We start from the raw sequence: 72,089 nt of genomic DNA, 5'->3' as shown, positions 1-72,089 counted from the left end.
AAAACTATATAGAAAATATCCCAATCAGTTTCATAAAAATAATAACAAAGTAAATTTCAACATTCATATTTTTATGACTCTTAAATATTGCCCATTTTTATCAATCATAAACAATGCTCCACATTAGTAGTAAGGTAGTGCCGGTTTCACTCCACGACCTTGTGGAGTGAAACCGGCATAGGTTTTACGTCGATGACTCATTGCAGTTGAATCTCATTTTATTTTGTATTTTTTCAACTTTCAGTTCAATGTACTTTGATACTTATCGTTTCAAATTACATTTATCTAATTTTATGAAAGCTTGAAGTTTCATTGCAAATATCTTCGAAACGGTTATTCTGGGTCCATTGGTACATATAACAAAAATAATGCACATTAAAAAATACTATCGAGTCATGAAAAGTAACTGAAGTTTGATTTGTAATGTATTAAGTTACAGGATGAAATGTGTTATTTACTCTTTGTTCATAACTCGAAAACGAAGAGTCTGACGAGATTTGCGCTACTAATAAAAAATTAGCGTTTTGTGAAGTACAATTGATTTATAGAAAAAGAATTGGGTTTTAGTCATATCGTGTCAAGTTACAGCTAAATAAAATTTTGAATTTTTGAAGTTTGAAGTGCAATATCTCGGAAACGATACTTCTGACACAATTTGAATCTATGACAAAAAAGATGCGCCTTGAAAAGTACCATCGAAATGTTGAAAGAAAATTTTGATTTTATTCGACCACCCCAAAAATCGAAAAAAATTTTGTTAAATCTTGAACAAAATCCAAACGAATTGAAAAAACTATGACATGTTATATATTTTCTTAATGCACATTTAATTCTGCGTTATTTGATATGCAGCATGACAATTTTAAAAAAAACTACCCCTAAATTATTGTTGAAGGTAGAAATCTGAAATTTTGTGTGAATGATTAGTGGACGATTCTAAAAAACGCCGTAATGTCAAAAGTTTTTTTTTGTGACTGGTTTGTCAAAAAATGCAATTGGTACACATAAGGGTTGCGATTTTGTGTGATTGAAAACGATAAAAATAAAGAGAAAATTTTTCTCAATATAGCGCCCATACAATCACATAGAAAATAATGCGTTTAAGATTAGCACTTTTGTGGGGTAAAGTCTATTTTCGCCCGACCAAAAACTGGCACAATACATCGTTGTCAGTCGTTAATAAAAGGCGCTAGTCGGTTTGTTTAGATTCCGAACCTGACACTCTTTTTTTTTTTTGCATATTTTATATATATATTTATACTGTATACAACTCAAAACTCTTTTCTTTATCCATTCCCAAAAATTCAGAAAATTTTGAAAATTAAAAAAAAAAAAAAAAAAAATTTAGATAATTTTTTTCTACTACCCCTGTTTAAATGTAAAAAAGTATTTTTCTCTTACGTAAATTTTCAAAGATTTGCTTTATCTCGAAAAACTACCCCTATTTAAAAAAACTAAATATATATTCAATAATTTTTATTGTGTTTGCTACAAAGTTAAATTATATAGTAATCCGGGGGGAGGGGTGTGACTGCACCATTTTTCGATCATCCCTGTAAGTGCATTAAAATTAATATTTTTGTTTTACTCCAAAAGTCTTTACTTACGGGATATCACGAATATGCACTCATCCGCAACCGCTCCTGTCTGCGGAATTCTTTTCGCTCCCTCCTTGATAGACAAGGTGGGACCTGTCTTATAATGTCCCTGTTTAACACTGGCCGATATCCCAGATAATCATCAGCATCATCATCATCATCATCATCCCACAATTCTTCTTTTTTAATGGTATTTAAAGGTGTTGCTGCTGCTGCAGCTGCTGCTGCTGCTGTTCCTACTTCCCCACTGCTTGCAGAATTCTGCTGGGGTTGGTAAGATGCTGATGTGGGTGGTTGCGCCCATGCAGTTAGTCCAGGTTGGAATCGGCGACTGCACTTGAACTTGTGGATCGCCATTTTCGTTGGTTTGACCCAATGGTCTTTAACGAACGGGCATTGCACTAATTCTGAAAAAAATTATTGTATATAATTAAAAACAGAAGAACAATGTCTTACCGTCGCTCATGTTGCTTCAAGATTTCTTGATTTCTGTTGCTCTAAAGTGTTACAATTTGATTTATATTAAAGTCAGTTATCACCGCCTACTTGACAAAATACGTTTTACGCCTTGTCTATCTCCACACACTATTTTTCAACCAATCCCTACTTAGTACACTTACCGTTGCAGATGTTGCTATTGTGACATTGCGTTTCATTGGTTACAGCTTTCCCACACCAGCTCGAACTTAGACTTTTGAATGTCTTATTGGAGATGTATGACAATGACCTGTCTTTAAGATTGATGTAATAAGCTGATATATGTCTAATTCTCTCGAGCATTGACTTGTCCTTCAAAATGTGCAAGCTCAGCAGATTTTTCCGAATGATCAATGAACTTTCCACCTCCTGCATACGTGTGGGGCACTTTTGCAGAATCAACAATTTTCTTTATTATAAAAATGAACTTTTCTGCATTGCAAATCATTCAGTTGACAAAGTTGACAAGATGAAGACTCCCGCAAAGAAGTTCAACCTTAGCCTCAAAAAATCGCCTGTTGTAAGTAAAATTATTAATATATATTTTCATTTATTTTATCTGTATATAAATTTTATTTTAAATACTATTTTTTTTTAGATTTCGGTCAAAAGTAGCGCCGAAGAAGAAGAAGAAGAAGAAAAACAAACAATAAAAGTCCTGCAAAATGTTTTGCTGCAGGTAAATCAATTTTACAATTTTTAGTACATTACAAATAACATGATTTATTTGGCTTTCAGGAAGCAGGTGGAGTGGATTTAGAAGTTCTCCAGGTAGAAGATGGAGAATTGCTCTCTGTGAGTATTATAAATAATTCTCTAACAATCTTACTTTCGGTTATTTAAAATTTTTAAATTTTTAATTCTTTTCGTTCAATTTTCAGGGTTGTGAGTCTCTGGATAGTTTTTTAAAGACGGCGGGACAAGTACCTACAGAGCCACCTCCGATGAGGAAATTAAATTCGAAAAAATTGCCAAAACCAACGCCATCCAGGGGAAAAAAATTTACGTTTGTTGGAAGAAAAAGTGTTGAACGAGGAGTCACCTTGTTTATCACAGGACTCCACGGAGGAAGAAGAAGAAGAAAACTCTACAACATCCACCCTGCGAAGTTGTCGAAAACGATTAATAGCAGACAAGCAAAAGCACTTTTACCATCTGGAGTGTATAGAGAGGGCCCTCCAGGAACTGAAGAAAAAAGAAGATAAGTTTCTTCTCGTTATACAAGAAAAAAGAAGAAAACTTACAAACGAGGCAATAAACCTAAATAATCAAATTGATAAATGTAAAGATGTGATCAACCATATATCGAAACAATACTCTAATAAATAATTATAATATGTTTTATTGTTTTATTTTATTTTTTATTAAAAACATTTGAATAGACTAGACCACAAATTTAACAATCATGTTTGTACTAATATTGGTTGGTAATTTATTTACATTCCAGTTATTTCATTAAAGCTAATAAATTATATATAAACAAAAAAATCTACTATTTACTGCGTTGAATATTTCATTTATTTAAACTTATTCTATTAAATTTTGTAAGATTGAAATTCATTTGATTTTTATTGTTCCAAATTTATTTTTATTGTTCCAGTTTTGTCTTTTTTTCAATTTTTTACATATTAAAACCATGATAAAATAAAACAAGGATAACAGAAAAAATTTTGATCGATATATATCATATTTTATTTTATTATTTTGAAATAACATTTTCAATTAATTGTAATCGATACATTTTTCTTTGTAGTTGAAACAATTCAATTTGTTGTTTTAAATGAATCAAAGATTGAATATGTCGTTCAATTTTTATCTGATAACTTTTTATAGCAAGCGTCTTCTTATGGTCATAAAACTTTTTGTTTAGGAATTTGGGCATAATTGTCTTTTTCTACAAATTCTATGTCTGTGGATAAATACACCGTTCCTCTGCTGATCAAAAATATTTCTTTTCCAAGTTTAATTTCTTCGTTTAAAGTTGCAAAATTGTTGTTTTTCTTCAATCTATTTGTAAAACGATGAGGAAGAATCGTTTTGAAGCCAGGACACTTTACACACACCTTTTCGCCATAGCACGTATCAGCAAAACTAAAATTCAACACTTTATATGGTTTATGTAGTTGCAGTGAGCGCAAACTTACAAATTCGTCAACTCTCAAATTATCGTTTAATTCTTTAATAATTGCAGACATTATTCTTTTAAAAGATGAAGTTATAAATTACAATCAATCTGATTTTAAGACTACATTCTGTAGATTTATATAAATATTCTTTCATTCATACGCAAGCGCAATTAAAAATTTCAAATTCAGCACTATTTGAAATATGAACAATTTGCTGACAATCAACAACTGACATGTCTCAAATTGCTAGTGTCCTTGGTTTACAAGTTGAAACTTGTTGATTTCTCTAGTACTTATAGATGCAAGAATTTTGCTTTGACAAAACTGTGTTTTTGTGCTTGTATGTGAATGTATGGTGCTATAAAAACATCTAAAAACATGGAAACTGTGACTTCTCTGTGCAAGCGATCATTACGACTTATACGACAGTACATTAGTAAAGTTAACAATGTGGATGAAACTCAACGTATGATAACTCATATTAACATCATAATCAGAATAGTTAAAAAAGCAATCTTAAACAAAATCTTTCAAAACAATCCATTAGAACAACCTAGTTCTTTAGAAGCAAGTTTAGCTCATCTCAAATGTTATCGTTTTAAATTGAAACACATGAAAAAGCAGTTTAATGTTAAACGTGGAAAAGGTTTACCAACGCCATCTAATATAAAAGATTGTGCTATTTCATGGGAAGATGTTGATTCATCTTTTAACAGCAGAATTCAGACAGGGTTTATATCAAATCATGGATGTAAAGATGCTTTAATTTTTTTAAATAAGTGTTTTAAATGTTTCTCTATAAGAGTTAAAAAAGAATTAACAAAACATCTTTTAAAAGTAAATGTCATATTTTCAGCGAATTTTATTAAGCCGCAAAATGATGACATTGATATGAAATCGTTTCCAACAAAAAACGAATTAATTGACAAATCAACTAATTTAAAAAAATGGTATCAAACAAATGTTGTTAACAAAATTATAAATAAACTTGAAGAATTTGCTGAAAAAGATTCCGGATGGGCAAATATTAGGTTTAAAAGTTAATATTAACCAATATGATCCCATTAAATTTGGTTATTCCACTTTTGTTAAAATGCCAAATTTTATTCAAAACAAACGAGCAGTCATCAATGTTCAAAATCCTGATTCATATTGCATACTTTGGGCAATTGTTTCGGCTTTATATCCAACAAATAATCACCCTGAAAGAATTTCATCGTACCCGCATTTCAAAGATGTTTTATCTTATGAAAACATAGAATTTCCAATTACATTTAAAGATATAAAAAAAGTTATGAACAATTTAGCTATAAATCTCTACTGTATTGAAAATAAAAAAATCTTTCCGTGTGCATTAAGTACAAATTTGCAAAATTCAAGGAAAGTAATTAATCTCTTAATGGTACCATTGCAAACTAATACAAAGCAATTTAAAAACAATCAGCTTTTACATCACTTTGTTTGGATAAAAAATTTATCTGCATTGATATCAAAGCAATTATCAGCACACAATCACAAGACGTATACAGGGTCCGGCAACACTTGTGTCCACCCCCAAAATCGTCTTTAATTTTAAAGATAAAATTTTGAAAATTTGCATACGCTCACAGTTGACAAAGCTCTAGAAGCTGACGCAAAAATTTGTTTTTTATCACCAATAGTTTTGGCGTCGCGACGCCTTAAAAATGTAATTTTTATTTAATTGTAAATGTTTGTGATATCAACCCCTAATTTAATTTTTTTTGAATATAAATGTGTTAAAAATATCTCAGTTGTTATTTTAGATTCAATGCAAATTGTCTTCAAAATTTGAGAAAAAAATGCTGTTTTATCAAGTTAGTTTTCAATTTCATTACGTCAAAGTTGGGAACTACGTTTACACCCATCTGTCAACATCTTGTGTCACAAATGACATCTGTCCTTTGGCCCGCTTTAGATTGTAACAAAAGTCTTAATTAGTGAAATTGTCGCTTTGTCGATGTTAATTAACGATTTCTGGTGTCCATAAAGTGCAACATGCCCGTGTTAATCAAAATTAACCTTTATAAAAGTGAATAAAGTGACTTGTGAAATTTTGGTGTAAACGTAGTTTGCCACTGCGCTGTCATAATTTTAAAAACTAACTTGATAAAACAGCGTTTTTTTCGCAAATTTTGAAGACAATTTGCATTAGATTTAAAATAAAAACTCAGATATTTATATCACTGTTATGTTGAAAAAAAATTGAATTCGCGAATATTTCCGCAAAAACTCAAAAGTCGCTAAAAATTATACTTCTTAGGCGTCGCGACGCCAACCAAACCGTGATAAAAGACAAATTTTTGCGTCAGCTTCTAGACCTTTGCCAACTATGCGCGCGTGCAAATTTTCAAAATTGTAACTTTAAAATTAAAGACTATTTTGGGGGTGGACACAAGTGTTGCCGGACCCTGTATATGCGAAAAATGTTTGAACGCGTTTACGCAACAAGATCTTTTGGAAAAACATAAAAACTATTGTGAAAACGTAAATACTTGTTCCATTAAATTACCAACAGAAGATGATAAATTCTTGTTTTTTAAAAACCATAAATTTCAAGAAAAAGTAGCTTTCGCTATATATGCAGATTTGGAGAGCATTTTAGAGAAATGCAATGATAACAATCAACATTCTAATTCTCATGCTTATCAAAAGCATACTGCTTTTAGTGTCGCGTATTATTTGAAATGTTCATATGATGAAAACCTTTCAAAATTTCGATTATATCGTGGTAAAGATTGCATTTCATGGTTTATAAAAGAGCTGGACTCTATTGCAAAATTTTGTAACAATATTTTCAGATTTGTATTGCCAATGCAAAAATTAAATAAACAAGAAAGACAAAAAATTTTAAATACAGGCAAATGTCACATCTGTAAGTAATTGATCATGATCACAAAACTGGAGCAATTCGCGGGGCTGCTCATCAAAATTGCAATCTAAATTATAAGAATTCCCACATTATTCCCATTGTTTTTCATAATTTGAGTGGTTATGATGCTCATTTTATTATAAAAGAATTATCCACATCCATTGATGGTCAGATACAACTTTTACCGATTAATAAAGAAAAATATATAGCGTTTACAAAGTATGTTTCTAACACCTCAATTCGCCTGAGATTTATTGATTCTTTTCGCTTTATGCCGTCTAGTTTGGAGACGTTGGCAAATAATTTACAAAATGATCAGAAATACATTACTAAAGCGCATTGTAATGATTCCCAAGAATTTGAAATGTTAACAAAAAAGGGTATCTTTCCTTACGATTACATTGATTCTTGGGAAAAACTTGATGAAAAAAATCTTCCCACAAAAACTGATTTTTTCAGTTATCTCAATGACGAAGATGTTTCAGATAAAAACTATCAACATGCCATTAACGTCTGGAAACGTTTTAAAATTAATTCGCTTGGAGAATATTCTGATTTGTATTTAAAAACAGATGTTTTACTATTAGCTGACATATTTGAAGCTTTTCGAAAAACCTGCATGATAACTTATCAACTAGATCCTTTACATTATTACACTGCACCTGGTCTAACTTTTGATGCGATGCTTAAAACAACAAAAATTCAATTAGAGCTTTTGACAGATATTGACAAAATCCTATTTATAGAAAAAGGAATTCGAGGTGGTGTTTCGCAATGTTCAAATCGATACGCTCAAGCCAACAATAAATATATGGCTAGTCACTATGATCAATCTAAGGATTCCAGTTTTCTAATGTATTTTGATGTAAATAATCTCTATGGAGCAGCGATGTCAGAATATTTGCCCTACGGAAATTTTGAATTTCTAGAAAACATTGATCTCAATGAAATACTTAACACTCCCAAAAATTCTCACATTGGATACATAATGGAATGTGATATCAATTATCCCTTGAATTTGCATGATCTTCATAGTGATTTGCCTCTGGCTCCAGAACATATGATTCCTCCAATATCAAAGAGCAAAATACCCAAACTGTTGCTAACATTATATCCAAAACGCAACTATGTTGTACACTATCACAACTTGAAATTGTACATAAAATATGGATTGACTGTAGAAAAGGTTCATAGAGTTTTAAAATTTTATCAATCTTCTTGGTTGAAAGAATATATTGACTTGAACACTAAATTAAGACAACAGTCAAAAAATGATTTTGAAAAAGATTTTTATAAGTTAATGATTAATGCCATTTATGGCAAATGTATGGAAAACGTTCGCAAACATAAAGATATCCATTTACTTACTAAATGGGATGGTCGATTTGGTGCCCGATTTTATATCTCTAAACCAAATTTTCACAGTTCAGTTTGTTTTGATGATAATTTGGTTGTTGTAGAAATGAATAAATTAGAAGTATTTTTAAATAAACCTATATATATTGGTTTTAGCATTTTAGATATATCCAAAACATTTCTTTATGATTTTCATTATGGCTACATTTTGAATCGTTTTGATAAAAGAGCTAAATTACTTTACACCGATACAGACAGTTTAATTTATCAAATTCAAGTTGATGATATTTATCAGTATATAAAAACTGATCTTCATAAATTTGACACCTCCGATTATGAACCAAACAATATTTATAATATAGAATTAAAAAATAAAAAAGTTCCAGGCTTAATGAAAGATGAAAACAACGGCAAAATTATGTTGGAATTTGTTGGACTACGATCAAAAATGTATGCTTATACTGTTGATCGGAAAGATAAAATAAATTTTGAAAAAAAATCAAAAGGAGCAAAAAAATCGTCTATTAAGTCTATTACGTTAGATGATTATAAACAATGTTTGTTTGATGAGAAAATTTTCAAAACAGTTCAGAGACTTATCAGATCTAAAAATTATACGGTTTATTCGACAGAACAAACCAAAGTTGTTCTAAGTCCTCACGATGATAAGCGCATGCTCAATTTTCCACATACAGATTCAAAACCATGGGGGTACATGTATCACATCAGTGAGTAACAGTGTGCTCTAAGAACAAGCTTTTTAATTGTCTACATAATTCTGATAAAAATCATGGAAGTTAACATGATTAATGAGATGGAACTTGAAATCTGTAAAAATGTGCAAAATACTGAGTTATTCTATCTCAAGAAATATTTCTCCATCATGAACCAATCAGGAAATAGCTCGAGTTATTTACCAAGTAAGAAACTGTTTCACCATTTGATGAAAAAAGAAGATTTTATAATAGAAGATTGTATTTTTTATTATATGTATAACAACACCGATCTTACAGATGTTTGTTTAGTTTTAGAGAAATAGTTAAAATTTGATAATTATATTAATTCGATTTTACAATTATGTAATAAAAATAATTATCAGTATTTAAATTTAGAACTTCTTAGCACTTTATTAACATCCAACAAGTTACTTAGTAGTAATTTTTATAAATCTTTTGTTTTGTGTTTATTATCAGATTTTGATTTACAAGGTGCTACCAATAACAGTTACCCTGTTAAAAATATAGCAAAAAATTATAAAAATTTGGAAACTTGTGTTACAAATTTTATATCTTACGTAGCATCTAAGGCTTACGCCGAACCTTTAAAATGTTTTATTTCGGCATTAGCAATAAACAAAATTCCATATAGTCTTAACAGATCTACAGCTCCGTTCAGCAGAATATTCAGCTGGCTGCAGGAAAATATATTAAAAGCGGAAAGGGAGCCAGGAACGAGATTGGGATGGACTTCAGGACCAGATTCTGCTCCTTGGCCATCTACTGAATTGGCGGATTATAAAGAAACTTTGTCATTACTTAACTTAATATGTAATGAATAAATAAATAAACAATTTTTAAAAAATGCATTTATTTTATTACCCACATACATCAAATAATATATTGTATATATATACTTATACTATTTTTACAATATTTCTTAATGGTAAATATTTTACAACTCTATCATATAAAATGAGACAATATGCACTGGTTTTGTCCGGAACGTTAACTGCTGTTTCAAATTCCAATCTGATTAATACAGGACTTTTTCTCAAAATTTCGTTTTGTTTAGAACAATCTAGAACGGTTATAGGTGCAATTGTTTTAAATTCTTCAGGACTGAATAATGGTTCAGCCTCTTTTCTAAAAAAGGATCTCTGAAAATTTATAAACATTTCATACAAAAGAGCAAACTGATTTGTTTTAAAATTTAGATTTAAATTATCATATGGATACATATCATCATTAAGATACACTTTAATATTACTTAAATTACAATGATCAAATTGGCTATAGTCTCTAGTTTTATGATTTTTCCTGTCTATTTGAAGTCCAAAAAATATATACTGTGCTCTTTCAACGCTGGTTTGTAAGGTCCATGTATGACTTCTTGTTTGCGGAAGCAAAGGAAACTCATGAATTTCTCTACTACGAAATGGAATATCCAATTCTCTATCATTGTTGACAATATTAATTAACATAAGCTTTGTTGAGTCAGATACCGATATATGTGGCACAGCCCAAGAAATTTTAAATATTTTAACTCTAGCTGAATTTTTATTGTCACTGAAAATTAATGCATTTATGTCGGTGTTTCCTCGAATAAGAATCAGTTCTTGACGCATATTAATTAAAATTTTATTAAAATCTTCACAGAATCCAAAAATGAAACGTAAAGGAATCACCACATTAAAATCTCCTGTCGTTTGATTAATTGTTGTTGAATTTCCTTTTGGAAACCAGCCTGCATTTTGAAGAGCATCACTCTGATTTGTATTGTATGTTGGATAACCTTTCAAGATTGTTGTCAATCCAGGATTTCTAATTCGATCTACAGGTTGTCCACAAATTTCATAACGTATTTCATCAAACAATAATAGAACACCATTATTTGCGAATTTTACACCTAAAGGTGAAACAGGTTCATTATTTTCTTTAAACACTTCCACTTTTCCTTCTATATACAATGAACTATGAGATGGTAGCGTGTACAAATTCTGCTGTTCTATAGGAATCCTGATTGTATCATTATTTCCAAATGAATCATTAGTGTAAGGTTTATGTGTACGTCTTTCGGCGTAAGTTATTGCTGAATCAAATACAGCTTTATCGTTAACATTTAGGTTTTCGTAATTCATTTTTGATTTGAAGTCTTTACGGTCAGGCCTAACGACTCTAAAAATTTTTTGTTTCTGGATGTTAATCCGTTGCACATCAGATTAGTACTGAATAATGTTTTCCTTGACTTATCTATATATTGAGGTAGTTTAGGTTTCAAAGAAAATTCCTGTTTAGATGTTGTGTTAAACAATAAACCCATTTTCTTACACTTTTTTCAAATGTAGTCTTACTGTTATGACTTCTTCTCTGAAATTAACTAAATTACCATCTTGATCTGTTATTTTAAGTACTATTTCATCAATTTGCTGCGTGTTGATTGGTAAATAAATAACATTTCTAGGAATTTCCACGATTCGATAGCCAGGTGGAACATTTGGAAAAAATTCGTGAATTATGTGCACTTCTTTTCCGTTTCTGAAAGAATTTGATACAACGTTACACTCTACACATAGAGCGTTCAACTTGAGAATTTTTGCAGGAAATTCAGAAAAATGATTAATATTTTTCTTTAGCTCTTGTGGTTTAAAACCCAAAAGAGTTGCAATACAATCTTTATGGGTGAAATCAATATCAAATGTACACTTTATTTCAGTTTTTAACGTGTTATTATTTCCTTTAATTAATACTTTTGGTAATAATTTCCGCTTCTTTTTAGGGTTGATCGAAGTGCCATAAAACTTTGTTACATAATCAGTTAGTTTCTTGTCTAAACATGAGAACCCTCATCTAAGCTTATACAACATAGTTGTTTATTTTCCAATTTAAAGTAAAATTTGTTATTAGTTTTATCAATATTTGGAAATGAATTATAGGTCTGAAGATTTGTTAAACCCATCACAAAATTATTGTTTTCCAAACATAATGGAGGATAAAATTTGCTATTAAGTATGGAATTTCTTCCACTTAATGTTACAGTAAATGACATATTAAAGTTATTCTGGTTACAACCGAGTCACTACTAATTAAACATTAAGTTGGTGTGTAGTTATATAGAAATTTTAAGCACAAATGACCACAATTATATGTATTATAATTTTGAAAATTTTTATGATTATATGTTATGCTACAAGAGCCCGCACTTTGCAAATAATTAATCAATTCTTTTGGAGGTTGCAGATTTCCATAACTATCAAAGTAAATAATTTGGTTAGCTATGGGCTCTTGGGTCTAGGGTAGAAAGAGTTGTCCCATAATGTTGAAATTTTGCACACATGTTTTCCTTGGCCCCAATATAACGTAAAAAAAAAATCAACCCCAAATTCCAAAATTTAAGGGTGGCATGTTAGGGGTAGGGGGTTGAAAACAAGAAAAAGTTGAGTTTTTTATTTTATTTTGAACTCTCCAAGTGCTCCAAAGCCCTTATGTCAAATTTGGCGTTTCTAGGGGGATTATGGGACTCACAATAAATTTATTAAAATTTAACGAAATTGTCAAAATTATGGATAAGGACTTGATTTGTAACGGATAAACTAGCTCAAAAATTTTGAAAAAATTCACGAACACATTGGAGATCAAAACAAACTAGAAAAAAAATATGCCATAAATTTTGCCCATTATTAAGGGGGTGCATTGGGGTGAAGGGGTTGTTTTTTTTAAGAAAACAAAAATGTAATTACCACACGTTTTCGACGTCAGCCAAAGGCATCTAATCTGAAAATCTCGTATTTTTTGCTCAAAGTTTACAATTTATCCAGATAAGGGGGTTTTGTAAAAGCGCATCCTGGAACTCGGCGGCGATTAATAAGTGTCAAGTTTACCACGAAAAAAACGTTCAAAAATTCTGAAAAAATTCAGATGTGCTAGGTTGATTAAGGTGATAAGGAAAAAAAATACTTCACTGTTTTAGGCCTTCAGGAAAAGGGTGAAATGGGGTGAGGGGTGGTTTTTTTCGACCAAAATAAAAAAATTACGTACACGTTATTTTGGTTTCTACTAACAGAATCCTCCTCTAAAATTTCATATTTTTTTCTCCAAGTTTGGTTTCAACCCCAAAAGTGGACTTGGAAAATAATCTTTCGAAATCGGCCACCTGTGGGCTGTTGGGTCTAGCCATGTTAGAGTGGATCGAAAATTCTGAAAAAAATCAGGTATACTAGGTTGACTGGGCTAATAAAGAAAAAAAATACTCCACAATTTTAGGCTTCCAGGAAAGGGGTGTAATGGGGTGAGGGGTAGTTTTTTTCAACTAAATCGAAAAAGTAACTAGCACGTTATTTTGCTTTTTAATATCAGGATCTCCCTACTAAATTTCGTAATTTTTCTCCAAATTTTGTTTCAACCCCAAGAGTGGACTTTGAAAATAAATCTCGGGAAACCTGCCGCCTATGGGCTATTGGGTCTAGCCCTGTTAGAGTGGCTCGAAAATTCTGAAAAAATTCAGCTATACTAGGTTGACTAAGCTAATAAAGAAAAAAAATACTTCACAATTTTAGGCCTCCAGGAAAGGGGTGAAATGGGGTGAGGGGTGGTTTTTTTCAACTAAATTGAAAAAGTAACTAGCAGGTTGTTTTGCTTTTTAATAGCAGGATCTCCCTACAAAATTTCGTAATTTTTCACCCAACTTTGTTTCAACCCCAAGAGTGGACTTTGAAAATAAATCTCCCGAAATCTGCCGCCTATGGGCTATTGGGTCTAGCCCTGTTAGAGTAGTTCGAAAATTCTGAAAAAATTCAACTATACTAGGTTGACTAAGCTAATAAAGAAAAAAAATACTTTACAATATTAGGCCTACAGGAAAGGGGTGAAATGGGGTGAGGGGTAGTTTTTTTCAACTAAATTGAAAAAGTAACTAGCAGGTTGTTTCGCTTTTTAATAGCAGGATCTCCCTACAAAATTTCGTAATTTTTCTTCAAATTTTGTTTCAACCCCAAGAGTGGACTTTGAAAATAAATCTCCGGAAACCTGCCGCCTATGGGCTATTGGGTCTAGCCCTGTTAGAGTGGCTCGAAAATTCTGAAAAAATTCAGCTATACTAGGTTGACTAAGCTAATGAAGAAAAAAAATACTTCACAATTTTAGGCCTTCAGGAAAGGGGTGAAATGGGGTGAGGGGTGGTTTTTTTCAACTAAATTGAAAAAGTAACTAGCAGGTTATTTCGCCTTTTAATAGCAGGATCTCCCTACAAAATTTCGTAATTTTTCACCCAACTTTGTTTCAACCCCAAGAGTGGACTTTGAAAATAAATCTCCCGAAATCTGCCGCCTATGGGCTATTGGGTCTAGCCCTGTTAGAGTGGCTCGAAAATTCTGAAAAAATTCAGGTATACTAGGTTGACTGGGCTAATAAAGAAAAAAAATACTCCAGAATTTTAGGCCTCCAGGAAGGGGGTGAAATGGGGTGAGGGGTAGTTTTTTTCAACTGAATTGAAAAAGTAACTAGCACGTTATTTTGCTTTTTAATAGCAGGATCTCCCTACAAAATTTCGTAATTTTTCACCCAACTTTGTTTCAACCCCAAGAGTGGACTTTGAAAATAAATCTCCCGAAATCTGCCGCCTATGGGCTATTGGGTCTAGCCCTGTTAGAGTGGCTCGAAAATTCTGAAAAAATTCAACTATACTAGGTTGACTAAGCTAATAAAGAAAAAAAATACTTTACAATATTAGGCCTACAGGAAGGGGGTGAAATGAGGTGAGGGGTAGTTTTTTTCAACTGAATTGAAAAAGTAACTAGCACGTTATTTTGCTTTTTAATAGCAGGATCTCCCTACAAAATTTCGTAATTTTTGTCCAAATTTTGTTTCAACCCCAAGAGTGGACTTTGAAAATAAATCTCCGGAATCCTGCCGCCTATGAGCTATTGGGTCTAGCCCTGTTAGAGTGGCTCGAAAATTCTGAAAAAATTCAGCTATACTAGGTTGACTGAGCTAATGAAGAAAAAAAATACTCCACAATTTTAGGCCTACAGGAAAGGGGTGAAATGGGGTGAGGGGTAGTTTTTTTCAACTAAATTGAAAAAGTAACTAGCACGTTATTTTGCTTTTTAATAGCAGGATCTCCCTACAAAATTTCGTAATTTTTCTTCAAATTTTGTTTCAACCCCAAGAGTGGACTTTGAAAATAAATCTCCTGAAACCTGCCGCCTATCGGCTATTGGGTCTAGCCCTGTTAGGGTGGCTCGAAAATTCTGAAAAAATTCAGGTATACTAGGTTGACTGAGCTAATGAAGAAAAAAAATACTCCACATTTGTAGGCCTCCAGGAAGGGGGTGAAATGGGGTGAGGGGTAGTTTTTCTCAACTAAATCGAAAAAGTAACTAGCACGTTATTTTGCTTCTTAATAGCAGGATCTCCCTACAAAATTTCGTAATTTTTCTCCAAATTTTGTTTCAACCCCAAGAGTGGACTTTGAAAATAAATCTCCGGAATCCTGCCGCCTATGGGCTATTGGGTCTAGCCCTGTTAGAGTAGTTCGAAAATTCTGAAAAAATTCAGGTGTGCTAGGTTGTCTGAGGTAATAAAGAAAAAAAATACTTCATAATTTTAGGCCTCCAGGAAAGGGGTGAAATGGGGTGAGGGGTTGTTTTTTTCAACTAAATTGGAAAAGTAACTAGCACGTTATTTTGTTTTTTAATAGCAGGATCTCCCTACAAAATTTCGTAATTTTTGTCCAAATTTTGTTTCAACCCCAAGAGTGGACTTTGAAAATAAATCTCCGGAATCCTGCCGCCTATGGGCTATTGGGTCTAGCCATGTTGGAGTCGTTCGAAAATTCTGAAAAAATTCAGGTATACTAGGTTGACTAAGCTAATGAAGAAAAAAAATACTCCACAATTTTAGGCCTCCAGGAAGGGGGTGGAATGGGGTAAAGGGTGTTTTTTTTTTAAGTTAAACGTAAAAGTGTCCTATACTTAGAATCGCCCTGTTTTGAGAAGATTTACATGAAAAGGTGGTATTTTTTCGTTAAACAACTTCGGGCAGAAAATACTGGTTTTGTGACAAATTTGCAGGTGTCCGACGGCATTTGTCTGCCAGTTGTATTAATGTGATATTGTGAGCAAAACAAAGAAAAGAGTACCTCTATGTATTATGGAACGTTTGGAAAAGTAAAAAAAAACGGGGACGTTTTATGAATAAGCAATAATCCTTGAATTGGTAAGTTTGAGTACTCTTAGGAAATGAGAATGTGCTTCTTTTTATACTAATGTAATGGATATGGTCTCCTTGAAACTTTAACCCTTATTTGCGGCCTGCGACGTTTTGAAAAAATTACTAATACTGAGCGTTGGGTTACTAATACCAACCCTACCACAGATTAAATTCGTCTCCCCACCAGCAGCCGTCAGAAGAAAAGATAACCGCTTCATGTGAATCTGTAAAAATGGAAACGGCGACATGGGTGTCAAAACAAAGTAACAAACGTTTGGATTTATCTCTCGTATCCGATGTACCCTCTAACATCAGCTTGGGTTGTGATTGTTTAAACAAAATAAACGGGTTTTCCACTGGCAACTCAGAATGCACTTGTGTATTGTAAGTTGCATGGTTAGAGTCTCACCCTCAATACAGCTCGATAAAATCGATAGGAAAGTATAAAAATGACAAATAATTCGTTCATTTATTCTACAGATTTCATTTACCCACACCTGCCGTCATAAAGAAAAAATTCCTGTTTCCGTAAATCGGTAAAAATGAGAATGTAGCACGGCGGTTTGGGTGGCAATAAAAGTAAAAAATGTTTGTGTTTATCTCTCGTATCCAGTTTACCTTTGCCGACTGTCGGAAAGTAGGGTTGTGATTGTTTAAACAAATTAAAGAGTTTTTCCCGGCAACCCAAAATGCACTTCAGTATTAATTTACGACCATGATGATATCTTGACTGTAGATAGCCTCACCAATTTGAACTTTTAACTTCCCAACCTTTTTTTTACATATCTTTTCTTGAAAGCAATCTGGTTTGGTAAAATGTCACTGGTTTGCTTGCATTGCAACCATTAAATATAAGGATGCCATAATAAAACACAATGGGCAATTTTTGGTAATATTTTATTATTATTAATAAAATGTGGCATAAATCTTTGTTCTCTTGGGTGGCTTTGTGGAAGAAATAGGCATCCTGATAGGAACCGACAGGAAGCCAATGGTCAAGCGTTAAAGTTGTTTGAGCATTGTGAAGTAGTACCGACGCGAGACCAACAAAATGCGCGTTGTCCTGTTTGCAACGTCCCATTCAATCGAAATCCTCCTGTTGTTTTGATGGGGACGATAACAGACAATGCAAGAGAGGGATGGCGCTTCTGTTGCCCCAATGGCCACAAACGCTCACGCTTTTGTGGCACCTTCCTCGAGCGTGCTCGGCTCAACGATGTGGGGGGATCCAGGATTCTGAAGATAATATGTTGCTGGTTACAAGAAACCATACTGTGCATTGTACCACCGACACCATCAACGCGTGGTACAGTTATTGTCGCGACGTTACGAGGAAAATTGCGTGGCACGACTTCGTTCCGATCGGCGGTGACCACGATATTGTGGAGATTGACGAAACCCATCTCTTCAAACGGAAGAACCATGTTGGGAGATACACACAATGGACGCATCATTGGCTATTTGGGGGAATCTCACGCACTACTGACAAGAGGTTTGGAGTAGTGGTGCCCAGACGTGACAGGAACACGCTTTTGCCATTGATGCAGCAATTTGTTGACTCGGACTCGGTGGTATTTTCGGACGAATGGCGAGCATATCATCGAGTAGTAGGACAAGCATTTGCTGGTCACATGATGGTCAACCATAGTCGAAACTTTGTATATCCACCAAAGGATGAAGACCCACTTTGGGCACCGGCAGGCACATTTCATCCCAGATGTCTGGAAACATTTATCGGTCCTCGTCCTCCAGGTATGGAACAAGCGTATCGCGTTTCTACGAACAAATGTGAACGCTCCTGGAGGGATTTAAAGAAGACGCTGCGAACAGTGAACAATCTTGAGCTGGCCGATGGTGATATTGGAGTATTGATGTATCGACACACCATCTTGGACAACCATCCTGACTTAACGGCCAAATTAGATTGTTTTCTAAGAGATGTTGCTTCAACAAATCCGGGCTTCAGAGAAAAGATGCAGGTTGGCATTCACAACTACGATTGTTATGAATGCAATCCATAAAGTCTAAAACATAAGAGGTGAGAGTAGTGAGCATAAGTATTACAATGTATGACAAGGTTTTGCTACCTTAAAAACTTTTAGGGGCAATATAATCTATATTTTGATACAATCTATAGTGTTAATCGCAAGTTCCTATGATGTCGTGTTTAAGAGTTATGTGCATATCTTTAGAAAAAAACCGATTTTAAAGTTTATTATTAAATCAAGTGGACTTTGTAATAATTTAACCATTCTTTTTCAAAAACCAAAGACTAACGCTGGTCAATTATAATTGATTTAAAATTAGTGCATAAAAACTAATTTTTGTGAGTATAAAAATTCACATCAAAGTTGGCGGTTAAACAAGTTACGATTTGCAGATAAAATGGTTGTTTGGTCACGCAGTTATCATAGTGCAATATATTTTATAAAAAATCAAAATGCAAAGTTTTGAGCACAAAGCAGCGTTCTTTTTAAAATAAAATTTAATTAAGCAAGTACTTTGACACGTCTAATATGAGAACAATAATTGAGATGTTTCATCGTTCTTAAAGAAATGAATCGCAAAAAGAGCTCAGCTTTATTTCTGTATAATGAAAGACTTTACGCCTTACCTTTTAACTCTATGGATCACATTCATGACAGTCACAGTTGAGAATGTCTGGCTGCATCTTCTTTCCTCTTAGACCCGGATATGCTCTTGCAACATCTCTCAGAAAGCGATCATATTTAGCCGTTAAGTCATCGGGGAGTTTGTCCAAGATGTTGCGTCGGTACATCCACTCCCCAATGTAACCATCGACCAGCTCAACATTATTCACTGTTCGCAGCGTCTTCTTTAAATCCCTCCAGGAGCGTTCACATTTGTTCGTAGAAACGCGATCCGCTTGTTCCATACCTGGAGGACGAGGACCGATAAATGTTTCCAGACATCTGGGATGAAATGTGCCTGCCGGTGCCCAAAGTGGGTCTTCATCCTTTGGTGGATATACAAAGTTTCGACTATGGTTGACCATCATGTGACCAGCAAATGCTTGTCCTACTACTCGATGATATGCTCGCCATTCGTCCGAAAATACCACCGAGTCCGAGTCAACAAATTGCTGCATCAATGGCAAAAGCGTGTTCCTGTCACGTCTGGGCACCACTACTCCAAACCTCTTGTCAGTAGTGCGTGAGATTCCCCCAAATAGCCAATGATGCGTCCATTGTGTGTATCTCCCAACATGGTTCTTCCGTTTGAAGAGATGGGTTTCGTCAATCTCCACAATATCGTGGTCACCGCCGATCGGAACGAAGTCGTGCCACGCAATTTTCCTCGTAACGTCGCGACAATAACTGTACCACGCGTTGATGGTGTCGGTGGTACAATGCACAGTATGGTTTCTTGTAACCAGCAACATATTATCTTCAGAATCCTGGATCCCCCCACATCGTTGAGCCGAGCACGCTCGAGGAAGGTGCCACAAAAGCGTGAGCGTTTGTGGCCATTGGGGCAACAGAAGCGCCATCCCTCTCTTGCATTGTCTGTTATCGTCCCCATCAAAACAACAGGAGGATTTCGATTGAATGGGACGTTGCAAACAGGACAACGCGCATTTTGTTGGTCTCGCGTCGGTACTACTTCACAATGCTCAAACAACTTTAACGCTTGACCATTGGCTTCCTGTCGGTTCCTATCAGGATGCCTATTTCTTCCACAAAGCCACCCAAGAGAACAAAGATTTATGCCACATTTTATTAATAATAATAAAATATTACCAAAAATTGCCCATTGTGTTTTATTATGGCATCCTTATATTTAATGGTTGCAATGCAAGCAAACCAGTGACATTTTACCAAACCAGATTGCTTTCAAGAAAAGATATGTAAAAAAAAGGTTGGGAAGTTAAAAGTTCAAATTGGTGAGGCTATCTACAGTCAAGATATCATCATGGTCGTAAATTAATACTGAAGTGCATTTTGGGTTGCCGGGAAAAACTCTTTAATTTGTTTAAACAATCACAACCCTACTTTCCGACAGTCGGCAAAGGTAAACTGGATACGAGAGATAAACACAAACATTTTTTACTTTTATTGCCACCCAAACCGCCGTGCTACATTCTCATTTTTACCGATTTACGGAAACAGGAATTTTTTCTTTATGACGGCAGGTGTGGGTAAATGAAATCTGTAGAATAAATGAACGAATTATTTGTCATTTTTATACTTTCCTATCGATTTTATCGAGCTGTATTGAGGGTGAGACTCTAACCATGCAACTTACAATACACAAGTGCATTCTGAGTTGCCAGTGGAAAACCCGTTTATTTTGTTTAAACAATCACAACCCAAGCTGATGTTAGAGGGTACATCGGATACGAGAGATAAATCCAAACGTTTGTTACTTTGTTTTGACACCCATGTCGCCGTTTCCATTTTTACAGATTCACATGAAGCGGTTATCTTTTCTTCTGACGGCTGCTGGTGGGGAGACGAATTTAATCTGTGGTAGGGTTGGTATTAGTAACCCAACGCTCAGTATTAGTAATTTTTTCAAAACGTCGCAGGCCGCAAATAAGGGTTAAAGTTTCAAGGAGACCATATCCATTACATTAGTATAAAAAGAAGCACATTCTCATTTCCTAAGAGTACTCAAACTTACCAATTCAAGGATTATTGCTTATTCATAAAACGTCCCCGTTTTTTTTTACTTTTCCAAACGTTCCATAATACATAGAGGTACTCTTTTCTTTGTTTTGCTCACAATATCACATTAATACAACTGGCAGACAAATGCCGTCGGACACCTGCAAATTTGTCACAAAACCAGTATTTTCTGCCCGAAGTTGTTTAACGAAAAAATACCACCTTTTCATGTAAATCTTCTCAAAACAGGGCGATTCTAAGTATAGGACACTTTTACGTTTAACTTAAAAAAAAAACACCCTTTACCCCATTCCACCCCCTTCCTGGAGGCCTAAAATTGTGGAGTATTTTTTTTCTTCATTAGCTTAGTCAACCTAGTATACCTGAATTTTTTCAGAATTTTCGAACGACTCCAACATGGCTAGACCCAATAGCCCATAGGCGGCAGGATTCCGGAGATTTATTTTCAAAGTCCACTCTTGGGGTTGAAACAAAATTTGGACAAAAATTACGAAATTTTGTAGGGAGATCCTGCTATTAAAAAACAAAATAACGTGCTAGTTACTTTTCCAATTTAGTTGAAAAAAACAACCCCTCACCCCATTTCACCCCTTTCCTGGAGGCCTAAAATTATGAAGTATTTTTTTTCTTTATTACCTCAGACAACCTAGCACACCTGAATTTTTTCAGAATTTTCGAACTACTCTAACAGGGCTAGACCCAATAGCCCATAGGCGGCAGGATTCCGGAGATTTATTTTCAAAGTCCACTCTTGGGGTTGAAACAAAATTTGGAGAAAAATTACGAAATTTTGTAGGGAGATCCTGCTATTAAGAAGCAAAATAACGTGCTAGTTACTTTTTCGATTTAGTTGAGAAAAACTACCCCTCACCCCATTTCACCCCCTTCCTGGAGGCCTACAAATGTGGAGTATTTTTTTTCTTCATTAGCTCAGTCAACCTAGTATACCTGAATTTTTTCAGAATTTTCGAGCCACCCTAACAGGGCTAGACCCAATAGCCGATAGGCGGCAGGTTTCAGGAGATTTATTTTCAAAGTCCACTCTTGGGGTTGAAACAAAATTTGAAGAAAAATTACGAAATTTTGTAGGGAGATCCTGCTATTAAAAAGCAAAATAACGTGCTAGTTACTTTTTCAATTTAGTTGAAAAAAACTACCCCTCACCCCATTTCACCCCTTTCCTGTAGGCCTAAAATTGTGGAGTATTTTTTTTCTTCATTAGCTCAGTCAACCTAGTATAGCTGAATTTTTTCAGAATTTTCGAGCCACTCTAACAGGGCTAGACCCAATAGCTCATAGGCGGCAGGATTCCGGAGATTTATTTTCAAAGTCCACTCTTGGGGTTGAAACAAAATTTGGACAAAAATTACGAAATTTTGTAGGGAGATCCTGCTATTAAAAAGCAAAATAACGTGCTAGTTACTTTTTCAATTCAGTTGAAAAAAACTACCCCTCACCTCATTTCACCCCCTTCCTGTAGGCCTAATATTGTAAAGTATTTTTTTTCTTTATTAGCTTAGTCAACCTAGTATAGTTGAATTTTTTCAGAATTTTCGAGCCACTCTAACAGGGCTAGACCCAATAGCCCATAGGCGGCAGATTTCGGGAGATTTATTTTCAAAGTCCACTCTTGGGGTTGAAACAAAGTTGGGTGAAAAATTACGAAATTTTGTAGGGAGATCCTGCTATTAAAAAGCAAAATAACGTGCTAGTTACTTTTTCAATTCAGTTGAAAAAAACTACCCCTCACCCCATTTCACCCCCTTCCTGGAGGCCTAAAATTCTGGAGTATTTTTTTTCTTTATTAGCCCAGTCAACCTAGTATACCTGAATTTTTTCAGAATTTTCGAGCCACTCTAACAGGGCTAGACCCAATAGCCCATAGGCGGCAGATTTCGGGAGATTTATTTTCAAAGTCCACTCTTGGGGTTGAAACAAAGTTGGGTGAAAAATTACGAAATTTTGTAGGAAGATCCTGCTATTAAAAAACAAAATAACGTGCTAGTTACTTTTCCAATTTAGTTGAAAAAAACAACCCCTCACCCCATTTCACCCCTTTCCTGGAGGCCTAAAATTATGAAGTATTTTTTTTCTTTATTACCTCAGACAACCTAGCACACCTGAATTTTTTCAGAATTTTCGAACTACTCTAACAGGGCTAGACCCAATAGCCCATAGGCGGCAGGTTTCCGGAGATTTATTTTCAAAGTCCACTCTTGGGGTTGAAACAAAATTTGAAGAAAAATTACGAAATTTTGTAGGGAGATCCTGCTATTAAAAAGCGAAACAACCTGCTAGTTACTTTTTCAATTTAGTTGAAAAAAACTACCCCTCACCCCATTTCACCCCTTTCCTGTAGGCCTAATATTGTAAAGTATTTTTTTTCTTTATTAGCTTAGTCAACCTAGTATAGTTGAATTTTTTCAGAATTTTCGAACTACTCTAACAGGGCTAGACCCAATAGCCCATAGGCGGCAGATTTCGGGAGATTTATTTTCAAAGTCCACTCTTGGGGTCGAAACAAAGTTGGGTGAAAAATTACGAAATTTTGTAGGGAGATCCTGCTATTAAAAAGCAAAACAACCTGCTAGTTACTTTTTCAATTTAGTTGAAAAAAACCACCCCTCACCCCATTTCACCCCTTTCCTGGAGGCCTAAAATTGTGAAGTATTTTTTTTCTTTATTAGCTTAGTCAACCTAGTATAGCTGAATTTTTTCAGAATTTTCGAGCCACTCTAACAGGGCTAGACCCAATAGCCCATAGGCGGCAGGTTTCCCGAGATTTATTTTCAAAGTCCACTCTTGGGGTTGAAACAAAATTTGGAGAAAAATTACGAAATTTAGTAGGGAGATCCTGATATTAAAAAGCAAAATAACGTGCTAGTTACTTTTTCGATTTAGTTGAAAAAAACTACCCCTCACCCCATTACACCCCTTTCCTGGAAGCCTAAAATTGTGGAGTATTTTTTTTCTTTATTAGCCCAGTCAACCTAGTATACCTGATTTTTTTCAGAATTTTCGATCCACTCTAACATGGCTAGACCCAACAGCCCACAGGTGGCCGATTTCGAAAGATTATTTTCCAAGTCCACTTTTGGGGTTGAAACCAAACTTGGAGAAAAAAATATGAAATTTTAGAGGAGGATTCTGTTAGTAGAAACCAAAATAACGTGTACGTAATTTTTTTATTTTGGTCGAAAAAAACCACCCCTCACCCCATTTCACCCTTTTCCTGAAGGCCTAAAATAGTGAAGTATTTTTTTTCCTTATCACCTTAATCAACCTAGCACATCTGAATTTTTTCAGAATTTTTGAACGTTTTTTTCGTGGTAAACTTGACACTTATTAATCGCCGCCGAGTTCCAGGATGCGCTTTTACAAAACCCCCTTATCTGGATAAATTGTAAACTTTGAGCAAAAAATACGAGATTTTCAGATTAGATGCCTTTGGCTGACGTCGAAAACGTGTGGTAATTACATTTTTGTTTTCTTAAAAAAAACAACCCCTTCACCCCAATGCACCCCCTTAATAATGGGCAAAATTTATGGCATATTTTTTTTCTAGTTTGTTTTGATCTCCAATGTGTTCGTGAATTTTTTCAAAATTTTTGAGCTAGTTTATCCGTTACAAATCAAGTCCTTATCCATAATTTTGACAATTTCGTTAAATTTTAATAAATTTATTGTGAGTCCCATAATCCCCCTAGAAACGCCAAATTTGACATAAGGGCTTTGGAGCACTTGGAGAGTTCAAAAAAAAATAAAAAACTCAACTTTTTCTTGTTTTCAACCCCCTACCCCTAACATGCCACCCTTAAATTTTGGAATTTGGGGTTGATTTTTTTTTTACGTTATATTGGGGCCAAGGAAAACATGTGTGCAAAATTTCAACATTATGGGACAACTCTTTCTACCCTAGACCCAAGAGCCCATAGCTAACCAATAATTTTATTGCAATTTTTTTTTGTATGCTGTCCAATGTGTTCCAGGACCATTACAATCATCTAAGTTAATTATTCCACATTCTTTGACATTTACGGTTTTGGTAGGTAATGAGTTTCTCATAAATATTCCTCGAAAATGTGGAATTTTTAAAAGTTTTACATATTTAATCAAATCTACATTTGTAAGTGCTCGTTTAGGTAGTTTTAACGGAAACCTTTTTTGTTTATTGCAGGTTTTAAAAAAAAACCAAAACCTGATTTGTATGGTTTTAAATATAATCCTTTGCCAGATTTTCCCACAGCAATAGCTTCCATTGCTTGATTATGACGTTGATTCTCTTTTAACTGCTCTTTGGTAGCATTTGCAGAATTCACAGTTTTTGCTATTGCAGCGGCACCTCCGCCTAGTGATCCCAATGCTCCTAAAGCGGCGAAAATTGGTAACAATGGTAAAAATCCACCAGTTTTTGGAACTGGAATAATTCTGTCTGGTTTTATTTTCTTCGTTCCCTTAATTTTTTTGACTTCAGCAATCGCACTTTTAAGTGCAGTTGTAGTGTTTTTATAATTTTTATTTTTTAAAATTTGTTTTGCATGATTTACTAAGTCCTTGAAATTCAAAGCTTTTCCATTTTTTCTTTTATGTTTTCTTCTTTGAGATTTTCGTGTTGGTTTCTTTAATTTTAAATTGCAACCCATACCAAGTTTGGTTTTTGCTTTCATCACCGTTGCAACACCAGCAGCGGCAGCTTTTTCTCCAAAATTAGCGTCTGTTGAACGAAATCTATCGACAGCTTGTTCGTAAAGAATTTTATCAGCTTTGTGTCGCTCTTCTAAATCTTTGTGATTATTGTATGCTATGTCATGAGATTTACAAGCTTCATCTAATTTGTTAATACCCTTGTCTCCTCTGGCTAAACGTTTAGCTAGTTTGGTTCCAGGACCGCAAAATTGATAGCCAGGAATGTGTAATTCAAAGGGTAATTTGTTAATCGCTGAATTTACAAGCCCTCCACCGTAATACACCTTTTCAGAGGTTCTACTTAAACTGTTTTTTTGTGACCGGTCTGATAGCATTTTAAACCTTTTGAAGCATCACATGCACACCGTTTGACTCCTGATCGTTTACTACTGATATGAATATTGGTATTCAGTTTAATAACAGCTTGACGAACAGTAACAACGAATATGAATGTGGTTAAGCAACAAGTTAGATTACCAGTCATCAACCATGATGATAATCTGGAAAACAGATATAAAAAGCATGGTGAATTGTTACCTTCTACAATAAGATGTCTTATAGTCGGACCTTCTAATTGTGGAAAAACCAATGTTATGATAAGTTTAATTGAGCATCCAAATGGGTTAAAATTTGAAAACGTTTATGTTTTTTCAAAATCATTATTTCAACCAAAATACTGTCGTTTAGAAAAGTTATTAAAATCCATTAAAGGAATGAATTTTTTCTCATTTAAAGATGTAAACGATAATATACCGCCACCGCATCAAGCAAAATCAAATTCAATTTTTGTTTTTGATGATGTAGCTTGTGATAAACAAAATATTATTAGAGAATATTTTAGTATGGGGCGTCATAAACAAGTGGATTGTTTTTATTTGTGTCAAACGTACACGAGAATTCCAAAACATTTAATTCGAGATAATGCAAATTTATTAATTATATTTGAGCAGGATAACTTAAATTTACGTCATATCTATAATGATAAGGTAAACAGTGATATTGACTTTAAACAATTCAAAGAAATGTGTTCTCTTTGTTGGAAAGAAAAGCATGGTTTTTTGACGATAGACAAAGATAGTGATGTAAATGCTGGACGGTATAGACTAAAATTAGATTCTTTTATAGAACCGTTAAAACAAGAAGAAAGACAAATAAGAAACGAATATATGTGTATAAAAACAAGTGATTAACTTAGTCTTTAAAAAACCTTTGTGCTTACTATAGCTTTCTATACTCGTGTATATTATGGATTTAGAGAATAGTTTAGAACTCACAAAAAAACTCATCGAAAAACGAAAAATTCTTCAACAAAAATTACAGTTGCTTAAAGAAAGACAAGAAAATCATGAAAACTCTTTTTTAACAATTACAAGTCATTTAAAAAACATTGCAGATAAATTAGAACCAAAACAATCTAATGAGTTTACAACTAATCCTACTGTTTCGAGTACTCCTAAAAAAAAATTATTAACTCAACTACACCTATCTCCAACTACACCTAAGAGAATTTCTTTAAAAGTAGATAAAATCAAAAAGCGTATTCATCTCCTCAAAAGTGAAAATGAGACACTCTCACCAATAAGATCAAAAATTGAACAAAACAAAGATGGGGATTTTCATCAAACCGCATCTAAAGATACATCGTTTTTACACACCTCAACAATTGCTGAACATAACCCTAACAAAGAACAAAATTTTTCATTTGATGAAATTTTAGAAAATTCTGTATTAGAGAGTAAGCAAAATATTGCAAGCTTTATTGATACTCCAGTGTATAAAGAATGGATGAACGATTTTCATGAACTTCCAAGAAGGTACATTGATGAAATGCATCATGATGGTAAAAGGGAGTTTGATCATAGAACCGGAATTCGTCATGACAGTTATGGTGAAAAATATTATATAGAACGTGAACCAGTAAATTTTATTGGTCCTGATATACAGTATGTCCCCGGATTGAGTTCACAAAAGGGAAAAAAAGTTTATTTTTCATTTTACAAAAAAATGACAAAGGAATAACATTTTTTGCTTATTTCAAAACAAATAAATCTGCAATTAAAATTTTAAAATTATTAGTTTGTACTCTTAAAATTAATTTTTTCATTATTTTTATTTATTAAATTTTGTAATCGTATTCAAATAATAGCAGGCTGTGGATTCACAAAATCAAATAGTGCGTTAAAGATTAAAGAAAAATTTTCCTAATAATGTATAAGTATTAAAAAATTGGAAAAAAATGCAATTGCATCTTTAACAATAATTGAGAAAAATCGAAACAGTCGAAAAAATTACGAGTTAGAATTGAACTATGTGCTAAAACAGCTAATGGGCCAATCAAATAGTAGAAATTGGTTTGAGTTAAGAAACAAATTTCATTCCTTTGACATTTTTTGCTAAATTAAAATAAAAAAGTTCTTCGTTATTTTTTGTTTTTTTCGATTTCCAGAAGACTGCTTGATAATATTAAAGTTTTAATTAAAGATTTATTTATTTTAAATTAAGCAAAAAATATTATTCCTTTGTCATTTTTCTGTAAAATGAAAAATAAAGTTTTTTTCCCTCTTGTGAACGCAATCCGGGGACATACTGTAGAAGTTAAAAATAATACTTACAAGGGAACAATCGGCTTATATGAATTGTTGTTTAAAAATAAGCCTTTAAATTATACAAATGATGATTTAGAAAATTATAACAAAATCATAAGCATTAGTTGTGCTGCTAGAAAAAATTTCAATCCTGATGATAAAATTGCTGGTTCAAGATCAGATAAATATAGGAATATTGTTGCTCCCGGATTAACAAACTCTCCACTAAAAACACTAAAAAACAAGAAATTGATTGGTAAAGGAATGTTGAAAGAGGTTAATTTAAACTCTGTGGATTATGTTTATTGGAATGATCCAAATGAGTTAGTCGATAGACTACGATTGTTAGTTGCATCTCAGACAGCGGGCAATACAAGTCATAATAACGAAATTATCTCGATCATTGAAGAATTACGGGAAGCTAACGTAATAGTTTAAAATGACATTAGATAAATTTGGACGTCATATATCTAAACATCTTCTAAATGTAATTTAGAATACAGATAAAGACGATGATGTCTCACATTATTTGTACTATAATGTAATATTAACATATCATGCAACTAAAATGATAAAAAATAAATTTGTTTTAATGTCTGGAAACACTGAATATGTTTTTCCGTTGAATTTGGGTGTTATTAAGAATGTAAAATTATCTGATGATGAAATAGCAACTTGTGTAAATGATATTCCATATTTAAAAACTGAACTTTTAAGTCTTCAGTTAAAAAATGGTGATAGACTTTCATTTTCAAGTTTGGTTAACAAGAATTTTTATGCCGAAATGGTCGTAAAGTGTCCGGTTGAATTTGAGACAACTTCAGTTACATCAGAAAGTTTGTATCATAAACAAGTTCAGACAAAATGAAAATTTCAAAGCAGAAAATTTCTTCCACAAAACAAGATGTTGTATATGAATTACATAAACCTGCAAGAGTTAATTTTAAAAGAAGACGTATTGTGATTAAAGGACTAAATGAAACACTTCAAGCTGACCTTGTTGAAATGATTAAATATGCAAAGGAAAATAGAGGTTACAAATACATTCTAATAGTAATTGATTGTTTTTCAAAATATGTGTGGGCAAGTAAACTTAAAACAAAATCTGCTCCGGAAGTTACAAATGATATGAGTCATATTTTGGGTACATTTAAAACTCAACCAAAACATACCCAAACAGATAATGGAACAGAATTTTACAATAATAATTTTAAAACTTTAATGAAAAAGTATCACATAAATCATTATAGCGTTTTTAGTATTAAAAAAGCATCAATTGTTGAAAGAGTAAATAGAACCTTAAAGAATTTAATGTGGAAGCAATTCAGTCTACAAGGAAACTATAAATGGTTGGATATTTTGGAAAGGACTGTTAACCAATATAACAATTCTTACCACAGGACTATCAAAATGAAGCCTGCTGAAGTAAATATAAAAAACGAAAAATCTATTTTAAAAGCTATATACACAAACATTAAATATGCTACCAATAAAAATAAGTTCCATAAAGGTGATCATGTAAGAATAAGCAAATATCGAGGAATTTTTGATAAAGGATATACTCCAAATTGGTCCAATGAAATATTTGTTGTGCGACAAATCAAGCTAACTAATCCAACAACCTATCTACTTCAAGATGACAAAGGTGAAAAAATCTTAGGAGGATTTTATGAAATGGAACTGCAGAAAGTTAAGCATCAAGATGTGTATCTGATAGAAAAAGTATTAAAAAAAAAGGAAATAAATTATATGTAAAGTGGTTGGGATTCGATAAAAAGTTTAACAGTTGGATACTAGCGTAGTGTAAAATTTATGTAATAAATTATTCATAGTTGTTTCCTTTAATTGTAATCTATGTTTTCCATAAAATAAATATAACATATTGTAGTATTTTTACTTGTAAATAAAACACAATTTAATGATAATAATTTTTATTTATATTCGTATCAATAAAATTTTGTTTTCACTGGCGATGTGTTGTGCGGATCTACCTCAGAGACTTCAAAGAAATCTTCATGGCAGGAAACGCACTCCTTTCCATATTTTGAAATAAGCCATTGCAATTCGCTTTGATCACACACAACATCCATATTGGTTATTGTCTCTTCAATCTCTAAAGCTTTGTTTGGATCTAAACATTTCCAAGTATTTTTTTCTTTCTTGTAACATGGCAGGCAATAATCTTGTCTGTTGAAAAATTTCATTTCACTTTCATCGAAATTTAAATTACCTAATTGATTCATATATTTCTTTTCGCTAAACAACACACCACCATTTTTTTTAAACCGATAATACATTGTGAGTCTTTAAACAAATTAATATTGGTAGAGTAACTCTGGCTGTATAAATAATAAAAGGATATTTATGGCGCAGGCGTATCATCGCCATCATCATGACTCATCTTGGTGAATTTAGTAAAATCAGCATATTTATTGTATTGCGGAACTTCACGCAACAATTGCACATTTCTGGAAATGCTGAGTGTTCATATCTAAAGCGCATGCTTAGGAACGTGCCTGAATCATATATAACTCGGTCTGTTAACAAACAATAGTTAATTTAACTTCAAATCATTCCAACAAACATCAATTGAAATGGCTTCACTTTTAAAGAATTTGAATGAAGACTTGCGCCTTGAAGATTTTATAAGTGTAAAGTCTTTGGATGTGAATAAACCATTTCAAGTTGTTTCTTTTGAAATCATAGAAACATGTTACGGTGACAAAGTGTGCGTCAAATGTCAAGATTTTAAAACTCTTTTGCCCCAGAGGTTTACAGAAGTATTCAAGAAGAACGACACTGTGAAATTATTAAATGAAGACTTAGAAAACGGAAAAGAAATATTCCTAGTAAGCAAAGGACCTGCAGGACGGTCAACCAACATAGAATTTGAAGAAAAATAAAATTATGGAACATTTTAAACTAATTGTAATTGTATAATAAAACAAAAAAAATTATAAAATGAAATCTTAACATTGTTATTTATTTTTTTTATGTCAACCCAGTATTAAATATCAAACACAATGTAACGTTGAAACTAGAAAAAAATCTGTTAATGTTTTCAAGGCGTTATAAAAGGCGATTTTCTGAGGCGTTTTTGTGAGGCGTTTTTCTGAGGCGTTTTTAAGTCGTTTTTCTGAGGCGTTTTAAGGCGATTTAAAATCGTCCCCCACTACAAAAAATTCTTGTCCCCACCACAATAATTTGCATAAAGTTTTGTTTATTCATTTTAATAGAAAATTTTTATGACTAAAGTCAGAAAAACGAAGAACATGCCAGTGCCTGTAAAATTTAAATGTCCCAAGTGCAATGGAGAGACTGATATGGAAAATGCCAAATGTATGGCATGTTCGTTTCAAATCATTGCAAAGGAAGAACATGGTGCAAAACATGTACCTGCAAGTTATTTTAAACCAAAACAATAAAAATTTTAATAAATGAGAAAGTTTCTTTTTTAACCTTACACCTAATGCGCATAAACGTGATAAAAAACATGAATATATTTAAAGATGAGCAATAGGTTAATAACTCTAGAAAAGTGCAATGACTTATCAACACAAAACCTATGCCGGTTTCACTCCACAAGGTCGTGGAGTGAAACCGGCACTACCCTACTACTCACATTCCAACTCCAAAGGAACAGCTGTAGCTTCCGTCCTTTCGAATCTAAAGTCTTTCAAAGCATACGCTAAAGCCATTTTACTAATTAAAACTGCAAATTTTTGTCCTAAAATCACTAGTGAAATGAAAACAATTCCAGGATCTGTTGACATATCTACCAATACAATTTCTTGGTCCATCTTCAAATGGTAGATAGGTAAACGAAACAATTTTATGTTTATTTTCATCACTGAATCTCTCAGGATCGAAATTTTCCGGGCCCGGAAAACATTCCGGATCAAAGTGTAGCCCCGCTATTGGCACTATCACCGACATATTTTTATCTAGAGTAAATCCGGTCTCTTTGAGAGTGTATTTCGAGGCGGATTTTCTACTCAAAAAACTGACAACGGGGTACTTTCGTAGGGTCTCTAAAAAAAGAAATAGAAAGTAGAAGCTATCATTTAAAGTAGATACCGTTGAAAACCATGTCTAGATATTTCATTTCTTGGATCGCTTCGTAGGTAAAGTCTCCGTGTTTCTTCAAAATTTCGCAGTTCTCATCACGTAGCCGCTTCTGGATTGGTTCATTCAAAGCAAGTTCGTAGAGCGCAAAAGCAATAGTTGCCGAAGTCGTTTCGTTTCCCGCAGTGAAAAACGTCAAAGCTTGAGCTGCCATTTTTATGTCACCTGCAGAAAATCCGAAACTTATGGACAAAAAAAACATGAAAAACCCACCAAATTTGTCCTCTAAACTGCTCAATAAATCAACAAAGTCATTTCGCAAAATATTCTTTGCCTTCCGCTCCAAAATGGCGGTTTTGAAAATTCTTACCAAATAATCCGACGATGACTTATCCAAGAAAGTCAACCTCAAGAGATCAACTAACCTCGGGGCAAAAAAAAAGCTGAAAACTGAAAAACTTCGAATAAATGACTTCATATCAAAGAGTTTTGTTGCGACTTTGAAAATCTCCGACTTTTCGTGTTTCAAACTGTAGGCTTTGATACCAAAAGCACAGGAAGAGATGATGTCCACGGCGTACCTCCTTATCATCTCTCGGACGTCAATAGTCTGACCGCGCCGCTTTTCTAAAAACGCTACTAAATCCTAAAGGCCGATAAGGCAGGTGGCAATATGTTTTGTTGCGAGAATTCCGTGACTTCCCAGTTGTGCTAAGCCCGGACCTGACTAAATAAGGGTGTTCCGGAAGGGGTGAGTTAAGTAGCATTGTGTTGGTAGTTAGAAGTACCCTTTCAAGGAAAGAAAATGAGTACAACCCTGTAATGAGGGTTGGTTTCGTAAATTCAGCATTTAAGCGTAAAAAATCGAATTACACTCCTAAATTTATTTCTTAAGATTTTTAATCAATTAATCAATCAATTTCGATATTTTGCACACAACACCACATTTTATCAATCAATCAGATACCTTCTGATAGTGGCAATAAATTGATAAATACACAGGTCATTTGGTAGACTACAAAAAGGAAAAAAAAGACCTACTTTAAATTAAATTTTCCAAGTTGTGACCTCTGTTTAGCAAATTAGCTGGAATTTTCTTTTTCACGTGACGTTTGCAATTTTGATTTTTTTAATTTTATGATAACCATGACAATCTTAAAAACCTTTCTAGACCATTTTTGCATGTTTCAACGATAAAAACTTTTTTTTCTCAAGATATGTTGACATCATTTAACAACTCAATTTTTTTTTTATTTTTTATTATGTTTTGATCTACACATTTCAATGTGTCTACACCCAACTTTTGTCATGCTTTTCGGGCACAGAGACATTCCTGTTCTTTACAACAGTTTTTCCCTTCCTTACAGCATTTGCATTGACCATTCCTGCAGCAAGCACATCTGCACTCTTTGCATCCTGATAGAGAGCAGCAAGTTCCAAGTTTGCAGCAGGCGCAAGAGCAGTCAGGGCTCACACAGCAACCGCAAGAGCAATTTCCTGAGCAGGAGCAGACTTTTTTAGTGTTAGTTTCCATTTTACTGCAAAACGAAAAGAAGAGTTCAACTGTTTTATAAGAAAGAATATAGAGACATCTTACCTTGGTAGGCGTAAACTTGATGGTTCCAGTGGATTAGTTTGAAACAGTGTCGCGCCGATTACTTATACTTTAAGAAATGCGTGTGCAAAATGTGTGCAAAACGAGTGGGATTCATGTGCAAAATGTAATTAGATTAAAATACTATTTTTTCAGAAAACGTAAAAAGTTGCTTTTACAAAAAGAATCTAATGCATATAGACAGATTTAATTTTTTTTTAATAATTTATAATCTGAATTTTCAAAGTTTTTGAGTTTTTCATATTGAGGTAAAAAATCCCACAAACTCTGAATTCTTTAATAGTTTTCGGCCTTGATAACTTTTAATGCGCCTAACTTATTCGTATTAAAATGACCATTTTTCAAAAAAAACTTCCAAAACAAAAAACTCAGACGTGTGTAATGAAAATCAAAATAAATTGCATAAAAAGTCATTTTGAGTCTGTCAGTCATGTCAGGTTTTTCATTTGCGAGCAAAAATTATACCTTTTATGATTTCAGATTTTCATTATGGTTTTTCAGTTTATTAGATCTTTAGGAAGACAGAATTTTAATCTGTTGAATTTCTGGAAGATTCTTTAAGTATCCACGCACACTGTAACAGATTTTGTATATACATAATTTGCACACGGTTTTATCATAGTAAGTACTTATATACAATCATTGCGGTACTATTTTAAACATATCTTGAATCATCACAGAATCTGACAAAACCATCAAACAAAGTAAGACCTTTAAATATTTTTTCTATTAGAATCTTTGAACAATTCATTTTCATTGCAGAAACGTTTTTTACTCCAAAGTTAGAATGGAAGAAGGGCACAGGTACTTGCTGCAGAAATGGACAATGCGGCAAAGAAGGCAAAAACTGTTGCAAATAATAGAGAAGTCTCTGTGCTTAAAAGTGTTGAAAAAAAAAATTGTACTAGAGAAGTAGAAACTCATTTCTACAGTGAAATGGCCTGCTGATTCCGAGTTTAAAATCCGTTTTAGTGCACCGGTCTACTTTATACTTTTTCTTAAACACTCGTAAAGTTATATGGTATTGCTCGACAGTGTTTTAGAAAACTAGTTCAATAAGCTCTCTAACGACCTGTATAAAGCAAATCGCTAGTACATACATTCCATAATATCAGTTTTTAGTGTTTTCCATATGCAATTTTGCATATAAAGGCGGTTTGACACGATCACATTTTTGCACATTTGTTTTCACTTATAATATCCCTAGTGGATTGTTTATTTCCGGACATTTTTTCGAATGCATTTCAAAAACGTATTAATTAGGAAATTGAAACAACATTTTATTTTACCACCATTCTACCTATGCAAAAGTTTTAAGTTTTTCGTCGTTGTTCGAATACTATTAAACTAAGACAATTTTGGTTTTTAATTCGTAATCTGTATTGATGTCGACTTCTTCCCCTTGCAATCTGAGACACTGTAAAGTTCCTTTCTTTAAATTATTGTGATTTATTTACGTATCAGCTTCACCTTATTTGTATTTGCGGACTACGAGCGAACACATGATCATGACCATCGCATCGGTTCTGCGGTCGCCGAAGTACTTTTTTTGGTAAGTAATGCGAATAATATCGCCGCTGCGTGGTCTAACTATCATTTCCTTTCTTGTAATAAATAATTTTAGAGTCATATTAACCTGTATACTAACATATTTTACATTTAATATTATACTTGTTCACTCTTCTCTTTATCCACTCTGACACAGTTTTAGATTTTTTTACCAATCTACTACGAGACTGGTCACCTAAAATAAAAAAAATAGTAAATAAAAAACTCAATATAGCAATAGTTTATTGAGAAATACAAAAATAAATAAAATTCTTAATAAAGCAACAAAATAATAAACAAATACGAGAAAAACAAAAGTAAATTGTCAGCAATTAATAATAATTGCTGCGACTAAGAGGTTAACTACCTTTGTACGTTGCACCGGGTTTTCGCAAGTGGCTTAGCTAGCACTCCAAAACGGAGGACTAGCAAAGTCAGCTTGCGGAAACGAGGTGACATGGGCAACGTACAAGGGGTAGTTAGCCAGTAGTAGAGTTAGCCAGTAGTAGAAGTGGTAGTGACTACAGAGCTGGTAGTTGGTGGTCGTTGTGATTATTAAGTGGATTCTGGTCGCGTGGGACAAATGTCTACCCCTATATTGTAAGTACGTAGTTTTAAGTTTATTAGATTAGTATCAATGTAGTTAGTAGAAATTAGTTAGAAATAAACAATAAATACTCCCATAACCGTGTCGTCATTGAAAGACCCCGTCACAGACGTGACAAAATAAAAACCTAGTAATAAACAAAATAATAAGTAAATAAATTATAAAAAAATAACAAATTCGAAATTAATAAAAATAAACAAAATTCTAAAATATAACTTCCTTAAATGAAATTCCAGTCTTCTTTATTTACACCGCACCACAAGTAAATCCCGCCTTGCTTTGGTTCTATACGTTGATAAACAACCAAACGAAACATCACCAAAATCAAGAGTGTAAAATAAAATACATACATTTGTCACGCAAAAAAAACACAAAATGGCAAAAAGCAAAAAAAAAAAACAAAATGACCGACTAAAGTCGCTCGGGCCGGCTGGTGACAAAATTACGCCGGTAGCTCAGTCTGGGTGGGTTCGTTAAAACTCACCGACCCGACAATCTTGAGGGCGCCAGGATCCTCCGGCTACGACTTGCGAGTATCCGGGTCTAAAGTACTCGGTGTAGCTTACCCGAACGAAGAAAAAAAAAACGAAGAGAATACTAACCAGGAACGAATATATTAAAAAAAACACACTAATAAAACCTAAATAAAAAAAATACAGGAAAAACAAGTACTTAATTTGGACGTCGTCTTTACACCGGCAATCGTTGCTGTTAGATTTACGACGATTCGCTGTAGACCGAACGCTTGCGCAAGCCGACGGCACACCGAAAATCCGCGCAACAATTCAATCGTACAAAACTCGCAATTACCGGGTCCCGACTTACAAGAACGTCTGTACAAATAATAAAAAAAAACAAAAAAAATGACTAAATGTAAAACGGTTGATTACAGTAGAGCTGTAATCTCCCAACTACTAATTACAATTAACAATTAACAAGGACGGTTACGGTGAAGCCGTAAACTCCTACAGAATACAAGTTAACAAAACGATGACACGATGGCGTTGATACGATGACTCAAACAAAAACGTGGATAAAACGATCTGACCTTGACTCCTACAAGCGCCCCAACAGCTCCTCCTACCGACTCTCCTTTAGATGCTCCCGAGTGGTGAGCCTTCAAGAATCCAAAGGCAAGAGGTTGTACGGCTCGGTCAAAACAGTCAGCAGCGATCCAATTTCGAACTTCCAGTTCGCACTCCCAACCAAAAGGGGAGGAAAAAGAAACGAAGCATAGAATAGCCCACAATAGAACCGACTAGAAGGCCTACGATGGAAAGCGGCCTTAAAGTTTTCCACGTGGTTCACGTCGTGGTGGATTTATTCGATCTCGAGCCCCGACAAATTCCGGTTGCCTCCAGGAACTTTAGTGACCCATCCAGATACCAATGCACCAATCAAATTAAAAAAGCCACTAAGTCACACTCAAAATTCCAAAATATCGAAACACTCTGGAGCACCGTACGCCTCGAGATCTAAAACGCAAGAGAACTACGGAACCAGAATGGCTGCTATCGCTTCTTCGGCTCTACGTCACATTTCGTCATTGAGAAGGTGACCCCTTGACAGGTGAAAATTTGGGGTTATTTGAATCAAAACAAAGAATGAAAGTGATCGTAAAGAGTAGCAAAATGAAGCCCACGGTAAGTAAACAGCTGGAAAATTATTCATCAACCAATCGTAGACCTCAACGCACATTATGAACAAAATAAACAATCGCAAGAAGGAAAAAAAATAGCAAGAGTAGCACCGTTGATGTTGCGGTCAAAAAGAAGAACGACCCACGACACGATCAACACCAAGCAGGCTAACGTGGTTGTGAAAAGGAAGAAAATAGAAGTTAGAAAAGTTGAAGCAAAGATGAAAACTAAAGAGTTGCAACCTAGACAACCCCGAGGAACTTGTAGCAGTCCTCCAGCTAAAATTCTGAGGTTCAAACGTATTCCTCCAGTCACCTCCGAACTGGTACCTAACAAACTGGTAACTATTAACATAATTGAGCAGAATTAGTAACGGACAATGTACAATTGCGTCCAAAAGTAATGCACCATGGTCTGAGCAGAATATGCACCTAACAATACATTTTACCCCTAGAATTTTGAGTTGGTCTGCTTGAGATCTGAGCGGTCAGTTTTCGTCTAAGGGTGCGTCAGAACACTAAATTTAATTTACAACTTATGGGGATTGTGTCGACTGTCGACGATCGCATACAAATACATAATTTGGAGCTCGAAACATTTAGCTAAATTTGAATTTAAAATTTTATATTCTGAAATTAATGAGCTCGTTCTATTATAAAATGTTGCAAAATTATTAGTAAAAAAAGTTAATTAATGATGATTGCTGACTATTGATTTAGTAAAAAGTAGTCACATGTCAGTTGAACATGGAATTAAATATTAATCTCAATTAAAAATTAATTTTTATCCGATTTAATCGACCAAATCAGATTGATTCAAAAGTTGCAAAATAAAAAAATTAAACTATTGTAAGAACTTTATAAATTTGGTTTAAATCCGCGCACATGAAGAAAAGACGATTAGAATTTCTTGAATCAAGAACCCCCGCTTCCCAACACATGCATCATAAATTTGAAGTTGAGTCCAATTAATCGTAAAATTTTTGTCAAATTTAATTCTGCAATGTTAATAAATATTAATATTAACAAACAAAAAAAGTTTTGTTGTAAAATTTTAATTATGCATACAAATAGAATATTAAAAACAAAAAATTACAAAACAAATACTAAAGTTTTTGACGAAATGACATCCAAGCTTTGTGTTAATTATTATGAAGGTTGGATAAAGTTGATTAGTTTTTTTCATTTATTTACTTTTCAACATTTTTTATACTACATAATTAAGGTTTTATAAAGTAATAAAAATCGAGTAAAAATAACTCTCCATGATCAATCTGAAATTCCGGAAATTTTAATCATTCGTCGACTCCACATTAGATTAAAACAAAACTTAACTTCACACTTTGAGTAATCTACTATACTTGTCTGTATGTCCTTAAACATTATTTCTAAATATTTTTTCCCTAATTCCAGTAAATTTGAATCAACAAAAAGGCTATAATTTATTGGGGATCAATTCTGGTCATCAGACAAGACCCACCACTTTGAGGGTGATTATGTTTATAGGGTCTTGCGGTAAGTTTGGTGGAAACTGTTTAAAAAGTTAAAGCCATAAACGCCCCACAGTATTTATACGTTTCTTCTGCCATCACAGCACAGTAAAATAAAATCTAAATAATTTTAGAAGAAGGACAGGGTTTTTGCAAACATTGAAAAATTACCATTTTATGACTACCCAGATGTGCTGGGACGGTCAAGAACGGACTCGTACCTCCCCGGCGAGGCCCTCAAAATGTTTTCCGATGCTGTTTGGAAATAAGCAATGGGATGGTGCATTATTTTTGGACGCAATTGTAACTCGCCATGCGGCTACACTAAAATAGGCAACCAATAAATTACAGGCCTCAAAAGGTCACGAAAATCAACCCTTTCTAACACCTTCCCTTTTAACTCGAAATTGTCACGTTACACATTGAAACCGCAATCATCGATTTTGAATGATACATTGAAAATAAAAATACATATTGTCACGTTGGCCGAAAAATCAAAAGTCTCGCTTGTAACAATAACAATTTTATTGTGCACTATGAACACTCTTGTAATTCACAATTATAACACTTTTCAGGACTTCCAAATACTAGACTATCTACAATCCTATCGCTACTCCCCTATATACAGATATTCCCCTACTACTAGCCTAATGCTGGAGCGCTGCGAGAATATTCGGGAGTTCCGCCTGACTTAGCGACCTTCTAGAAACGGCGACTCTCGAAGCGCACGGAACGTTCCAGCGCTGGCGCTCGAAGCTTCCAGCTTCTCGTAACAATATATTAAAAATCAATGTATTTTTGGCGAAATCGATATTAATAAAAAATTGATGTAAAAGTCCCAGATCTATGGTCACTGGATTTTCGCGCCTTCGGGTTCAATTACATGGCGCCCCATTTGTATTAATTACCTACCTATATGTACAGGGTCCGGCAACACTTGTGTCCACCCCCAAAATCGTCTTTAATTTTAAAGATAAAATTTTGAAAATTTGCATACGCTCACAGTTGACAAAGCTCTAGAAGCTGACGCAAAAATTTGTTTTTTATCACCAATAGTTTTGGCGTCGCGACGCCTTAAAAATGTAATTTTTATTTAATTGTAAGGGTTTGTGATATCAACCCCTAATTTAATTTTTTTGAATATAAATGTGTTAAAAATATCTCAGTTGTTATTTTAGATTCAATGCAAATTGTCTTCAAAATTTGAGAAAAAAATGCTGTTTTATCAAGTTAGTTTTCAATTTCATTACGTCAAAGTTGGGAACTACGTTTACACCCATCTGTCAACATCTTGTGTCACAAATGACATCTGTCCTTTGGCCCGCTTTAGATTGTAACAAAAGTCTTAATTAGTGAAATTGTCGCTTTTTCGATGTTAATTAACGATTTCTGGTGTCCATAAAGTGCAACATGCCCGTGTTAATTAAAATTAACCTTTGTAAAAGTGAGTAAAGTGACTTGTGAAATTTTGGTGTAAACGTAGTTTGCCACTGCGCTGTCATAATTTTAAAAACTAACTTGATAAAACAGCGTTTTTTTCGTAAATTTTGAAGACAATTTGCATTAGATTTAAAATAAAAACTCAGATATTTAATATCACTGTTATGTTGAAAAAAAATTGAATTCGCGAATATTTCCGCAAAAACTCAAAAGTCGCTAAAAAGAGAGCTTATCAAAATTACAACTTATTCCCCAAACACCAAATTTTGCCAAAAAATGCTGACGCGCGTTTCGATAGCAATGCTATCATCATCAGAGCGATGATTAAACTAAAAACTAACAAATAATTCGTCCTTATATACTAAAAGCTTGTTGACGCGCACCCTTTGGCGCAGGTAGAAGGGAGAATAGGGAGGAGGAGGGGATGGGGCCGTTGTCTGAGTTCATTATTACATTTTTGTTCCTAAATATTTCTAGACTTTCATAAATGTCTAGAAATTTACAATTATTTACATTTTTAATTAAACGAAGACAACTTTCATCAATGTGGTGGTCATTGTCAAAAACATGTTGGGCAACGCTTGATTTTTCAAACCTTCCAAATTTGAGATGAGCTTCATGCTCTTTGAACCTCTTTAAAATTGACCTTCTTGTTTGCCCAATATATTTCTGATCACAATCTTTACATTTAATTTCATAAATCCCCGACTTTTCTGTTGTTCCTACTTGGTCTTTAAGATTACCTAGAAGACTTTGGAGGCTTGGACCCGAAGTAAAAACTACTTTGAGATCCAAACCCTGGAAAATTCTTTCCAGTCCCTTTGTCACTGAAGGTGAGTAAGGGATGGTGACAAAAGAAGTCTTCTCAGGTACTTTCTGAAAAGTAGAACATTCATTGACCAATTTCTTAAATCTAAATTTTTTAACAATTTTATCAACAATGTCGGAATCGAAACCGTTACACCTGACAGCATCTTTAATTAATTTTAATTCCTTTGTGAATCTGAATTTGTTTAATGGAAAATTCAAAAGCCTGTGAACACGAAAATTTAGACTTGCCATCTTATGTTGAGGACAATGATGGGAGTCTGTAGTGATGTAGCGAAGAGTACTGGTTTCTTTCCTATGTAAGACGATAAAAATGTGGTATTTGTAATAATGGTGATGACGTAACTGGGAGTCATTAATGTTGTAATTAAGAGCCCTTGGATTGGCTCAGTAACTTGTGCGCACCCCGGGTTGGGGTGAATGACGTCAGAATGTGTGGCTTAAGGCAGTGAAGAATTGACCGTAGGAGAAGAAGGTGGAGGTTAAGTGTGGTGCGCGAGTGCGGGGCCTGGATGGCAGATTTCCAGGCGGCCTGGATGGCTGACTTCCAGGAAGTGTTCTGGATGGTAGATTTTCAGAATGCGCTGAGTGAGAGGGGCATGTAGTGTCTGGATGGTAGATTTCCAGACGGCCTGGATGGCAGATTTCTAGGAAGTGCTCTGGATGGCAGATTTCCAGAGGGCGCAGGGCTACATGTCGCACCTGGATGGTAGATTTCCAGGTGCTCTGGATGGTAGATTTCCAGATAGTGACTTAGATGGGGATAATTTCCAAGTTGCGTTCTGGATGGGGATAATTTCCAGAACGCGGGTGGGTAAGGTGATGGTAGATTTCACCGTACTCGAAGAAAGAAAAAGATGCCGAGATGCTGCCAAGACGTGGGTGCCGACCAGCCGTTCGAGTAACTCTCCAGGGTCGGAGTAAGGACATGGGTGTCCTGCCGTTGCAGAAAATGGGGTCAATGCCAGTAATCCGAGCCGCTATCCAGAGATGGGGCAGGGGGCAAAGCTCCCCCGGTAAGTTATTCCATTATAAATGATAAAGGCCGATAAGGCAGGTGGCAATATGTTTTGTTGCGAGAATTCCGTGACTTCCCAGTTGTGCTAAGCCCGGACCTGACTAAATAAGGGTGTTTCGGAAGGGGTGAGTCAAGTAGCATTGTGTTGGTAGTTAGAAGTATCCTTTCAAAGAAAGAAAATGAGTACAACCCTGTAATAAGGGTTGCTTTCGTAAATTCGGCATTTAAGCGTAAAAAATCGATTTACAATTCAGAAGTGGGATCTGAATTTGCGTGTCATTGAATAAAATAATGGGTACTCTAAACCATATAAATGATAAAGGCCGATAAGGCAGGTGGCAATATGTTTTGTTGCGAGAATTCCGTGACTTCCTAGTTGTGCTAAGCCCGGACCTGACTAAATAAGGGTGTTCCGGAAGGGGTGAGTCAAGTAGCATTGTGTTGGTAGTTAGAAGTACCCTTTCAAAGAAAGAAAATGAGTACAACCCCGTAATAAGGGTTGGTTTCGTAAATTTAGCATTTAAGCGAAAAAAATCGATTTACACCTATAAACATCAAACTCTAATCTGTTCTTATTTTTAATTACAATTGTGTCTAAAAATGGAAGTTTTCCGTCTTTCTCTACTTCGCAAGTAAATTTTATCGTTGGGTAACGGTTATTTATTTTGATTAAAAAGTCATCAATATTTGACTTGTTTGTATCAAAAATGGCAAAAGTGTCGTACACATACCTAACCCAGATTTTTGGAAAATATTCAAGCTCAGATTCAAGTTCCTTTTCAAAGCGGCTTATGAAAAGGTCAGCAATGAACGGAGACAATGAATTTTTATATTTTTAGACACAATTGTAATAAAAAATAAGAACAGATTAGAGTTTGATGTTTATAGGAAAGAAACCAGTACTCTTCGCTACATCACTACAGACTCCCATCATTGTCCTCAACATAAGATGGCAAGTCTAAATTTTCGTGTTCACAGGCTTTTGAATTTTCCATTAAACAAATTCAGATTCACAAAGGAATTAAAATTAATTAAAGATGCTGCCAGGTGTAACGGTTTCGATTCCAACATTGTTGATAAAATTGTTAAAAAATTTAGATTTAAGAAATTGGTCAATGAATGTTCTACTTTTCAAAAAGTACCTGAGAAGACTTCTTTTGTCACCATCCCTTACTCACCTTCAGTGACAAAGGGACTGGAAAGAATTTTCTAGGGTTTGGATCTCAAAGTAGTTTTTACTTCGGGTCCAAGCCTCCAAAGTCTTCTAGGTAATCCTAAAGACCAAGTAGGAACAACAGAAAAGTCGGGGATTTATGAAATTAAATGTAAAGATTGTGATCAGAAATATATTAGGCAAACAAGAAGGTCAATTTTAAAGAGGTTCAAAGAGCATGAAGCTCATCTCAAATTTGGAAGGTTTGAAAAATCAAGCGTTGCCCAACATGTTTTTGACAATGACCACCACATTGATGAAAGTTGTCTTCGTTTAATTAAAAATGTAAATAATTGTAAATTTCTAGACATTTATGAAAGTCTAGAAATATTTAGGAACAAAAATGTAATAATGAACTCAGACAACGGCCCCATCCCCTCCTCCTCCCTATACTCCCTTCTACCTGCGCCAAAGGGTGCGCGCCAACAAGCTTTTAGTATATAAGGACGAATTATTTGTTAGTTTTTAGTTTAATCATCGCTCTGATGATCATAGCATTGCTATCGAAACGCGCGTCAGCATTTTTTGGCAAAATTTGGTGTTTGGGAAATAAATTGTAATTTTGATAATTTATGATTGGATGGTGGAAAATTGCAAACAAAAACGTTGCAGAAAAATACACTTTTGGTAAATAAATTATCCCATTTCAAATTTTCTTATATCAGTGTTCGTGGCGCCCTCTCTTACAACTGAATTGAACTCTCAACAGTATTCAGCAGAGCTCTATAAAATGAAATGTTTTTTTTCCAAAATTTGTCTCTTTTGCTCTAAAATTTTGCAATTTGATAATACACAACTCAAAAATAGTAACTTCTCCAAATTTCATTGCGGCAGCACAAAAATTACCAAAATTACCAAACATTTTTGATTTGTGTTAAAAATCAAAAACAATAAAGTTGGTGACTTTTGCTCTATAATTTTGCAATTAGACACGATTCAAAAATTGTGATCTTCACAAAATTCATAGACGTGGCTCAAAAATTACGAATTTTACCAAAAAATAAAAAAAGTAAAAGAGAATATACAGGGTGGCCCATCTAAGATTTTCGGGCTCAATATCTTTGTCATTTATGAACGGATTTTTTCAAAAATTAAAAATATAATTTCTTGAATAGGTAACGATGATGTGACATTACCAGCGTCATCCTTGTCTTAAAAATGTTAATTTTACTTGTCTTTTTTTAAATTTTACTTAGTTAAGATTTATGTCATTTTATAAACATCAATATTTATCCGAGTGTGCCAAAACTCAACCGTCTAGCTAGTCAAGTTGCCGAGAAAAAGAGAAAAAAGACCCTCAACATTTCCAAAAGATGCAAAATCATAGTCGGCTATGAAAAAAATAATTTCCCACGCCCAATTTTGGACATCCCTGCGTTCGGTCTGTCAATAATCGCTGACGTCAGTGACGTTCTTGACATTTGTAATATTTCTCATTTGAGGTTATGTTTACTTTTGAGCACATTGTTTGAGCATGATGATGAATATCATTGATTTAAACTTGCGCAGAACGATTTTTCTTGATCTTTTGAAATTGGAAACTAATCACAGTGCATCAGGCAGCGTTTTGGTGCAAAAAATTCGTAGGCACAAGGAAATGTGAGTACAAAAGTTGTTGAAAGTTGGTTATCACCAGAAAAATTATTGCAGAATGGTTCGCTATGAGGTGCAACTAGAATTCACGACTTTAGAAATGTCACTGGTTTCTTGGAAATAGAAATTTAGTGACACGTATGTAGTGAAGCGATTTGACTTATTTATGGTTGCATTTACCTTAAAACAGTTATTTCACTTATGATGGAGACAGAATTAGATGATCACAGTATTTCATCCTTTTTCAACAAAGTTCTTTACTGCGCCTATAAAATGTATGGCTAGACAGTTTTAACATTTTTCTTTTGTTTATAATGTCATTAATCCAAAGTAAAATAAGCTCGAAGCTCCAATATGTGAACTGCCGTAGTCAAGAAGTCAAAATTGGTTCATAATACGTATGAAATCTAGGACGTAGTGCTGCTATCGAAAAATGCTGGTGCAGAATTCAGCTATGTGCCATTTGTGCGCATTGGCTTGTACCTACATGAGTGTTTGAATCACTTGATTCACAAGTGAATGTCGGTATAGTTGGTATGCAAAAGTAACGAAGAATGCTGTATCGTTGAGTAGCCCAACACCTACAAAACTAACGACAAAGACAAGTTTACCCATGTCAAAACGGAGTTTTATGGTATTTAGTGGCTTTGCGACTAATAAATTCGTATGTTTCAATTATGATTTGTAGAAACTAGGTCGAATCGACAAATGTAGGTACAATTCAGCACACCGTCATGCTAAAAGGTGTTATCAAGAAAGTTTCTTCAAGTCTAAATTGGCCGTACAGTACCATTAATATTCCGTTTCGAAAGATTGGCAAATGAAACTTCGAATAGGAAACCAACTAATGATACCAAGACGTATAAGTAATATGGAAATCAGATACGTACTTACCTACAACTACGCGGTTTTGGATCACCAAAAACGCATGATAGTGAGTTACATTTTCTAAGGTCATTGCAAATTGTAGGAAAATACTGTTTGCATCTGATATTTCAGATTCGTGCTTCCGAACCGGATGTGGTGCAAGATGTTGCAAATTGTATTTGTTGCTTCAACAAACCTTGCGAACTACCTAATGATCTAGGACCTCTATACCCCCTCTATTATGATATGGAAAATGTGCTTGCACGGTATCACGACGATTTCTCACTAAGAAAGAATAACGAGTCAAAGAAGTAATGCAAGAAAAAATGAAACAAAATGACAATGAACATCATCTATACCTACGTTCCAATGAAAATTGCACGATATTTCTAACAAAGTATCGTCGGTCGACTTTTTCTATAGGACAATTCTTTAAACGAACATTAACTTTAGGGCATTACAACATTCATTATTACCTTAGACGAGTGAAAAAAAGACGAACAAGACTGAAAGCAACACACTGAAAATGATGCAGTACTTCAACACGGACTGTTACTTTAAATGTTGAACCTGTTCTTTCTCATTGAACCGCCAAAAGATGCAAACATAAAAGAGACTTTCATTGACACAATATCGTACCCTGTTGCAAGCATTAAGAACTATTGCAGAACGTTCTGGAAGGTGTTGTTGACCACCATGAACGACTATGCCACTTGGATTCTTCTAACATGGGTGGATATGTTTGACGGACAGTAACCAAGCTGCTAAAAGTGCAAAACCCTGCTTGTTGATGAATTCGATGAAGAGTCGCCGCAACATGATATGGTAAGTGTTCAGCGAAGGTAAATGACTAGTACCAATGAAGCAATTGTTCCAGTTGAAAGCGACAAGCGATTTGCTGAGACCAAGGGACCGCAAATTCATTCTTCACCAGGACATATCCAAAAACTTATGCTGCCCCTAATTGTTTGTGTCCATTTCGTTACAAGACAGTTCAAGAAATGAGTTGATAGTAAGAAAAAAGCCAAATCTCATCGCCAACAAGCAAAATGGCAGTGACCAAACGCTTACAATATTCCAGCATTACTTGTACTTGTTATAAATGTTCAAAGTACAGAGACATGTTGTAACAGTGTAAATATCTGATACATTTGTAAATTTTGGTACATTCGTTCATTACTATTGTAGAAAATATGGTGTTACATTGCTATAATTGTCACTGGTATAGTTTATTTACTGTTAAAACTTTGTAATTTACAATAAAATACCTTGTAACAAATTATGTGTTAATCAAAGTAAAGTAGTTTCCTGAAAAAAGACGAAATCTTGTGATCATCTAATTCTGTCTCTATCATAGGTGAGATTACTGTTTTAACGCAAATCGCTTCACTAGATACGTGTCACTGAATTTCCATTTCCAATAAACCTGTGACATTGCTAAAGAAGTCGTGAATACTAGTTACACCTCATAGCAAACCATTCTGGAATTATTTTTTTGGTGACGACCAACTTTCAACAAGTTTTTCGCTCACATTTCCTTGTGACTATGAAATGTTTGCACCAAAACGTTGTCTGATGCATTGTGATTAGTTTTCAATTTCAAAAGATCAGTATAAATCGTTCTGCGCAAGTTTAAATCAATGATATTCATCGTCATGCTTAAAAGTAAACATAACCTCAAATAAGAAATATCACAAATTTCGAGAAACGATGGTCGGTTCAATGCATTGTGATTAGTTACTAAAAGATGGAGACAACAAATCGTGAATGTGCAAGTTTAAATTAATAATCCTCATCATAATGCTCAAAAATAAACATAACCTCAAATGAATGTCACAAATGTTATGGAAGTCATGAATTGATCAACAAGTCAGGGATGTCCAAAATCTAAACTCGCTGTAGAAGTCAATTGTTTCATAGCCGACTATCAGTTTGTATCTTTTAGAAATGTTGAGGGTCTTTTTTATCTTTTTCTCGGCAACTTGACTTGCTAGACGGTTAATTTTTGGCACACGCGTATAATTATTGCTGTTTTATAAAATGACATAACTTTTAACTAATTAAAATTTAAAATAAGACAAGTAAAATTAACATTTTTAAGAGAAAGATGACGCTGGTAATGTGACATCATCCTTACCTATTCAAGAAATTTTATTTTAAATTTTGGAAAAATCCATTCATAAATAACAAAGATATTGAGCCCGAAAGTCTTAGATGGGCCACCCTGTATAAAACGACGAAACAATGTAATCTATTTCGACAGTATGGGACAATTACCACCTCCAAGAGAAGCTGTGAAATATTTTAAAAGTGATAATCGGATGAATAAAATCAGATATAATCATGATAGATATCAAAAATTTGATTCACATAATTGTGGACAATTGTGTGTAAACTTTTTATATACAAATGTTCGGAGAAGAAATCGATCATTAAAGGAGAAATAAGTGAAGCAAAATGTTGTTTGTATTTACTGGAAAAATCATCTGTTTTAAGTGCTGATTTCAACCCACCCGTAGAAATTGAAGATGGGACATATGTGTTAGGATTAGTTTCATTTGAAGCGTTCAATAGTATTCCAAATGTAGATTCAGACATTAATGTGTTCAAGTTTGGTGGAAAGGTGTATACAATTCCTATTGGGTGTTATCAGTTACAAGATATTTCGAACTATTTAAATAAACAAATTGGAAAAGATTTTCCCGACGCTGTTTTGGAATTATATGGAAATCCAAATACTCTCCACACACATATTAAGTCAACACATGAAATAGATTTTAATGTACCTAACTCAATCGGACCACTTTTTGGTTTCACTTCAACAAAAACAATTAAAAAAAATACCGGGCTTGAATCAGATAACATAGCGGAAATAATGAGAGTGTCTAGTATTTGTATAGAATCTAATGTGACAGTGGGTAGTTTTAAAAACGGAAAAGAATCGCATACCCTACATTTATTTAGTATCTCTGTCCCACCAGGGTTCAAAATAACAGAGGCCCCTGAACATGTAACATACCTCCCACTCAATACCGATAAGATTCGAAATATAACCCTTAAAATAGTAGATCAAGAGGGGAAACTCATCAATTTCCAAAACGAAACCGTGACAGTGGTAGTAAATTTACCATTTAAATACCGATAAAAACGCACTAATTAACAAAAAAGAAAATTCAACCGAGGAAGCTACCGTTGTCATTGATAAGATTGTATGGAGAAAGAAACATATTACACCAAATTTAAAAGAAGAATTAGCTCTAACAAAAATAATTGAAAAAGGAAAAGATTTGATGGTCGGCTTTAGAACGTGGGATTTACATACATGTCCTCTCATACCAGGAACAAAAAAACATAATTGGCCAGTAAAAACAACAGCCACTTTTGAAACGCCTAGACACATTTTAATAGCCTTCCAAATTGATAGAAAAGGGAATTTAAAAAAAGATTTCAGTGAATTTGATAATTGTAATATCACAAATATTCGAGTTTATCTAAACAATGAGGTATATCCATATGAAAACATTAATGTTTCATTTGAGCAGAATCAAGTGTCAACATTATATGAAATGTTCACTCAATTTAGATCAACTTTTTATAATATCAATAAAAGTGAAGTCAACATTACACTACAGCAGTTTATAACAAAATATCCACTGATTCACATCGATACCAGTAATCAACGAAGCAATTTAGCACAACAAGCTGTATCTGTTAGAATAGAGTTAGAAATAGAAAAACCTATCGAAGCAAATACAAATATCTTTGCCCTTTTAATATCAGATCGAATGTTTTCATATAATCCTCTAACAAAAGCTGTAAAAGGAGTGTGAGATGGAGACCGATAGTGTGATTGTGGACGTTCAAGGTTTTTATGTGGGAAAGAAAACATTTATTGTTTTATTTAAATCTGTTAAAGAATTGGCAATTTTAAATAACCATCTACAAATGGAACATTATGTTTTCCAAGAACCCTTTAAATTTTCAAAATTATCCAACGATCGAAAAAGACAAGCTAAATGGCTTATGAAGTTCCACCATTGTATAAAGTGGCAGACCGGATGGATTGAACAGGAAAAGTTCAAGGTTATTCTACAAACAGTGGTGAAGAATGTTATGAAGATTTATGTTAAAGGACTTGAAAAAGCTAATTATCTTCGAACATTTTTAAACAAGGATATAATTCTACTTCCCGAAAATCCAAGTCTTCAATACCTTCCTGTATGAGTCATACATCACAAAATTGTATCTGTGCTCTAAGCAATGTTAAGATGTTAGCGAAGACATTTTTTAATATCGATGTTAATAAAAAAAAATAAAACAGATTTATTTCTTTTGTTCAAAATAATGTTTAAAACAAGGTTAATCTTGTGATTTCCTGAAAAGAGGGGGGGTTGTACAATTGCATGGTTGCAGTTGCATATAAAAGATTAAGGAGTACAGTCCTACTTCAGTTTGCTTTGTCGTTGGCACTGTAAACATTATACCATAAACAATGAAAAAATTTATAGAATCTTTTCAACCGTGTAGTCAACCCTCTACGTTGAGAGGGTGTGAGTGTCATAAGTGTTTACAACAGAACGTAGAGAATCCACCCTCTACTCCACATGTTGAAACAAAGCATTCTTCATCAGAACCCGTAAGTACCACGCTTTTACAAAGATGTCTGGAGGGTGAACCTGGTTGTAACCCTTACAAAAAAATAGTTATTCATGAAAATATTTTGGTGCAACCACCCACCACTTTAGACATTAAACGAAGTGTGACGACTCCTACAATATTAGATATAAAACATGAGTCTGATATTCAAAATTATATTTCGAAAATGCTAAACCTTGAAACTCAAGAACTAATTGAATCGTTTTTTCCAAACCCTTCCACCCCTGACAAATCGTTACCCGTTTTATTAGATTCGTTGTTTGAAACTGTTGATAGTCCTTCCTCACTTTCAAAAACATATATAATCTCACGTCGCTCATATTCAGATCCATCAGTAAAGTCGAAAAGTGAGAGTGTTTTATCATTTTCATTTAATGAATCTGTCTTTAACGAGTCGTAGGGAAAGACAGCCCCTTGCATAAAATCCTCCGATGAGACGTTCGATTGTAATCCCTCTATAACATCTACCCCATAATCTGAAATTATTTTTTCACCAAACTTATTTGACAGCAACACTTCTAATTTGGAAAAATTATTAACACCTCCAACAATGTTTATGAATACTCCTCCTCCTAATCCCTTTCCTGATGAGGAAGATGAGCTATATGCAAATATTCCTTCCCCAGTACACGAAGAATTAGATGACAAAATTATTAAAAGAATTGAAAGAAAACGTAAAGCTGCCATATCAAAAAGAAAGTGTTTGATTAAATCGCGTAAAAAAGATAATTTTTAATCGACACTTTTATGACTTGTTTTTATGTTTAATGTTGGAGGAGTATAAATCAAAATTATCACGTTTTTTCATTGTTTATAAAGGCTACTCTCTTTACAAAGGAGGTATGTGATAATATTCATCAAATAATGGGTACTAATTGGTTTTAATTAAAGATCAAGTTCCCATGTGAAAAATGTGGTTTTCTATTCAAAACCAAAGAAACCCGTTTGAAGCATAGTGAAGCTGCTTGCAACAGACGCTTACAGAGTAGTCAAGGGAAAAGGAAAAGAGCGGTTGATTCAGTACCCAATTCAAAAAGATCAACCGGTAATTAACAAGTTGTTAATAATTATTAATTTATGTTTTACTTTTAGCATTTTGTGAAAGCTGTCAAATCACCATTCCTCAGACATCTCTTTGCAACTATTACAAAAGTGCTCAACATCTACAAAAAAGTTTGTTTAAAGTAGAAGATGGTGTGGCGTTAATTCAAAGTGCGTTTAAAAGTAGAATTGCGACCTACCGACTTTACCCCGATATGGATTATATAGATTTGAAACAGTTTTTTGCGAGCATTGATTCAAAATTCAAACAGTTACTAAAGTTACATTTACAGAAAATGAAAACGTTAAAAGTGAATCTAGAATTGTTTGGGTTTTACGTAAAGCAGTCGGATGCTGAGGATGAGTTTGAGGTCAAATCGTTTACGACTCCAAACAAGATTATCACTTTTGGTTTAGATTTAACAGACTACATAAATGATCAGAGGGAGCAACTGCATGAAAAAATGTTGGAGTTTGCAGAGAGACAATCTGGTAAGAAGCATTACATCATGTTTGTAGAATTAATTTTCTATTATTTTAGGATGGTCTTTAATTAAATTATTACACCTCGTTATTAAAATCAACTATTACAACCCACTACGAGCTTCCTCTTACATCAGACTTCCACCGTACATTGCGAAAAAGCAGGCAGTTTTAAACGTAGTCAACAGAGATGTATTTTGCTTCGCCTGGGCCATAGTGGCTGCGTTAAGAAAACCGGATGGGAAAAAGACCTTAACAACATCTTACGAAGACTTTAATAGCGTATGTGATTTTAGTAATATTGAATTTCCGGTTAAATTAGATCAGATAAAAATTTTTGAATCTCAAAACAATATTTCTATAAATGTTTATGGATTAGAAGCGTGTTCAAACCAGGGTGAGAGAACTCATGATATAGTCGGACCTTTATACTATACAACAAATAAAAGAGCTACTCATATCAATCTCTTATTATTGGAAGATGATTGTGGTAATCAACATTATGCCACAATAATAAATTTACCTGAACTTGTTAGAAGTCAAATGTCAAGACATAAGGGTAAAATATTTTTCTGCGATGGTTGTTTACAATCGTTTACTACTCAAAAATTACTTGATAGACATTTAGAAAATGATTGCAACCACATTGTTACGAAATTACCCTCAAAAGATCCAGTTATTAATAAATTTGGTAAAACAGTTCGGGAAGATATTTTAGAATTTACTGCTTTCCAACGTCAATTACCGATCCCATTTATTTTCTATTGCGATTGTGAAGCCATGTTGACACCTTTAAGTACAGTTTCACCTAATCCAACTGAATCATTTTCTATGAAAACGTTTAAACACATTCCATACTCTTGTGCATATTACTTGCACTGTTCGTTTAATGATGCTCTATCCAAATTTGTACTGTTTCGTGGTGAAAAGTGTATTGATGACTTTGTAGCAGCTTTGGATGCTGAAGTTCGTCATTTATACGAAAATTATTTTAGTGTTATAAAACCAATGATTCCTCTAACTCCAGAACAACAATATCAACATTTCATGGCAACGGAATGCTATTTATGTGAACAACCCTTTAAACAAAATGATGTAAAAGTTCGCGATCACAATCTTTTTACAGGTAGTTTTAACGGTACAGCCCACCAATCATGTAACTTGCAGTATCAGATTCCAAATTTTATACCAGTAGTATTTCACAATTTATCAAATTATGATTGTCATTTATTTATCAAAAGATTAGCTTGTCATGAAGAAAAGTTGGATGTAATTGTAGTAATTGAAGTATGTTCATGTCGGTAACTATCCAGATGCAACAGGCAAAATTCAACCAAAATATTTAAAATTACGATTCGTGGATTCATTTCAATCTTTAGCTACATCATTGGAAAAATTGGCAAATACATTGGAATCACACCAATGTAATATTGTAAACAAATATTTTAGTATTGATGAGGAATTTTGTTTGATTTGACAAAAGGGTGTTTTCTCCTATTCCTTCATTGATAATTTTTCAAAATTAAATTATCCAAATTTACCAACAAAAGATGAATTTTTCGATAACCTTAGAGAACAACCAATATCTGATTCGGATTATGAGAGAGCTCAAAAAGTATGGTATGTTTTTAAATGTACAAATTTGGCTGATTACTCTGATATTTATTTAAAAACTGATGTGTTACTATTAGCTGATATTTTTGAAAATTTTAGAAGTATTTGTTTGGAACATTATAAAAATAGATCCTGCTCATTATGTAACCGCTCCATCGCTTAGTTGAGATGCAATGCTAAAATCTACTAAAGTAAAATTGGAACTTTTAACCGATATAGATATGCTTCATTTTTTTAAAAAAGGTATTCGAGGTGGTGTTAGTTCTTGTATCAAACGATATGCCACCGCCAATAATAAATATTTAAAAAATTATGATGACTCGCTTCCAACAAGTTATATAACTTATTTTGACGCTACTAATCTCTATGGCTTTTCAATGATACAAAAACTACCCTTTGGTGCGTTCGAATTTTTAACTGAAGAAGAAATTCAGCTTTTCGATATTTTTACACTTGAAGATGAGTCGGATATCGGATACGTTTTAGAAGTTGATTTGCAGTATCCCGAAGATTTACATGATTTGCATAATGATATGCCGTTTTGCCCCGAAAGCATATTACCACCCAATAGTAAATATCCAAAATTAATTCCAAATTTACTCGTATATAACAAAACTAACTATATTATTCATTATAAAAATTTAAAGCAGTGTCTTAAACATGGCTTACAGTTGATAAAAATTCATAGAATATTAAAATTTAAACAATCCAATTGGCTTCAAAAGTATGTTGCTTTGAATACAAATTTACGCAATAAAGCACAAACATAATTTGAAAAAGATTTATTTAAATTACTCGTTAATAGCGTGTATGGTAAATGTATAGAAAATGTTGATAAACGTGTTGATATAAAATTGGCTTCACACTGGGGTAAGAGAGGGAAACAATTTGGAGATGAAACTTGGATATCTAAAGCAAGTTTTAAAAATTGTACAATTTTTTGTGAAGAACTGGTTGCAATTCAAATGAATAGAGTGAAAATCGTGTATGATAAACCTGTTTATGTTGGATTTTGTATTTTAGAATTGGCCAAGTATGTCATGTAAGGTTTTTATTATGACTTTTTACAACCCCAATATAGAAATAATCTAAATTTATTATACACCGACACCGATTCATTCATTTTAGAGATTTTCTGTGATGATGTTTACCAAGATATTCAAGCAAACAGTGAACGCTTTGATTTATCAAATTTCCCACGCAATAACCCTTATGGTATTACCCCAAATAAATCAAAACTAGGAAATTTTAAAGTGGAATTTTGTGAACAGGCGGTGAAAGCGTTTTATGGAACGGGTGCAAAAGCTTATTGTGTTGAATTAGAAAATAAACTAATTAAAAGAGCTAAAGGTATTAGTAAACACATCACCGAAACTAAATTACAACTTTTGGATTATGTAAAAGTTGTTGAAACAAATGCTACAATTATTTGTTGTATGTCTGTTTTTAAATCTTATTTACACGAAATGTTTTCTGAATTACGAAACAAGGTCGCTCTTTCTGGTTTGGACGATAAAAGGTTTTTAATAAAAAAATCACCAAAAACACTCGCTTGGGGTTATTTCGATATAGATCGTCAAATTAGGTTTGACACCTTTCTAGAATTAGCATTAAAATCTGTATAAATTAATATGTTTACTTTGTATATAGTTAGTCGTAAGAATGAAGCTTGTAAAACAAAAGGAAAAATTAAAAGTTGTTAACTATGATTATGTGTGTGATATTCCTTCTTTTATACGACATAGTGCTCTAATTGGTGCCAATTCTAAAAGAGGATTAATTATTGGAAAATCCGGTTCAGGAAAGACTAATGCTTTAATTAGTCTTTTAACAGAAAATAATGGTCTAGGCTATCGTAATATTTATGTATATAGTAAAACTATTAATCAACCCAAGTATCAGTTTTTAAAAAAGGTCTTTGAAGCAATTCCTGAAATTGGATACATCGAGTACGAGTATCATGAAGACATCATACCACCACAAGAAGCTGAACCTTATAGTGTTGTTATATTTGATGATGTTCTTACAAGTAATCAAAATATTATTTGCGACTACTTTGCATATGGTAGACATTATAACTTGGATCCATTCTATTTAGCTCAAACATATTCGGCAATTCCAAAACAGATTATTCGAGATAATGCGAATTTTCTAGTGATTTTCCCCCAAGATGAAACAAATTTAAAACATATACAGGGTGGCCCATCTAAGACTTTCGGGCTCAATATCTTTGTTATTTATGAACGGATTTTTCCAAAATTTAAAATATAATTTCTTGAATAGGTAAGGATGATGTGACATTACCAGCGTCATCCTTGTCTTAAAAATGTTAATTTTACTTGTCTTATTTTAAATTTTAATTAGTTAAAAGTTATGTCATTTTATAAAACAGCAATAATTATACGCGTGTGCCAAAAATCAACCGTCTAGCAAGTCAAGTTGCCGAGAAAAAGACAAAAAAGGACCTCAACATTTCCAAAAGATACTAACTGATAGTCGGCTATGAAACAATTGACTTCTACAGCGAGTTTAGATTTTGGACATCCCTGACTTGTTGATGAATCCGTGACATTCATGACATTTGTGACATTCATTTGAGGTTATGTTTATTTTTGAGCATTATGATGAGGACTATTGATTTAAACATGCACATTCACGATTTTTTATCTCGATCTTTTAGTAACTAATCACAATGCATTGAACCGAGCATCGTTTCTAGACATTTGTGATATTTCTCGTTTGAGGTTATGTTTACTTTTAAGCATGATGATGAATATCATTCATTTAAACTTGCGCAGAACGATTTATCCCGATCTTTTGAAATTGAAAACTAATCACAATGCATCAGACAGCGTTTTGGTGCAAAAATTTCATAGGCACAAGGAAATGTGAGCGAAAAACTTGTTGAAAGTTGGTCGTCACCAGAAAAATGATTGCAGAATGGTTCGTTATGAGGTGCAACTAGTATTTACGACTTCTTTAGCACTGTCACAGGTTTATTGGAAATGGAAATTCGGTGACACGTATGCAGTGAAGCGATTTGACTCATTTATGATTGCATTTGCGTTAAAACAGTAATCTCATTTATGATGAAGACAGAATTAGATGATCACAAGATTTGGTCCTTTTTCAGGAAACTACTTTACTTTGATTAACAAATAATTTGTTACAAGGTATTTTATTGTAAGGTACAAAGTTTTAACAGTGAATAAACTATACCAGTGACAATTTTATAGCAATGTAACACCATATTTTCTACAATAGCAATGAACGAATGTACAAAAATTTACAAATGTATCAGATATTTACACTGTTACAACATGTGTCTGTACTTTGAACATTTATAACAAGTGCAAATAATGCTGGAATATTGTAAGCGTTTGGTCACTGTCATTTTGCTTGTTGGCGATGCGATGAGATTTGGCTTTTTTTTACTAGCAACTCATTTCTTGAACTTTCTTGTAACGAAATGGACACAAACAATTAGGGGCAGCATAAGTTTTTGGATATGTTCTATGATGGCGAAGAATGAATTTGAGGCCCCTTGGTCCGAGCAAATCGCTTGTCGCTTTCAACTGGAACAATTGCTTCGATGATACTAGTCATTTTCCTTCGCTGAACACTTACCATGTAATGTTGCGGCGACTCTTCATCGAATTCATCAACAAGCAGGGTTTTGCACTTTTAGCAGCTTGGTTACTGTCCGTCAAACATATCCACCCATGTTAGAAGAATCCAAGTGGCATAGTCGTTCATGGTAGTCAACAACACCGTCCAGAACGTTCTGCAATCGTTCTTAATGCTTGCAGCAGGGTACGATAGGGTGTCAATAAGAGTCCTTTACATGTTTGCATCTTTTGGCGGTTCATTGAGAAAAAACAGGTTCAATATTGAAAGTCCGTGTTGAAGTACTGCATCATTTTCAGTGTGTTGTTTTCAGTCTTGTTCGTCTTTTTTCACTCGTCCAAGTTATTAATTGGTTGTTTAAAGAATTATCCCATTGAAAGAGTCGACCGACGATACTTTGTTAGAAATATCATGTGTGCAATTTTCATTAGAACGCAGTTATAAATGATGTTCATTGTCATTTTGTTTCATTTTTTTCTTGCACTACTTCTTTGACTCGTTATTCTTTCTTAGTGAGAAATTGTCTTGATACCGTGCAAGCACATTTTTCATATAATAATAGAAGGGGTATAGTGGTCCTAGATCGTTAGGTAGTTCGCAAGGTTTGTTGAAGCAACAAATACAACTCGCAACATCATGCACCATATTCAGTTCGAAAACACGAATCTGAAATATCAGATGTAAACAGTGTTCCTACAATTTGCAATGTACCTTAGAAAATGTAACTCACTATTATGCGTTTTTGGTGATCCAAAACCGCTTAGTTGTCGGTAAGTACATGTATCTGATTTCCATATTACTTATACGTTTTGGTATCATTAGTTGGTTTCCTATTCAAAGTTTCATTTGCTAATCTTTCGAAACGGAATATTAATGGTACTGTACGACCAATTTGGACTTGAAGAAACTTTCTTTATAACACCTTTTAGCATGGCGGTCTTGAAAGTGTGCAGAATTGTGCCTACATTTGTCGATTCGACTTTGTTTCTACAAATCATAATTGAAACATACGAATTTATTAGTCGCATAGCCACTAAATACCACAAAACTCCGTTTTGACATGGGTAAGCTTGTCTTTGCCGTTGCTCTTGTAGGTTCTAAGCCACTCAACGATACAGTATTCTTCGTTACTTTTGCATACCAACTATACCGACTGCACCAGCATTTTTCGATAGCAGCACTACGTCCTAGATTTCATACGTATTGTGAACCAATTTTGACTTCTTGACAACGGCAGTTCACATATTGGAGCTTCGAGCTTCATCTACTTTGGATTAATGACATTATTAAACAAAAGAAAAATGTTAAAAGTATCTAGTACCATACATTTTACAGGCGCAGTAAAGAAGTTTGCCGAAAAAGGATGAAATCAGATAATTCTGTCTCCATCATAATTGAAATAACTGTTTTAACGTAAATGCCATCATAAATGAGTCAAATCGCTTCACTGCATACGTGTCACTGAATTTCCATTTCCAATAAACCAGTGACATTTCTAAAGAAGTCGTGAATTCTAGTTGCACCTCATAGCAAACCAATCTGCAATCATTTTTCTGGTGATAACCAACTTTCAACAAGTTTTTTTACTCACATTTCCTTGTGCCTACGAATTTTTTGCACCAAAACCTTGCCTGATGCATTGTGATTAGTTTCCAATTTCAAAAGATCGAGATAAATCGTTCTGCGCAAGTTTAAATCAATGATTTTCATCATCATGCTCAAAAGTAAACATAACCTCAAATGAGAAATATTACAAATGTCAAGAACGTCACTGACGTCAGCGATTATTGACAGACCGAACGCAGGGATGTCCAAAATTGGGCGTGGGAAATTATTTTTTTCATAGCCGACTATGATTTTGCATCTTTTGGAAATGTTGAGGGTCTTTTTTCTCTTTTTCTCGGCAACTTGACTAGCTAGACGGTTGAGTTTTGGCACACTCGGATAATTATTGATGTTTTATAAAATGACATAAATCTTAACTAATTAAAATTTAAAATAAGACAAGTAAAATTAACAATTTTAAGACAAGGATGACGCTGGTAATGTCACATCATCCTTACCTATTCAAGAAATTATATTTTAAATTTTAGAAAAATCCGTTCATAAATGACAAAGATATTGAGCCCGAAAGTCTTAGATGGGCCACCCTGTATATAATGATCACGGGAATGAAACAGGTTTATCATTTATTCAGTTTAAAAAAATGGCGCAAATGTGTTGGATCAAACCGTTTAGTTTTCTTGTGATTGATAAAGAAAGTGATGTGATGAAAAGTCGTTATAGACAAAAATTTGATACATTTATTAATCCCTGAAAAGCATTTTTCACTCAGTGTAGTCGTTGCAATATGGATAAACATACCGCTCTCGCGTTAGACAAAGCAAGACGCAATGTTAAACAAAAGTTACGATCCCTTAATACTGATATAGTTATGTCTCAGTCTAAAATATAACGTCAATATCAACCAATTACTGACCCCATTCACAGTTTAATAACTGAACTCAAACGGGAAAAACCCTTGGTTAAAACCGAATTACCGACATCTTTCACTACATCCACACCCGCCGTACCGATTAAACAACAACAACAAACGAAATCTAAAATCCCGGAATTTTTAGAAAGTATTCCAGTGACCGAATTTAAACCTGACTCACCTGACTCCTCAAGAATCGATGAATTAAAAAGCCAAGTACTAACATTGCAAAATTCCAAGGAATTCCAAGAGTTTTTAGATCAGTGGAGTGGTCTAGCTAGAGACTATATTGAACAAATGATTACAGACACTGAAGATGCGTTTGATCATAAATATGGAGTACGCTTTGATCATGAATTGGCTAAATGTTATATTGGTGACTCTGAGATTGATTTTGATGATACTATGATTTACGTCAAGGGACTCAAATTTCCACAAACAGTTGGATTAATGGAATTATTGTTTAAAAAGATTCCACATGGATACACAATATTAGATCATAATCATTACATCTCTATTGTTCAGGCCACAAATGCTAATAGAAAGAATTACGATCCCACATCACAGATTAGTGGCAATGTTGGATACAAGTATAAAAATATTATTCAATCACGTCCCCATAGTGGTAGCGTGTCAACGATATCTCATGAAACACCGGTACGCAGAGGTAAAGGAATGCGTCTAGATGATTTGAAAAAAAATGTCGAATTTGTACCGTGGAAAAACCCTAACAAATTGGTAAATCGCTTACGACTCTTGATGGCATCGAAAAAAGCTGGAAATACCAGTCACACGAATGAGATTAATGAAATTATCGATGAGTTACGCGAAGCAAAAATAATATATTAATGGGTCAGTAATGGAAAATTGTTTAGTATACCAGCTACCATGACGATAGATAAATTCTACAATCACATTTCGGAACATCAGTTTGAACGATTGTTTGAGAAAAACTCTACAAAAGTTTTCCAACCATCACAAAAACTTTATTCAACAACCCACATACATTTATATGCAACCCGTGAAGACTCAGAAATTATTTATAAATTGTTTCCGCATAAATCACAACATTACATTTTTCCTTACGATAAAGCCACAGTGATAAATTATACTTGCAAACCATCTGGAGTTGAAGTCGTGCACAACACAAAAGCAAATTTGAAGAAAGGATCAATTTTAAAAAAAGGAGATTTGATTTGGTTCAGACAAGTTACGGCCACGCAGGACACTACGTTATTTTTCGAACTACTCATACGACTGGAACTTTTAAATGAAGAAACCCACTCCAAAACAGCGCAAAAAGGAGGTCAACAAAACAAGTCTCAAGAGACAACTGGTTAATTTATTACACAAACCAGCCAGGGTCCATTATCCACGTAGACATGTAATAATTAAAGGCTTAACAGATTTGGGTCAAGTTGATCTCATTGATATGCGTGATTATTCAAAAACCAATAAAGGATATAATTACATTTTAGTATACATAAATGTGTTTTCAAAATCTGTTGATTGTATCCCCCTAAAAACTAAAACTGGTCTTGAAGTAACAAAAGCGATGAGTACCATTTTGGATAGAATAAAATATCCCGTTTCAAAAATTCAATCTGATGATGGAAAAGAATTTTTAAATACACATTTTCAAGCTTTAATGGAAAAGCATGAAATACAACACTATCGTACATTCTCAAATTTAAAAGCCAGTATTGTAGAAAGAGTTAATCGCACATCTAAAAATAAATTATGGAAAGAATTCAGCTATAGAGGCAACTATAAATGGATAGATATTTTAGATTCAATAGTGGAAAAATACAATGCTACCAAACACAGAACGATTCAAATGGAGCCCCGAAAAGTTAATAAAAGAAATGCTAAAAACATCTTACATAATGTATACGATAAATTAAAAACTGTCGACCCTAAAACACCTCGCTTTCACCTGAATGATGTCGTTAGAATTAGTAAATATAGGTCGATTTTTCAAAAGGGTTATTTACCAAAATATTCAAATGAGGTCTTTACCGTTTATAAGGTAAACAACACCTACCCACGTACATATATATTACGCGACATGTTTAATGAAAACATAGCCGGGAGTTTTTACGAGCAAGAATTACAATTAGTACCACCTTCATTACACGGCATACACTTGGTTGAAAAAATACTTCGCAGGAAAGGTAAAAAGGCTTATGTGAAATGGTGGCAAATGGATGATAAGCACAACTCTTGGATTAATCTATCAAACATCCTTACTTAAATGTTTTTTTAAAACTCATTTAGTTGTGATATAATAAACTCGGGATATCTGTATCGCAACTCCATCAGTATGTTGTTAGGGGTGTTGTCAAATGTCAACTCTTCTATATGTTTAAGAGGGTCACCACCCTGCTTAGAAATTACCCTTCGTTTGGTGTTTTCAAAGAATTCCTCAAATTGGTGTTGTCCTAGTTTCCCCAAATAATCATTGAGTACTGGTTTCAGTTGAAATAATTTTTGCAGAGACTCTTTTCTAAAATATAAATAATGATCGATACCATTGATCTTTTGGATCAACAACATCTTGTATTGTTGTTCGATTACTCGGAGGGTGAATGTGGATGTTAATTTCATGATATTCATTGGTTGTTTTCCATCCAAAGCGCTGAAGATCGTGAGAAATTCTTCTTTCGTCAGCTCCACACCCGTTGGTACACCAAGTATTTTACCCAAATGGATAATTGGGGTAAAACGAACGTTCACATCTAAACCGACACTCACATACTTTGATTTGCTCTTGTTTAAAAAGAACATACGCTCACCCACCAACGTGGGGTTTGCATATGGAGGACACACATAGTCAACAGTATTTTCTTCGGAACACATCTTGAACTAACCCTCTATTCCATTACGCCATTCAATTTATACACGATAGAATTTTTTTAGTTTCAAGGTTACATTTTCTTTCAAGGCCACTTTTTCTCAAGGTCACTCAGCTTTGCTTAACTTTTCCATCATTTTTAAGCAGCAACTGCTGCTGAAAAACTTGAAAGGTTTTTCTGAAGATCGAGTATCAATCTTAAAAAGAAACCGTAGAGCTGCAGGCTGCAATGACGAGTCATAGGTGTGTGGAATTCACGCATCGGTCAACGTCTCCTCAAGGTCAACAACATTTAGTATTTATTATAAGCCAACATTATACATACAAATTTTATAATAAGTAGGATGATCACAATATATTCAATCCTATAAAACTTTTTATTACTAACACAGAGTTTTGCAAAACCACAATCCTTTGAATACTTGAGATGTTCTTCGGAAATTACATCCGTTGAACGAAATGATCCCAGCTCGATGTTGCAATGAAAACAGCGCACAATATCGAACTTCTTGAGGTAGTAAAACCCGTTGTTGGCTAATTTTAATGGATCAACATCTTTTAGCGGCCAATCGTGAAATGTCAACAACCGATCTTCAAAACACTTCATTTGTCTCAACGGGTATTCGATAATATCTTCGGTCATGGTGTTCTTCTGCCGAATACTCATCAACTGACTATCTTAGACGGAGAGCTAAGGGAGACTGGTGAGCACTACCGCAATGGGTTCAAGGCCAAATTAAAAAATCCATTCTGTGGCGTTCAAGGTCAACTGTTAGGAGAAATACGGGTTCAAATAAAAAATATGAGTAAATGTTGATAATAATTTTATTTTGGTAACAAGTTATCACTGCCATGTTGTCACTAATGGTGTTGTATTGTAAGGTTCCACTGAAGTCACTTTGAAAAATATCTCCTTACAATCCTTACACGGTTTTCCATATTCTTGAATGCATTCCCTCAATTTCTTCTCATCACAAATGAGGACGATGGTAAATTCGGTACTATCAAACGTTTCACATGGAGGCGTCACACGACTTGCTTCTTCTTTTCTTTTATCGTAGCAACACTTGCAATAATCTGACAAAGTAAAAAATCTTTGCAGAGAACTACCATCCAAGTCCAAATGGCCCAATTGATTGAAATAACAAGTTTCACTAAACAAACTACCACCAGTACACGTAAAACGGAAGTAGCGCATGACTGTCTTAGACCGAGAGCTAAGGGAGACTGTCCCTGGTCGGTGGTCGGGTGGACACTGCCGCAATTGACCTTGGGGAAAAACTAGGGTGGGGGGTGGCCTTAGAATGGCCTTGGGATGACCTCGTTTGCCTCCCCATTCTCTCACTACTGTCAACTGGTTTTATTTTTAAAAATTGATTAGCGCTTTTTGCCAAGGTTCGTTTAATTGATTTTTCTGCATTCTCACAATTACTGATTAGATCAGTTGATGGATATATCAATCCGCCCTTATTTTTTACATCAGTGAGCTTTCTTGAAACTTTTTTTTTCAATTGTGACACTTCCATTTTTTATAAATAAATATTTGACTACAAAACTTATATAAGTAATATATATATGTATATATATATCTATATAAGTAATATAAGTAATTATAAGTTTTGACATGATTGACACATAGGTATGATCAGTATCTTCGGTGATAACTAATTCTTTATTTTTTTTTATTTTGCTGTTTTGAAGCCAGTACTTAAATTAATCCTGGATTCAAAACTCAAGGTTTTGCTATATAAAATAATGATATACAATTCTTCTCAGGGTGTGCTTTTAATTCCAAATGAATTATTTTTTTTTATAAGTCGACATAAATTGTTGAACTCTCGGGTTATTGTTACTCCCCCCATGCATTCTTCTTATAAGTGCAAAAACAATTGTGTGCTCCTGACTCATTTAAAAAGCCAAGGAAACCGGTTTTTTATAATAATAATTTATTAGAGATGTTTCGAAATGTGATAAATTATGTTTTCATACTTACCAATCTGATTATTGAGGTTTATTGTCTCCTCCTTCTCTTTTGAGATATTAACTCATGAAATTTTTTTTTTCTTTACTCAGATTCTGGAGGGCCTTTACAATTCCCTCTAGATGGTAAATGTGTTTTTGTTTTTCGACCATGAGTCGCTTTCTGCATTCTTTTTCGGTGGAGCTCTGTGTGAAAAATGTGACTCCTCGTCCAACCCTTCTTCTTTTAAAAACCTCAAATTTTTCATTTTCTCAACGGAGGTGGCACTAAAGGTAATTAAACGAAAAGGATTTAAAAATTTTAATAATCAAAAAACTATTTATAATAGTCAATAGAGTAATTCTCTCTCTTTTAACTGGAGATCCTTTAATTCGACTTCACCTGCTTCCTAAAAGCCAAATAAAGTATATTTTTTGTAATGTACTAAAAAATTGTAAGATTAATTTACCTGCAGCAAAACATTTTGGAGGATTTTTACAGTTTTTTCTTCCTCTTCCAAACAGCTTTTGACAGAAATCTAAAAAAAAATAGTTTTTAAAATAAAATCTGTTTACGGATATAAAAACAAATAAATACTGGAATAGTTTTACTTACTTACAGCAGGCGATTTTTTAGGCTTACTGCACAACTTACTGTACCTTAAATGTGTATCTCGAATTGTATTTTTTAGATGTTGTCTTCACAGATTTTACATTTATTTCCCTCAGACCTGTCATATGAGGCGATCTAGGGGGATATAAATTTCCAAATTTTGCTATTTTTGGAACACAAGTTTTCAATATTGTCGGCTTAAGTTGCTAAATCCAATTTGTTTATTTTTTACGGCGGTCGATAAATCTCAATTTTTCACATGTTTGTTGTCAAATCTGAGATTTGAAAACTTGGAGACCGAAAATAGAATGCTTCTTCATTATGAAATTATAACACATAAAAGAATCGAACGGTAAGTTTTTTGGTTTTCGCGTTTACAATAGTTATTTAAGTATTAAGGGCGGTAGGTGCGTTTTACTGATTGAGGGTAATAAGCGTGGAGGTCGAGGGCGCTTGCGCCCGAGACAACCAATATTACCCGAAATCAGTAACACCTAACGCCCGTGATGCTTATTACGTTTTTTGCACGATCTAATAATTAATAATAATTGATTTTGTAACGTAATTGCGTTTATTTTGTGTTTATTACGTGGAGGATTCCGTCCAAAACAAGATTGAATTTGCAAACAAAATTTTGTTCCGAAATGAAGCTAATACTTCTGCTCTCGCCATTGTAGAGAGTACTTCGAATCAATCTCAGGTATCCAGCACAGATATTATTGAAAGTGAGAAGATTGTTAGCGCAAATGCTCCTGTAACATTTAATAATTGTTCAAATATTAGTGTAATTGTTAATAAATAAATTTCAATTTCTAAAAATGTTTGTAATTTACACCGGTCGGTCGGTAAGTAAGTAATTACCACCCACGGTCGGTAAGTAATTACTTACCGATCAAGTTGTTGGTAACCATAACTTCCCAATAATATTAAATGCTCAGTAAATACACCAAATCGCCCGATCGTGCAAAAAAAAAAAACAAAATCGCACCCCTGAAGTTTGACGAGACGTTCCAGGATCGGTTGTGTCTTGGTGACCTCGGGCAACTGAGATAAGAGAAACCTAGGGCTAAGACGGAAAATTTTTCTTGTGCATGACGCGATGAAATTCAGGTTGGATCTGTCAAGAAAGGCTAAAAGGGCAGATTTTAACTCGGAAAGGTGGTTGGATGTACGTCTTGTATGTATGGAGATGAAGGGTTGGGGATGAACACTTGCTTGCCGTATCGTACAATGTTCTGCGTCTTTAATTTAATTTCAGTGGGGGTCTCGGACGTGAGGACTGCGTCCTTGATTTTGTGGCACTGGCGAGACCAGGCCGGATCAGTGCCGTTGCACAAAAGGCAGGTGACATGGTTTGATTCGCAATTGGAGGCGGAGTGACTTTCAGAACGTTTGGGGCATTCGAGGGCTGGGTGTCCAAGTTCAAAACACTTGGAGCACTGAAGTGGCGTAGGTTTGGCGGGGCCTTTGGACGACTCGCACTGATGGCGCTTGCCGAACATGATGACGCCGTCGTTGAGGAGGAAGTCGACTGTTTCTGTGCTGTCAGTGATGACACGCATCAGTGTCGTGAAGTTGCCAGACTTCCTGGAACGAATCCGCCAGACTCTGATGACTGACAAGTTGTGGGCTTTAAGAGCATTCAAAGCTTCGTCGTCGACATCGCGAATTACAACTGACAGATGTGGTTTGTTGGAGGTGGCAATTGTGGGTTTGGCCGAGGTTTTTTTGAATGTTTCGACGATTTAAATTGATTGGTTAAGAGTGGCGACTTGAAGTTGTTTTCGGAAATCATTTGAAAGGCGACTCTGGGTAACATGAAGGGCAGTCTTGTTCCAATTGACAACTAGATTTTTCTACAAGGTTTTCAGAGCGCTCTGTTTGATTTTTTCGGCGCTTGGTTACGCACCCCCTTACTTGGAGGTGTTCTTTGGTTTGTAACCCAAAAACAACTGCTAGTGGTCATTCCTTCCGGGAAACAATTCTTTATTTCGGAATGCTCTTATCAGTTACGACGATCAAACAATCACTAAATAAATATATTTTCAGTAAGTTAACCTCAAATTTTTGTACAAAATTAATAGAAAATTTGATTGTGAACTTAAATTATCATTATTTCTCGATTGATTATTACGGTTTTTCCGGGAGATTAATCCTTTTCGTTGATTCGCTGGTCTTAGTTTCCACAACGGGATTAGGCACCAGAGGTCTGGGGTAGTTGGCGGAAGGGATATGTCGGCTTTCTTGTTTGGTAGCTTTGGTGTTAACGAAAGTGGCGGTCTCCTCACGATTCCCAGCTCATCGCATAGCGAGTCGATTGTTCCCTGGTCGAGGTCCTGGAATGTTGACGGCGGTGTTGGTGGTCCCTGGTGTCGCTGGCAAAGGCGAGACGATCGCCGGTATTGGGGATAATTTTGGCAGTTCGCTTGGCGTCTCAGGGAGTTGTGGGTAGGGGCGACGTTGCTAATTCCAGCAAACTTTCCTTCTGTCAAACATTTTAACACGGGCTTTGTCTTCGTCGTCGTTTCCGCCTTTAAGATGGTGTATTTTGTAAAGTTGTCTTGGTACACGAAAACATAGTTTTTTTCTGTTTGAGCTCACTATCTTTCTCATTTTGGGAAACCACAAATTCTTCATTAGGTGTGTTATTGTTTTCTCCACCTCAAAATGTAAATTCCTTCAAAATACGTGCCTTCGTTAAACGAAGTCTTGATTACGATGGCGTTCAGAGCTTTTTCGAAATTAGGAATAATGTCTTTGAGGGCGGAAAGCTCCACAGCGAGAAAGTCATTAGGGATTTCTCTCCCGATATAATCCAAAATTAGCGGCTTATTGAGGGTTTATTTTTTTGGTTGTTTTCATAGGAAGTTCCTTAAGGTGACTAATTTTTTCTTTTCCTTATGTGATTATTTTGCATTTTTTATATTTATAACAAAAAGGATTTTTTTTCATAATTTTTTAGCCAAGGGATTTCATTATTTCCTCAACACAAAGAGTGACATCAGAGGAAATCAGAGAAATTAGTGGTTTCAAGGGGGCCATGGTCCCACTGGTGACAATCACACAGTGGATCCCTTACTCCATTAACATGTTCATTCTAAAACCGAAAATTAGAAATGGGGATTATTATCTGAGAGAAATTGCCCGAATCCGGGGCAACAACTCCAACAGCTTAAAACTCTGGTTTTAGAAGTTTACATCTTTTTTTCAATTTAGTAGTTTAGTTATCTATTTTCTTACTTTTTATTTTGATATTCATTTTTTTCTCCTACTTTTAAAATATATTTTTTATATAGACGCTTTTTTAATAATAAATATGTGCCTTCGTTAAACAAAGTCTTGATTACAATGGCGTTCAGAGCTTTTTCGAAATTAAGAAAAATGTCTTTGATGGCGGAAAGCTTTACAGAGAGAAAGTTTTAAAGGATTTCTCTCCCGTTATAATCCAAAATTGGCGTCTTACTAAGGGCTTTCATTGCCGATATTACTTCCTCATCACAAAGAGTGACATCGGAGAATTTAAACTGGATGTATGCCGACCTTTCACAAGCCTCAAAGTTGTGACCTTCGTCAAAATCGACCATATTGTTTGTTAACTCCAGACCCAAAGCTTTTCTAGTTTTTCGGTCAAGTAGATAGTTGTATGGTACAAAAATTATGTCTTTGTCGTGCTTCAGTTCCTTTGCCATAGAGGCAAGAGCAGTGCACTTTCTCCGATTTCACCAAATCTTCTTTTGATACAGAACAATATCAAATAACAGGCTATTTTTTCCAACTGTCAAATCAGTCTTTCAAAATAGTTATTTGTGCACCAATGCCATAAAGTGTGTTTTTTTTTGGGCGAGCCTTTTTTTAATGGCCGAGGCGACAGTCGAGGCCAGAAAGAAGGGGAGGGCAAAATGGTACTTTTTGGCCGTGTTACACACAAAATTTTTTAGGCGATATCACTAAATTTACGAGTTGATTAATATTTATTTATGATTTATTGATTTAATCATTTATAACAATTGAATAATTGTAAATATTCATGAATCCTTCAAAAAAGTTCATATTTTCTTTACATTTGCAGTTTCGGCATGTGTAACTTCAACATTTTGGTTTAATGTGCTTTTTGATGTTGTTGCAGCAGCACTACTAGGCATGTTTATTTTCAATAATTCAACACGTCTTTTTTGCACTTTACAGCAGTTTGTCGCTTTGATTTTACCCAAATAATTATAAAATTGGGAGTAATGTCGGTATCTTGATGTAATATGCAAAACTATGAATAGATGGCGCCACCATAGATCGGCCAAAAATGTTTGCGGCCAGAAAAGACTTACTTTTAGGCCGCTTTTAAGGCCTAAAAATTCCATTTTCAGTTTAAGTCGCCTAAAAAATAGATTTTTTTCAAACGTCAAAAATTTGATAGATTGTTTAACTCAATATTCACGGTAAAAGGTTAATTTTTGTGGGTATGCAGACAAAACACTTTTTCTATTTCGCGTTTATAATGAATATATTTTGATATGCGTTTGAGCGTATTTCGGTATTGTAATGGACCGATCCCGTGCCAATATTTCCAGGAGCATATATTTTTCTTAGGTTTGCAGCAGACAAACCGTCGACCTACCGTGACAGTTGACAATTTAGATTTTGGTTTTGATAAACCATAATAAATCGATCAATACACTATTATTTTTTGTTGTACTTGGTTTAATAATTCATCGGAGAAAAACTCTTTGGATGCAAGAGAACCATCATGATCATGATCAACATCTTCGTTCTCTTGGCTCCTATGCACTCCGGTAACCTCAAAACGTCACTCCTATCAAACTGACTGAAATTGGATTTGGCTACTTCGATTTTTTTTCCCGAACATTTTGCACATGCCAACTACCCTAAAATTCCCTAGATTTCGAAATCAAGTTTTTTCATTTCATAAGGCGAAATTGAAAAAATGGCGCATGATACTTGTTCATAATTCATTTTGCCGCACTTACTACTTTATGACACTCTTCGCTGCGCTAGTCATGTCTTAAAAACGTGCGTGCAGCAAAATGTTCATTATGAAACGCGTATCATAATATACTATTCTGTTACTACTACTGTGAGTACTCCAGTTAGATCATACAATCATTAATTGGTGCTGCAATAATTGAAGACATGACGTAAAAACCGAGCTAAGCGCCAAAAACGTGTTATTTATAATTCCATTGCAACATTTGGATCCTTGCGATGTACAATCACTGGTACTATGATTGTTGCGCAAGCAATTGGTACAAAGCTTGAGTTGTTTAATATCTTGTAAGCGCGAAGCAGCTGGTAATGCTTTTAACTGTTCGCATGCAAAAATTGGATGATCTATTTTGAAAAAAAAAACATTTGATCAACTTCTGTGTTGCTAAGTTGGTCAGATATTTTTCTTGATCAGCTGATTTTTGGTCGGTTTTTCATTGAACTTGGTTGTTATGATCGCCTTACGTTTTTCAGCGGCAGCTTTGACGAGTTTACAATTATCTTCTAAAAATCGATCAAATCGCTAAATTTTGGTGTTGCGTTGTGTTTGTCTTGAAGATGTCTTTCCCAATAGTTCGTGCGTTACAAATCAATTTGACTGTTGTCATACCAATTAACCAACAAATCCCAGGCAGATTGGTAGTTGTCATTCGTGACTTCTATTGTTTCTAAAACTGTGGCCGCGTCACCTTTGAGGCAACTTAGCAAATAATAAAATTTTCTTATTGTAATAACCCAAAAGGCCCGCCAAAAAGATATTTTTGCACGATCGGGCATTTTTGCATATTTACGAGGGTTGCTAGGAAGGCAGTAGAATAAATTTACCGACGACTGACCGGTAACTATTTTTGTTTGTCATGGGCGGTAAATGCAAGGCTAAGTTGATTAAGAAATTATTGTTTATTTGTATTAATGTTGAAAGTACAATTATTATAAACAACAGGGACGTTACTTGTATTACAATTAGTATTACTTAAACAATAAGCACTAGAAGTAGAAGGTACCGTAAGGAGTGAAGAAACATTTGTTGAAATATCATCAGAATTTGATGTGCTTTGGGGAACTTCTCTGATGTTCTTATAGCTCTCGTCGTGCAAAATTTTTTCGGCACATTCGATTTTGTTTTGTAGAGAATCCTCAACATATGATTCTGCAACCTTCGTCGATTGCCATCCTCCGTGACGTTTTAGTCCTAAAACCTCTGTGCCTTTATTAGCTAGAAGTGTTGCCGAGCTTCGTCGAAATGCATGACCAGTGTAAAGAGAAGAATCTTTCAGATTTAAATATTTTGCAACTTTTGATGGCCAACTACCAATGGTATTTCTTCCAACAACTTGATTGTAGCACTTTCCGTTGGAGAATTTCATGAAGAATCTGTGACAAGCAGCATTCTTTGGGCGAAGACGAGCATATTTACGATAAATTTCAAGATAGTCGATTATTTCATCTTTACTATGGGTAACTGTAAAGCATCTTGAAGTGTTTGTCTTAGTGAAAAGTATTTTAACTATAATTAACAATCCTTGATCTTCTATATCCGTAACTCTTATGTT

General features: G+C 34.2%; 1 protein-coding gene across 1 annotated transcript; it reads right to left on the bottom strand.

The window, feature by feature from the left end:
• Positions 1 to 26,240: 26,240 nt before the first annotated feature.
• On the bottom strand, positions 26,241 to 33,304 carry LOC148166070 (putative cytochrome P450 6a13). The gene is made up of 8 exons (XM_088049478.1): positions 33,300 to 33,304; positions 33,231 to 33,234; positions 32,631 to 33,003; positions 32,370 to 32,582; positions 32,072 to 32,323; positions 31,917 to 32,019; positions 29,331 to 29,408; positions 26,241 to 26,247 (listed from the first exon to the last, which is right to left on the bottom strand). The coding sequence occupies exons 1-8, from the start codon at positions 33,302 to 33,304 to the stop codon at positions 26,241 to 26,243; spliced, it is 1,035 nt and encodes a 344-aa protein (XP_087905604.1).
• Positions 33,305 to 72,089: the final 38,785 nt, after the last annotated feature.

This window comes from Gnatocerus cornutus, unplaced genomic scaffold (assembly GCF_029298725.1).
Source record: "Gnatocerus cornutus isolate USDA-ARS CGAHR unplaced genomic scaffold, icGnaCorn1.1 ctg00000033.1, whole genome shotgun sequence".
Classification (NCBI taxonomy): Eukaryota; Metazoa; Arthropoda; class Insecta; order Coleoptera; family Tenebrionidae; genus Gnatocerus; species Gnatocerus cornutus.
Note: the sequence above shows the minus strand (reverse complement) of the source record. Positions and strands in the feature narration are given on the sequence as shown.

Excerpts from the sequence above, each read along its gene's own strand:
- LOC148166070 (XM_088049478.1), bottom strand. Across the intron at positions 32,324-32,369 it reads TCTAGACATGGTTTTCAACG|AGACCCTACGAAAGTACCCC; the intron begins GTATCTACTTTA and ends TTCTTTTTTTAG. Across the intron at positions 32,020-32,071 it reads TGGACCAAGAAATTGTATTG|GACAAAAATTTGCAGTTTTA; the intron begins GTAGATATGTCA and ends TAGTGATTTTAG.